The following is a 72,089-nucleotide window of genomic DNA, read 5'->3' on the forward strand; positions in this document are numbered from 1 at the left end:
AAATAAAAATTCCTCTATTACACACAGTATTAACAAATTCTGTTATTGTATTTATTGTGGAATTTATTTACAGTGGAATTCAACTTCCCTGACATTGCACATTGAGATACACAGCAGAAATCATTGTTAGGATTTTCCAGCTTCTGGTACTTTATCGGTTTTGACAAAGACATTTTCTTCTCACTAACATTCAGATATGAAAATTTAAAATAAAATAAAGCGCAAAAAATACTAACAATAACAATAGTGCGAACTAGCTAGTTTAGCCTTTGGGATAGCAGATTACCCTGCAAGTGGATGTGGTTTTCCGGTTTGGTAATGTGATGTTCGTCATATACCCTATTTTCTTCCCAAATGTGCATAGGTTATTGTGCATATTACAGAACATTTGGAGAATACAAAAAAGCATACTTTTACTTATGAATGTCCATAACGTGTTACATGCCTACACCATTTATTAATTATTTCGGTGGTCCTGCTTGAAGTTGAGACTTGCATACCTCACATAGATAACGTTTAATTATTTATATATTACATGTTCAGAAGCTAAACGTACCAGTTAGATGATATGCTAATCCATTTCAGAATCCATTCTTGACGGAATGATGTAGTCCGGCTGAAGGAAATTGATCAACTCTTGAAAACCATCACCATCAATTACTCTGATAGGCATTTACAATAATTTGCAATCATTTTACACAGTCGTACAGTTATTCCTTCTGCCTTTTGAGCTCCTGTTTTTTCCCTGATTGAAACAGAGGTTATTGTTGGTTGTGTAGATTCATATCCTGTCACGGAGGCTGCTGGATGCACCTTTTGATTCTCAATTGGTACATCATGGTCCTCGTTGTATTGTATTTTAAAACACAATCACAGTGTTTGCAACTAACCTTATCGGCATTTAAACTAAAATGATCCCAAACATAACTACTGTATGCTCACTTCATTTTTCCTCATGTGTCTGCTGCACGTGTTTTGTGCATGAGCTGGTATGCACCTCAAAACTACACACTCTGATGATGACCTTGCTTAATCAACCATTTAAGTTATATTGATTAAATTATTAACAACAATTAATCGATCTTTGATTAATCATTAGCATCCCTGCTCTCTCCCTTTATCTATCTATCTATCTATCTATCTATCTAGATAGGTAGATAGATAGATAGAGTTGTGCCCAAAAGTTTGTATACCCCTTGCAGAATCTGCTAAATCTTAATGCTGTTAACAAAATAAGATTGATCATAAAAATCCCTTGTTTTTTTTATTTAGTCCTGTCCTGAATAAGCTATTTCACATAAGATGTTTACATATAGTCCACAAGACAAGATAATGGCTGAATTTATAAATATTACCCCGTTCAAAAGTTTACATACCCTTGCTTCTTAATACTGTGTGTCGTTACCTGGATGATTAGTGACTGTTTTTATGTTTTGTGATAATTGTTTGAGTCCCTTGTTTGTCCTGAGCAGTTAAACGGCCCAATGTTCTTCAGAAAAATCCTCCAAATCCTGCACATTCTTTACTTTTCCAGCATCTTTTGCTTTTTTTTTCTTCTCCATTTGGTACTGCCCTTCAGACACTAAATAGGACAGTACATGTCTCCCAGAAGACAAAATACTAACAATTTACACCGATCATCCTGTTTAAAAGTTTACACCCCCCTGGCTCTTAATGTATTGTGTTAGATTCTTGCGCGTCAGTGAATATTTGTACCTTATGTAATAGTCGTGTACGAGTCCCTCAGTCGTCCTCAGTGTGAAAGGATGGATCTCAACATCATATAGACACTGATGGAAAGGGTTCAAATATGCAGAATATGCTGGAAAAGTAAAGAATGTGCAGGACCTGGAGGATTTTTCTGAAGAACAGTGGACAGTTTAACTGCTCAGGACAAACAAGGGACTCATGAACAACTATCACAAAATATAAACACAGTCGTGGATCATCCAGGTAACACCACACAGTATTAATAATCAAGGGTATGTAAACTTTTGAATGAGGTAATTTTTATAAAAAAATTCAGCTATTATCTTGTCTTGTGGACTTTATGTAAACATCTGTTATGTCAAATAGATTATTCAGGACAGAACTAAAAAAAAAACATGGGATTTTTATGATCAGTCTTATTTTGTTAACGGTATTAAGCAGATTCTGCAAGGGGTATACAAACCTTTGGACACAACTGTGTATACATTCGATATCTGATGTTCGATGTCTGGTTGTTAATATAACCTTTCTTTTTTGCAGACATTAAAATTGTTGTATTGTCTATGCCCAACGCTTTATGCAATGGTTCTGATCGATTTTCTGATTTTCCTTATTGCCTCTGCTACAAAATGGATTGCTTTTCTCCCATAGGCAGCTCTATGGTCTTCATGTTTGTTTATCCTTTTTAACAACAAGGCAAAACCTTTTGTTTTCACAGGCAAAACCCAGGGCTCAGAGCTTTTAACTGTTTAAACCGTGCATACCTGGGCAACAAGAAATACCAGTCAGTCACGTGTTCCAGTATTTTTTTTATCACTTAAAAAAATGACTGGTTCAAATCAAGGGTGTCATGTTCCAAGTTGATTAACACACAGATGTAAATATAGGGAAATGAAAGCTAAAATTCTAATTTAGCTGCTCTTATTCATAGCTTATTCAAGTCCAAATGTCTTTAGTGTATAGCAAAAACAATAGAATATTATACACTGTCCAGCCATAACATTAAAACGCTGACAGGTGAAGTGAATAACATTATCCTTTACAGTGACACCTGTCAAGGTGTGGGATATATTAGGCAGCAAGTGAACAATAAGTTATTGAAATTAATGTGTTGCATTGGTTAATGTATAGTGATTGAGCGAGTGGTTTAATTTTTTCATTGCAGGTTACAACCAAATTTGAGCTGTATACTTGCTTTAGCCCTCTTGTAACAAAGTCCTATGCCATCAATGCTATTACGAAATTGCTGCGGTGGGTGAAGAAGGAGGAGGACCGTCTCTTTATACGATATCCCCCGAAGTACTCAACTACACCCAATGCAAGCAAAAGCTAAAAGTGGTGCTCAGCTGGTTCTGCTAAGAACAACGTTCTCTGTGTCGGAACTGACACTCAGCACTCTGTTTCAGATGGATATGGATCATGCTGAGCACTAAATTCTTCCCAATACCTCAGCAGCATTGGAGAACTCCTCACTTTATTATTTTTGTTATTAATAGTAATGTTTGGAATATTACAGTCCTAACTTAACATGTCTTTGGATGATGGAATGAAGTAGGTGCTTGATTTATTGATTTTGTACAAAAATTATCATGTGTCAAATTAGGGATGTCAGTTTACACAAATTCCCATGATCGATCGTCATTTAAATTAATTAATTATTCGTTAACCTTAATACCGCAAGATGTGCATACTGCAGTGGCATATAGCATGACAGGGTGTGAAAATCCCACTCAAAACACCAGCCAATGCATATTACAGAACATTCTGAGAATACGAAAAAGCATACTTTTACTCACGAATGTCCATAACATGTTACATGCCTACACCATTTATTAATTATTTCGGCGGTCCTGCTTGAAGTTGAGACTTGCATACCTCACATAGATAACATTTCATTATTTATATATTACATGTTCAGAAGCTAAACGTACTCGTTAGATGATATGCTAATCCATTTCAGAATCCATTCTTGAAGGAATGTTGTTGAATGAAATTCAGTAATAAATAAATGGTGTAGGCTTGTAACACGTTATTGACATTCATGAGTAAAAGTACACTTTTTTCCCCATAATATCCTATGCACATTTGGGAAGAAAATAGCACTTATAATAACAAAACAACCTTTATACTTACATGGATGCACGCAATATGATTAGGCTCTGTTGCCAGAGTGCACATCTGAGACTGCGTTAGTGACACATCGCATATTATAGTCATTATATTTGATTTATTAAATGTCATTTTATCAAATGATCATAATCACATCGATTCATTTTACAGTCCTATTAGCCTATTATTTAGAATAAAAACCTTTTCATTTGGGTGAGGAAACTGGCGTTTTGAGTGGGATTTTCACACCCTCTCACAGCGGTGGCTATGCCATTGTAGTAGATGCATCTTTCGGTATTAAGATTAACAATTAATAGATTAATTGATCATTAATTTAAATGGCGACCGATCATGGGAATTTGTGTAAATTTGCATCCTGAATTTTAAAACACAATCACAATGTTTGCAATTAACATTATCACCATTTAAACTAAAATGATCCCAAACGTAACTACTGCGTGCTCACCTTCATTTTTCCTCATGTGTCTGCTGCGTGTGTTTTGTGCATGAGCGGCCACGCATCTCAAAACTACACACTCTAATGATGACCTTGCTTAATCGACCGTCGATAAGTTTTATCAATTCAATAATTAACGACAATTACTTGATCATTGATTAATCATTCGCATCCTTGCATCAAATAATTCAGACATTAGGCTCCATGTATTCACCATTTCAAATGCTGATATTCCTTTATTAGAAGGAAAAGTGTGTTCTCTCTCTCCAGACTAACATTAATTTAATATGAATAATTAAATAGTGGCAGTGTGTGATTCAAAGTTTGCCCAAACTATATTTTTACTCTCAAACCTTTTTCATGTCAGTGTTCTATAAAATTGAGCTGTTTGACAGTTGAGAGTTTATTTTTAAAGGGACACCAAGAGTGGCCACTAGGCTTGTGCAGTATCAACGAATAACAATATTATTGTCCCTGCATGATATTACATTATATCCAGTGATGTTTATCTCAGATTATATTAGGTATATTGTCACATCTGCCAGCTGACATTTCGTGTAGGAATAAAAAGAGATTAAATAGGCCTTAAAGAAAGTGTCAGATCTAACACATTACAAATAATGTTAATGGTTATGATGATTAGAAAGTGAATAAATGCACTGTTTTGTTATTTCTTTTTGACTGGCGCTCTCCTGCTCAACATTGTGCTGCATAAATAGAAAATATTGGCCATGTGGACACTAGACAACTGATTTCTAAAAGGATTACATCGTTGTGTTTTTTTTTTAAATAAAATAAAATAAAATAAAACTGTTTACTGTGCATTACTGCAGAATCACTTATAAATCCACCATCCAGCTGAACTTTTGCATTTGCCACAGCTCCAAACTTCACAGCTGCCTCCCCTACTGTTTTAAACTGGAAAGTGTGGAAATACTTGTTTTCCTGTGTTTTCAGGCTAATGGTTCTGGAAGATTAACATGTTATGATACTATAAAATGAAAATCAAGATCAAATATCAATATAGCACAAGTCTAGTGGCCAACATTTAATGCATTACCCTGGAATTGACCTGTTTTTTGTTAGATTTTTTTTCAACCAGGTTTCCAAGACAGAAAGAGTCTTGTTGGTGTCAACAGATTAAAATCTCAGTTCTGTAGATGGTGCTGTAGCTTAAGCATACAGGTAAGGGCGGGCGTACATGGTGCGATTTTTGCCTGTTGTGTGAGCTCCTGACTGCATTCTATCTTGTCGGGATAAATCGTGTGGAAGTTATTGGTGCTCATGTGAGCGGTATTACAAGCAGAGCTGAGCTGCACACAAGCAGTTTATGACCTTTTCAAAAGGTCAAAAGGTTTGGGCGCTCTCAGCTTGAATTACTGTGGTGTTTGTGAGGTTGAACAATCTACCTGAAATGACCAATCAGGAGGCAAGGAAAACCACAGAAGAAGAAAGACATTGGACATTAAACATCATCTTGCCGAACAGGAAACTTATCTACTACAGCCTCATTGTGTTTATACTCGCACTCTTACAAACTATTCCAACTCAAACTTTGCAACTTGTAGGTTTATCAATTTATAGTATTCTCCAACTGTAGTGCTTTTTAAAGTAAAGATTGAAAGAGTTGTCAGAAGCTTAGTGGTGGCGACGTTGTAGTGGTGGATGTGACTGTGGTGTCGTCTCATTGCGTACGCCCGCCCTTAAAGGCATTATTTACAATTTACAAAGTTTATTTCTTCAGAGCAAGCTTTTATTTCGTCTAACTAAAATGGGTATGATATGACTGAGTGAGTCTACATGCAAACAAACATGACTATTATACTTATTTTGGACATCAATGCAAGAATTTGATATTAGATTTGTAGGCAAAATACTATGAAAATCAGATTTAAAGAAATTTTTTAATAAGTTTTAGCCAAATTATGAGGTTGCTCAGTGCATGTATACTGCACATGTACATTAACCAGCTTGTTTCTGTCCTTCTATCCAAATAAAATAACTTGAAGGAGGACAGAAGAAAACTATATTATTATTAAAGCAATTTGAGTGATTTATTAGCAGACAGTTGTTCTTCCAAACAACAAGAAACGCGCTAGATTAAAAATACGCATTACGCATGTGCATTATAAAAATGGTGTAAAAATGACATTTTTACTACAAAATCTGGTCTTAGACTTTGCTGGTGTGTGGTGGTGGTGATAAAAAGTCATGGTATAATTTTCCATTGTCACGTCATATTACTGGAATGTAAAAACAGTTATATTTGTGTTTCTTTGTCTTCTCTTTTGGAAATACACGGTCTGTTCTGTAGAAAAACAGAAGAAGGTGCTACTCAATTAGACACTAGTTCAGTGATATTTACATGTTTTTTCATTGTTTGGTCACAGGGCCACGAAACAAAGCAATTTGACTGTTAAAAATAAATAAAATGATCAACTTTTGTTCTTATTTGCAACTTAAGGTATTTGCTCAAAACCATGTAGTAAAGACACCGTGTATCACAATTAACTTGTACTTTCTTTGTTCAGTTTCCATGGGCTGTGTGGTTTTTCTCTTGAACAATACTTTGAGTAAATATCAAACAGTGTATTTATTTCCCTTCTCACAAATTAATTTCAGGCATAGTTGGCACATTGAGTTGATTTTACAGGCTTGTATTTGTATTATATTTTCATCTGTGTCCATTGCAAATTTTGCTGTTTTTACTTTCTTTTGGCCTAAACTTCTGGAGATGTTTACCTTGGGTTGTTTCATGAAGTGTATAGTGTAAATGCAGATATCGGATATGGGTCACTTTTAAAAGATGTACACGGATCATAAAAAATAAATAAATAAATAATCGGATATAGTCAACAAATCGGAATTGGGCATCAGGACCTGCAGTGTAAATGCAACCTTTGAAATGCCCAAGTGTCCTAGCAGCCTGATTTCAACACCACTTGTTGTTTACATGCAAATATTTTCACCAATCCAAATGAATTTTATATGTATACATTATATACACGGATCAGCCATAACATTAAAACCACTACTATTTGACTTGAATAACTGATTATCTCATTAATGGCACCTGTCAAGGGGTGGAATATATTAGACAGCAAGTGAACAATCAGTTCTCAAGGTTGATGCACTGGAAGCAGGCTAAATGGGCAAGCGTAAGGATCTGAGCAACTTTGACAAGGGCCAAATTGTGATGGCTAGGAGACTGGATCAGAGATTTTCCAAAATGGCAGGTTTTTTGGGGTGTTCTGGCATGCAGTGGTTACTACCTACCAAAAGTGGTCCAAGGAAAGACAACCAGTGAACCGGCAACAGGGTCATGGGAGCCCAAGGCTCATTGATGTGCATGGGGAGCAAAGGTTAGTCCATGTGCTCCAATCCCACAGAATGGCTACTGTAGCACAAATTACTAAAAAAGTTAATGCTGGCTATTATAGAAAAGAGTCAGAACACAGTGCATCGCAACTTGCTGTATATGGGGCTGTGAAGATGCAGACCTATCAGAGTGTGCATGCTGAACCTTGTCCACCGCAGAAAGTGCATACAATGGGCACATGAGCATCAGATCAAGATCACGGAGCAATGGAAGACGGTAGCCTGGTATGGTGAACCAGCATGCAGTATAAGAATGCATATACCACCTGGCTAAACACTGTTGCAGACAAAGTTCACCCCTTCGTGGCAATGGCATTCTCTATAGGCAGTGGCCTCTTTCAGCAGGATAATGCGCCCTGCCACACTGCAAAAATTGTACAGGGATGGTTTGAGGAACATGACAAAGGGTGCAAGGTGTTGACTCGGCCTCCAAATTCCCCAGATTGCAGTACAATCAAGGACAAACAAGTTCAATCCATGGAGGACCCATCTGGCAAATTACAGGACTTGAATATGCAAAACAGATACAAGACCTTGAGAGGTCTTGTGGTGTCCATGCCTCGACAGATCAGGGCTTTTTTGGAAAGAAAAAAAAATATGTATGGTGTAAAAAAGATATATATATATAATTATTGAAACAAAAAATAAAAAGTTATCCAACACCTATCACCAATTTGAAAAACTAATTGCCCCCTTAAACTAAAAATCTGGTTGTGCCACCTTTAGCAGCAATAACTGGAGATCAGTCTTTCACTTACTTCTAGGACTAGGACTTACTATCCTCTGCTTTGGATTGTTGTCTTGCTGCATAATCTGCAGTTGTGCTTGAGTTTCAGCTTACAGACTGGAGACCAGACATTCTCCTTTAGGATTTTCTAGTATACAGCAGAATTCATGTTTTCCTTATTGCAAGTTGTCCAGTCCCAGAAGCAGCAAAGCATCTCCACACCATCACACTTCCTCCACCAAGCTTGACCATAGCTATGATGTTCTTTTTGTGGAATTCTGTGTTTTAGTTAAGCCAGATGTAACGGGACCCCTGTCTTCCAAACAGTTCCACTTTTGACTCATTAATCCACAGAACGTTCTCCCAAAAGTTTTGAGGATCATCAAGGTGTTTTGGCAAAAGTCTTAATGTTCTGGGTTAGCAGTGGTTTTCACCTCGTCACTCTTCCATGGATGCCACTTTGCCCAGTGTCTTTCTGATAGTGGAGTCATGAACAGTGAGCTTTATTGATGCAAGAGAGGCCTGTAGGTCCTTTGATGTTGTCCTTGGCTCTTTTGTGACTTCCTGGATGAGTCGTTGCTCTGCTCTTGGAGGAATTTTGGAAGGTCGACCACTTCTGGGAAGGTTCACTACTGTGCCAAATTGTTCCATTTGGAGATAATGGCTCTCACTGTGGTCCTTTAGAGTCACAGAGCATTTGAAATATCTTTGTATTCCTTCCCAGACTGAAGTATTTCAATCACCTACTTCCTCATCATTTCTGGAATTTCTTTAAATTTTGACATAGTGTGTTACTTGGAAGATAATCAACTTCATGCTGTTGAAAAAGTTATATTTAAGTGTTCAGGCCTGGTTTGTGTCTAGTTCAGCTGAACCCCATTATGAAGGCAGTTTCATAGATTTGGGGAATTAGTAACTATGGGGGCAAATACATATTAATACAGGCCCAACTGGTATTGGATAACTTTACTGTTTCAATGAATAACATTATCGTTTAAAAACTGTATTTTGTGTTTACTCAGGTTGCCTTTGTTTTATCTTAGAGTTTGTTTTAATTCTGAAACAATTTAGTATGACATATAGCATTTATGAATGTTTTAATAACAAATTGTGTGTCTATATATATATATATATATATATATATATATATATATATATATATATATATATATATATATATATATCTGCAGACAATCTTCAATTATCTGTACATTACATGTAATTCTATCACAGTTATGCACATGTGTAGAATGAAGATTGACAAGAATCACACCGTTTGTTTTAATGGGTTTTATTTTTCTTCTATCTCAGCAAAAACAATCATAATAATAAGTGTGATTATTTAATGGACAGCAAGGAAATTAATATGTGACCACAGGAAAGTCAAGAACAAGAATGTGCACATCATCTATTGGTATAACAGATATACTGTAGATTACACATTTAATCATCTTATGCATTAGGGCTATTTATAAATAATAGATAATAATAATAATAAATTATAAATAGCATTAGGGCTATTTTTGGCTTTCACCCCTTCTTTTTTTAATCATGTGTACATTCTGCATCCTTTCTGAATTCCTGGCTAATATTAAATGCTGAACTTTACTGAGGTAATCCACGTCCTGCATCTGCCTCAAGTTTAATAGGCATCACACCATCACATTCACATCTCAGACTTACAATGTGTAACAAGAACTGTTTTTTTCCATAGGATGTATTTATTCCACCAGGAAGTGTGACTCAAACACAGACACTGGCCTGAATCAGTTTACTCTATTTGCAAGGAAGTGTACACATGAATGTTTCTTATTCGAATTGAGCCATTAGTCAGATTGTTAACAGATTATTAGGCAGCATGTAGGCCTAAACATAACCAATGACAGGCATTGCCAGTATGTCATTTTAGTTTTACTTTTTAGAGATGGGTCAGTATATTTATTAAATTTCTTGATAGTGGTCACATGGCTCAAAACAGGGCCCATCTAAGTACCAGAAAGGTCTTGGACCTCTGCAAGAGAAAAACACACCTGACTTCTATTCACAGCATATAAATTATCATGCTGACACACAAAATATATCTATGAACATTTCTAAAGTTTCGCTTTCAACCACTACATGACAAGTTTGAGTTCTATATCACAGTATAGTACTTTAAATGTAAGAGGGGGGGCTGAAGTTCCTCTTTTCATGCACATTGCTGAGGTGCTTCATTGCACGCTCATATGCCATGTGTACAGACTTCCGTACAGTTGGTTTCTTGCCTTCCATCAGGTGAAGTTTATCCACAGTGTCATCAATTCCCATTGGATGGAGTTTGCCCATTGGTAGCCATTGCCTATTGGGTAATAGAGGGAAAACCACTTAGAACCATACAAATGAAATAAAATCAAACTTTCAATGGTTAGCAGTTTAAAATGTTCAATAAAATAATTGACAAACCACATGAACCAGTATAAATGAGACTCCACAGCAATCATATGCAATCCATTTACTAACTGGTGCCTGTTGGTGTTTATTCAGTCATCTTTAGCGTGAAAACACTTCTCACTCAAAGTGGGGCTTCATTTGTAAGGACATTCATAAAGGAATCTTAAACGTGTACTGTGGGGGCGTGGTTGAGCGCCTTTTTGTGAATGAATGGCGGAGTTGGGTGAATGCATGGTAAGGAACAAGTGCACACCTGTGGGTGATAAATGAGCAAGTGTTTTGTACTTCGCTGGAAGAATGAAAGATGATAAAGGAGACGAGAGTGCAGATGTGTACTGAGTGGCATAAAAGCCGAGCAGAAGGAGCTGAGCTAAACTCTCGTTCGCTCTCTCTCTCTCTGTGTGTGTGTTTGTGTGTGTCTGTCTGCCTGTCTCTGTGTGAGATGTAAAATTAAAAGTTACAATAGTGCTAAAAAGCACTCAGAAAAAAGCGAAAAGATTAAAGAGCACAGTTGATCTATACCAAGCCTGTCTCCTGTTCACTTATTCCACTCTGAACTAACGAATGTTACATGGACTTAAGATTGTTTCCTAAAAGTTCCCACTAATGATTTATGAAATGTCCATATGCATGAAAAACATGTTCCTAATTCCTTTCAGTAGAATGTTTATTAATCACAAAGCAGGTTGTGTTATTAGTCAACAACACCAGAGCAAAAAGAACATTATATACAGTTGCAATCAAAATTATTCAACCCCCATTGCAAATCAGGTTTATTGTCAAAATCTACAGACTTTCAGCTGATTGCAATGATCAAATCAAACAAAAACAATTGAAATAGTTCAACACAACAAATGCTTCAAGTGGTTTCCCCAAATTCAACTGAAAATGCAACTCATAATGATTTCTCCAGTTTCAAAATTATTCAACCACTCCATGGCGAGCATCTTTAGTACTTATTAGAGCACCTTTTGCTGTTATGACCTGCTGCAAATGAAATGCAGAGCTGCTGGCAGCGTTCCTGAGGAATCTTAGCCCATTCCTCATGAGCAATGGCCTCCAGTTCAGTAATATTCCAGTTCAGTAATGTTCTTGGGTTTGCGTGCTGCAACTGCCTTCTTCAAATCCCACCAGATATTTTCTACTGGGTTCAAGTCAGGTGACTGTGATGGTCCTGTAGAATCTTCCAGGACTTTTTCTGCAACCAAGCCTTGGTGTAATTTGAGGTATGCTGGGATCATTGTCCTGTTGGAAGGTCCAATGATGCCCAAGCTTCAGCTTCCTCACTTACAGCATGAGGTTTTCTCCTAGGATTTCCTGATACTTCAATGAATCCATCTTGCCTTCCACATGCTGCAGGATTCCAGTGCCAGAGGATGCAAAGCAGCCCCAGAGCATCACCAAGCCACCACCATGCTTGACTGTGGACAGAGTGTTCTTTCTTCATTCTTCTTCTTCCAGACATACCACTGATCCATCATGCTGAAAAGTTCCAGTTTTGTTTCATCGCTCCACAGACCAGAATCCCAAAACTTCTGTGGATTATTTATATGATTTTGAGCCGACTTTTCTTGTGCTTTTGGGTCAGTAGTGGTATAGGTGTTGGGAAACCTTCTGGCATGGAAACCTTCTGTGTTTAGTACATGCCTTACTGTGCTCACTGAACTCCCACTTGAGGGTTTTTCACAACCTGCTTTCTCAGAAATCTGGTTGCAGCCATTGATAGCTTCCTTTTTCTGCCCCGTCCAGGTATTTCATGTGTTATAGCTCTTGCACACTTGGTGCAACTAATTAGACTAGACTAGACTTACACTTCTCAGAAAGCATGGGCCTAAACAGAGTATAGGTGGCCATGCCTCAAAGTTTGCACATTCAAAAAGACCGGACAATCTCCTTTAGGATTTTCTGGTAATGAACAGAATTCATGTTTCCCTCAATTATTGCAAGTTGTCCAGGCCCTGAAACAGCAAAGCATCCCCACACCATCACACTTCCTCCACCATGCTTGACCGTAGGTATGATGTTATTTTTATGGAATTCTGTGTTTGGTTTACGGCAGATGTAACAGGATTCCTGTCTTCCAAACATTTCCACTTTCGACTCATCAGTCCACAGAACATTCTCCCAAAAGGTTTGAGGATTATCAAGGTGTGTTTTGGCAAAATTCAGACGAGTTTTAATGTTCTTTTGGGTTAGCAGTGGTTTTTGCCTCGCCACTCTTCCATGGATGCTATTTTTGCCCAGAGTCTTTATGATGGTGGAGTCATGAACAGTGACCTTTACGCATGCAAGAGAGGCCTGTAGTTTCTTCATGTTGTCCTTGGCTCTTTTGTAACTTGCTGGATCAGTAGTTGCTCTGCTCTTGGAGGAATTTTGGAATGTCAGCCACTTCTGGGAAGGTTCACTACTGTGCTGAGTTTTTCCAGTTGGAGATAACGGCTCTCATGTGGTTCTTTGGTGTCCCAGAGCATTTGAAATAGCTTTATAACCCTTCCCAGACTGATGTATTTCAATCACCTTCTTCCTCATCATTTCTGGAATTTCTTTGGCATAGTGTGTTACTGGGTAAGACCTTTTAACCAACTTCATGCTGTTGAAAAAGTTCTATTTAAGTGATGATTTGATTGAACAGGGTTTGCAGTAATCAGGCCTGATTGCATCCAGTCCAGCTGAACCCCATTATGAACGCAGTTTCATACATTTTGGGAATTAGTAACTACGGGGCAAATACATTTTCAGACAGGCCCAGCTGGTATTGGGTAACGTTTTTGCTTCAATAAATAACATTATCACTTAAAAACTGTATTTTGTGTTTACTCAGGTTGCCTATGTTTTCATTTCTGAAACAATTTAGTATGAGATACACAAAAAGAGAAGAAAGCAGGATGGGGCAAATACTTTTTCCATAGCACTGTGTGTGTGTATATAGATATAAATATAAAAGAGAGAGAGAGAGAGAGAGAGAGAGAAATATCTGGTTAAGTGCCAAGTGTTTGTTAGAAGACCGTGCCAACAGTTATTTACATTTCTTGGGAGTTTCATGAATTCATTCAGTCACTTTTGCTCATGACAAAGTAAAAGTTACCATGAACTAACTTACCACAACATGAGCACAAAAATATTTGTACACATACTTCTCAGTCTGCAAATATAGGAACATTTTCACACCCACTTCTGGTTTTATAAATACTGATTTGTATGTCACTTTTAAATCTGATCATATTAACATTTTATAGCTTGGGCCTTGGGTTGCTTACCAAGTTCTTTTCGTGTCGAAGAACAGCACAAGGAATAGCTTGTCCTCAGTTTCCATCTGTCTACGCTCACCCAATTTCAGCACTTCCTGCGGTGGTACTGGGATTACAATGCCATTAGGAAGAATTCGTTCTTTGGGCAGGTCAGGATCTACCATCTGCAGAAAACCAGCATGATTAGAATGATTGAGTGATTTCACTAACTCATTAAAAGAATGACTGGTTTAAAGAAAAACATACCATAGCAGGATATGAGGGGTATCCCCTGCATTTAGCCCAAACCAAGCTGAGAGGCTCCAGATTGGTCTCTTTTTGAGAATCATTAGACATCAGATTAGAAATGATCAGTATTCCAAATGTGTAAAAACACATCTTTAAAGTTTACTTACTTCATATTTGTATCTACCTGAATCAGCCTTTGTGTTCTCTCCCTCCCCAACTGGAACCTTGTTTAAAGATGGGTTGCCTTGACTGAATTTGGGAGGTGAACTATTCATGGAAATGGTAATAAAAAAAGGGTAAGTATATTCACTATATCCTGCCTGTACATTAACTGTAAGTGTCCTTCCTTACCTAATGTTTTGATGAGCAGTAGAGTAACTCTCTGACCCTGGGGTTCTATTCTTCTGTTTTTTAAGACCATTTGTCAAGCCTGAAATAGTAATGGAGAAAGACATTGGGACATGGGCAATCAGCATGTGTTCCCATTGAGATATAGTAAATTTGAAGCCAAAAAATTAAGCCATTGCTGAAATATCACTTCCTGTGTTTAGTAGCCCTCCCAAATCAAAGCTTGTTTGTATTAATTTTTACAATTTAAATAAACAAAAAACAGATCAGTCACATGGAAAAAGTAAGTACACCACTATATTTACCATACCTTCAAATCCATATAATTTGAATCAGGTGTTCAAGATTGGGTGCCAGTGATCAGAACCTGCTTAGGGATTGCAGGTGGAACTGGTCTTATTTATACCCCTCTTATATCTAGTGTCTGGTTTTCCCTTTGCTACTGAGGTGTGTGGTGTCATCATGCCAAGATCTAGAGTTCTGTAAGGCCTTTAGAAAAGAGGTTCTGGATGCCTGTGAGTCTGACCAGAGATTTAAAAAGATCTCCAAATTATTTGAAATACATCATTCTACTGTAAAGAATATAAATGGTACATATTTCAAATGACTGCTGATTTGTCCAGGACTGGCCATCCCAGCAAATTCAGCCCAAGAGGAGACCGTCTCCAACAACCCCAAAATTTCATCCCAGGATCTGTTGTAAGTCAACTGTTGGTGTCAAATGCATGCTTCTGTGATCACAAAGAGATTGCACAAATGGGAGGCATGCCAAAAAAGAACCTTTGTAAGATTACAGTTTGCCAATGAGCATACAGGCAAAGACCAGGCCTTTTGGAATAATGTGCTCTGAGCAGATGAATCAAAGATAGAGTTGTTTGGCTACAGTTACAGCAGACATGTTTGGTGCAGACCAAAGACAGCTTTTCAGGAGAAGCACCTCATACCAACTGTGAAGCATGGTGGTGGAAATGTTATGGTTTGCAGCTTCAAAATTTTTATCATTGACCTCCCAGAGATATCAACTATGATTTGATCACTGTCTGATCCCAATGAACTTGGTCAGGCTACTGAATGCTTAGAATCAACATTCTGCTACACGCTACATAAGGTAGGTCCACTTAAAATAAAAATAATTAAAGAGAAAAAGCAAGCACCCTGGTAAACCGATAACATACACACCTTAAACAGACCACTCAACAATTAGAACATAAATGGCATCAAACCAAATTGGTAGTATTTCAAACAGCATGGAAGGAGAGCCTCCTGAACAACAGAACATCTCTTAGTGATGCTAGATCAGTCTATCGCTCCACCTTAATTGAAGATAACAAAAATAATCTTAGATTCTTATTTAATACTGTAGCAAAATTAACTAGGAATAAAACCGCCACAGAAACAGGCACACAATCATTATAAAGTAGTGATAATTTCATGATTTTTTTTCATTGGCAAAATTGAAAGTATTAGACAAAAAATTCAGGCTATTAAATTAAAACCAGACAGTATTATAACTAATACTGTAGATAATAATACAACAATATCAAATCAGCAACTAGACTGTTTTACTCCCCTTCAAGAGACTGAACCAATTTCATTAATTTCTTCATCAAAATAATCAACTTTTTATTAGATTCCTTACCGACATATTTCCTCAAACAGATTATTCCAAAATTAATCATACCCCTTCAAAAAATAATCAAGTTTTCCCTTCGCACTGACTATGTACTTAATTCATTTAAACTAGCAGTTATTAAACCCCTGATTGAAAAACCTGACCTAAACCCCTGTCAACTGTCCAGCTATAGGCCATTATCAAATCTCCCCCTTTATCTCCAAGGTCTTAGAAAATACAAGAGCTCGTACTTACATAGGAATAACATTCATGAAATATATCAGTCAGGATTTAGGCCTCATCATAGCACAGAGACAGCGCTGGTTAAAGTATTAAATGACCTACTACTGGCCTCTGATCAGGGTTGTGTCTCCTTGCTTGATCTTAGTGCAGCTTTTGATACTATAGATCATACTATTCTCCTTGGTCAACTAGAAAATGTTGCTGGCATTAAGGGAACAGTCCTCTCCTGGCTCAGGTCTTATTTGACTGATTGTCATCAGTTCGTAGATGTAAATGGTGACTTCTCTATGCATACTGACGTAAAGTTTGGTGTTCCGCAAGTTTCTGTTTTAGGCCCACTACTTTTTTCTTTATATATGCTACCTCTGGGTCAAATTATTCTTAAACATGGAATTAGCTTCCACTGTTATGCTGAAGGCACACAGTTGTATGTTTCAGCAAAGCCAAATGACAGACAGCAGCTTAATAAAGTTGAGGAATGTGTAAAGGACATTAGACACTGGATGCTTATTAAGAAGAATCCTTTATTTGTCACACACATTACAGCACAGTGAAATTCTTTTCTTCTCATATCCCAGCTTGTTAGGAAGTTGGGGTCAGATTTAACTTCCTATTACTTAATTCTGATAAGACAGAAATACTTGTACTAGGACCACATGCAGCTGGAAGTAAGGTTTTTGATCACATAGTAACTCTGGATGGACTTTCTGTTTCGTCATGTACAGCAGTAAAAGACCTTGGAGTGATTATTGACTCCAGACTTTCATTTGAAGCTCATGTAGATAATATTACTAGGATAGCCTTCTTTCATCTCAGAAATATTGCTAAGATAAGAAATATATTGTCACTACATGATGCAGAAATATTAGTTCATGCTTCGTTAGCTCTAGACTATATTACTGTAATGCCATACTGTCTGGATGTTCCAGTAGGAGCATAAACAAACTCCAGTTAGTACAGAATGCAGCTGCAAGAGTCCTAACTAGAACAAGAAGATACGACCACATCACCCCTATCTTATCCACACTGCATTGGCTCCCAGTAAAATTTTGCATTGATTATAAAATACTACTATTGACCTATAAACACTACATGGTCTCACGCCACAGTACCCGGGTGAAATTTTGGTCTTTTACAATCCGCCAAGCCTACTTTGATAAAAAGGTGCAGTCAATTTGTTGGTACCTCGAATAGTGAAGGCTACAGCAGGGGGAAGAGCTTTTTCTTACATATTTGTTTAGTCAAGCTAAATATTTTTTTTTCTTAGATAAAGGAGCAGATCTAAGGGGCTCACAGGTATAGAGTGTTGTGGTGAACTGGGATGTTTTGATGATAATGTGAACCAAAAGTGGACCTTTCAACCGGATAATGATCTTAAGCACACTAACAAATCCACCAAGGAATGGCTCAAAAAGAATAACTGGAGGGTTATGGAATGCTTAGTCAAAGCCTGGATTTGAATCCCATTTAAATGTTGTGGGGGTGATTTGAAACAGGCAGTACATGCAAAAAAAACCCTCAAACATCTTGCAACTGAAAGAATTTTGCATGCAAGCATGGACAATTATGCAAAAAGCCTACAAGAAGTTATTTCTGCTAAAGGGGACAATACTAGCTTCTGAGGCCAAGGGCGCACACACACACACACACACACACACACACACACACACACACACAGTGGGGGGAAATAAGTATTGAACATTTTTTCAGTAAATATATTTCCAGTGAGGTTATTCACATGAAAATTTCACCAGACACCAGTATTAACTCCAGAAATCCACAAATATAAAGAATTCACAACATTAAAGTCCATAAATAAAGTTATGTGTAATAAAGTGGAATGACACAGGAAAAACATTGAACACGCTAAGAAAAAGCAGTTCTCCAAGGCAAGGTAAGGAACCAGCTGAAATCTGTAAGTAATTATACCCCCTATCTGTGCAAATTAATATCATCTGGGTTAGTAAATTGATGGTCTATAAAAAGGCTTTTCGTTACCAAGGTGTCACACAAGAAACATCTCATGATGGGTAAAAGCAAAGAGCTCTCCCAAGACCTTCACAACCTTATTGTTGTGAAACATATTGATGAAATCCGATGGAGATTTATTTCAAAATCCTCCAGTAAGCACCATTGGGGTTGTTATCCACAAGTGGAAGCAACATCACTCCGTCATCAACCGGCCATGCACAGGAGCTCCTCGCAAGATTTCTGACCAGAGAGTTAGGAGAATAGTCAGAAGAGTAGCCCAAGAGCCAAGGATCACTCGGAAAGAGCTCTAGAAACACTTGGAGGCAACAGGTACCATCGTCACAGAGAAAACAATAGGCAATGCATTCCACCGCCATGGCCCCTATGCACGCCCACCGTGCAAGACTAGATTACTAAAGAAAAGGCATGTCGAAGCTCATTTAAAGTTTGCTACAACTCATTTGGACAAGCCTATGAAATACTGGGAGAGTGTAGTCTGGTCAGACGAGAGCAAAATTGAACTTTTTGGCTGTCACACTACACACCATGTTTGGAGAAGAAATGGCACTACACATCACCCTAAAAACACTACACCAACAGTGAAGTGTGGAGGTGAAGCATCATGGTGTGGGGCTGTTTTTCATCACATGGTACTGGCAGACTTATAATTAAAGGAACAATGAATGGAGCCCTTTACCGGGAGATTCTTGAGAAGAATCTGCTGCCATCCACCAGGATGTTGAAGCCGAGACGTGGGTGGAGCTTCCAGCAGGACAACGATCCAAAGCATACAGCAAAGGAAACTCTCAATTGGTTTCAGAGAAAAAAAAAATCAAGGTGTTAGAATGGCCCAGTCAATCACCTGACTCGAATCCAACTGAACAAGATTTAAAGACAATATGTTTAGAAGACTGGACCAAAATCACACCTGAATACTGCGGAACATTAATTTCTTCATACAGGAAGCGTCTTGAAGTGTCATTACAAACAAAGACTTACACAAGAATTACACAAAACTTCATTTATGGACTTTAATGTTTGGATTTCTTTATATGTGTGGCTTTCCACACATATAAATAATTAATAAACATATTAATACTTGATACTTGAGTAAAGTCTGGTGAAAATGTCATGTGAATAACCTCATTGGAAATATATTTACTGAAAAAAATGGTGATGCATTCAATACTTATTTCCCCCACTGTATACACACACACACAAATCAACCATAACATTAAAACCACAGACGGGTGAACTGAATATCAATGATTATCTCATTAAACTGGCACCTGTAATATATACCACTGGCAAGGGCTGGGATATATTAGGCAGCAAGTGAACAGTCAGTTCTCAAAGTTGATGTGTTGGAAGCAGGAAAAATGGTCAAACGTAAGGATCTGAGCGATTTTGACAAGGGCCAAATTGTGATGGCTAGACGACTGGGTCAGAGGCAGGTCTTGTGGGATGTTCCTAGTATGCAGTGGTTAGTACCTACCAAGAGTGGTTTGAGGAATCATGTTTTCTTTTACATCACATGGAAGGTTGGGTGCTTACCTATCTTGGGGAAGAGATGGCACCAGGATGCGCTATGGGAAGAAGGCTAGCCAACAGAGGCAGTGCGATGCTCTGGGCAATGTTTTGCTGGGAAACCTTGGGTCCTGGCATTCATGTACATGTTACTTTGATGTGTACCACTTACTTAAACATTGTTGCAGACCAAGAATACCCCTTCATGGCAACGGTATTCCCTAATGGCAGTGGTCTCTTTCAGCAGGATAATGTGCCCTGCCAGACTGCAAAAAATGCTCAGGTATTGTTTGAGGAACATGACAAAGTATTCAAGGTGTTGACTTGGCCTCCAAATTCCCCAGATCACAATCCAATCGAGTGGGATGTGCTGGACAAACAAGTCCAATCTATGGAGGTCCCACTTCGCAACTCACAGGACTTTAAGCATCTGCTGCTAACGCTGTGGTGCCAACACAAGACCTCTGAATTTGTGCTGGAGTTCATGCCTCAATGGGTCAGAGCAGTTTTGACAGCACAAGGGGGACTTAAGTAATATTAGGCAAGTGGTTTTTAATGTTATGGCTGATCGGTGTGTAAATATGACAAAAGAATCAGAGGAATGTGGATCTGCATTTCTACAACATTGCATTGCAGTTATTATTATAAACGTAGGTCCAAATTTGCCCTATTGATAGCGCTATTGAGCACTTCAGAGGCTGTGGAGGCAACTGTGCTTGTCCATCTATCTGCCATAGACTCCCATGTGGAAATATAATATAGCTGCAAGCAGCGATGACAGGCCCAAGCACTACTGTGCCATTGCCACCCGGTGACCGTATGAAAACAATGCATAATGAAGTGAGTGCTGTAGATTAACTTGTTTTGCACTGATGTGTTAGGTTAAGCCGAGGTCTAAGGCTTTACAACAGCTCCCATGTCCAAACATACAGCTTATATTTGGTGATATAATGCATGAAGACGATAAGAAATACATGTTGTTATCTTTAATAGCCATTCTTCAATTGTAGTGGAATAATGTGTAGTGGGCACATGCATTTGATGGGGTGCAACAAAGCTCTGTTTATGTGCCTTTCTTCTAGTTCTTGATTTGATTTGAATTACAATGTAACAATTAAGAAAAGAGTAAGTGTTATTATATCTGCATTTAAGCAGGTAAATATGAGGACTATTGCAAAGTCTGTTGTATGTGCCACAATTCCTGCTGCCAGCTGGTGGCGCTATGACTGTGACCCACAAGAGCTACATCCATACGATCAGCCCCCATGACCAAACATACAACACCAATTTGATCTAAATCAGACAATGCACTTAGAAGATATGAGGCACATCCAGTTTCCCTTTTTTGTCATTAATTTAATCCTTTGACATTGCCACACTGTTCAAGATATCAAAAATTCATCCACAGTTTAGCAGCTTCAATGTCTTGGCATAATGTTGACCACATTTGGTGAGAATCAAATGAATCCCCTTGGTGTAGTATTTAAAAATTCAGAGCCTGCAATTTTCAAGAAGTCCACATTAAATTGAAAATGACCTACTTCCTGTTGGGGGAGCTAATGTCATTTTGAAAGTTGTCTGGCTTGATGAGAACTAATAAAATATACACACACAGATACATATATCAAGTTTGGTGACTGTCGTAAAACTAAATCCACCACTTTAGTCAAAAGGGGGCGGTACAGAGCCCCCCTCCATGTCCCTGTCTTAACTTTTGCCTACACCTAACAGGCAACAACTCTGACATGTTTGCAGATTTTCATGAAATTTTAAGAATGCTAAGATCCTCAAAGCACCTGAAAAGTGTATTAATGTTTGATGCATTACCATGGCAACACTATTTAATATATCAAAAATTATTTCACAATTTTACATCAGCCTTGTCTTGATATTATTCTAACCAGGTTTGAGGTGATTCGGGTAAATATAAGAGGATTATTGCAAAGTTTGCTGTAAGTCACACTTCCTGCTGCTAGTTGGTGAGGCTATGACTATGACTCACAATTGCCACATCCTTGTGATCAGCCCACGTGATCAAACATACAGCTCAAGCTTCATCTCAATCACTCAATGCATTCAGAAGATATGAGACACTTCCTGTTTCCCTTTAAATGCCATAAATTTATTGCCTCAAAAAATAAGTAGAAGAAGAAAACTCCCTAAGTTAACTGCTCTACACTGGACAATGTTTACTGTAGGGCTGCACAATTAATCAAATATCGATCGCGATTACGATTTTGACTGCCCACAGAAAACTCTGCTGCATATCAAATAAAGCGCTTCCTAAACTTACAGCCAATCACTATATAGCGGTGCAGAGATGACATCATTTTGTATGACAAAACCAGGAAACGAGTTAGCATTTTAGCCCTCGAGCTGCCAGCTTTGCTTCGTGCTCCAGCGTTTGCGCGAGGGGAAATCATGACACTAGCACAATGCTAAATGTCACTACAGAGGTTGTCAGGGACATTAAACATCATCACGCCGAACAGGAAAAAACTTTGCAGATAAACTCAGGGCTCTACAGTGTGACCATTTCAGTCTCATTTGCGACTGAAAAGTATTTTGTGCGACTGTGAATAAATATTTATTCGCACCGGTGCGAGTGACCTGTTTGGAGTTGTATAATACAATCGGAATAAAAACTACAGGAAGTCCTAAATGCATCTACACCGAGCAACAGTTACTTTCACACTGCTTTTCATCACCTCAATCAACCGAACAAGTGTCTAACTACTGCAGAGAAGCCATTATGATGAAGAGTAACTCTGTACATCATCTGCTTCTCTCAACTTCCCGATCTCACAACCGCCATTTTTTATTGATCACGCAAAATGACCTGAACTTTCACCTGCTTGTGTAGACACAGCGGCGTCGGGCAGATTAAATTAATAATAATGTTAATGCTACAAGGTGGGTTTAAATTCAAACTTCTTTATTAAATAATTCCTCACCAATCATAATCAAGAGTAGCAACTGTTCAGTCTGCAAACATACAGTACACTGCCGCTCTCCCTTCGCTCTCTTCACTAACTCTAATAGACATCACATTCACTTCATTTAAACTCAGGGTTGCCAGATATCAGTAGAAAAGTCAACTCCAGTTTCCATGTTCTGATTTAAGCCCCCAAAAACACAATATTATCAGCAGACATGGCAACACTGTGATGGGGAACCGATCTAAAAGGAACAACTGATAAACAAACAAAAATAAAACTACTAAAATGTAAAGACAGAAAATGTGCTTAGTTATAAATAAATTATTTAATATAAAAATAGATATTATAATAACTTAATAAAATATAAATAAAATGAGAAATTAAATAATGCTTAATTACTATGGGTTGCATTTAATATCAATTCGACATTAAGCTTAGTTCACTATTTCATTAGAAAGCTATTAGCCTTTTTCCTAATATGGATCATTTTTGTGTTAGTCTACTTTTAATTAGGACTCTTTACTGTTTAAAATATTTAAAAATAAATATTTTATGCTGTTTATTTGTCAATTAACCAACAGTATTTCTCATTGCTATTATTTTAATTAAATTAACAGTGACCATGAGCAGAGAGCTTACATTTAACTGTTTATGACGTCCTGATTAAAGTTGAAACAAAAAAAGATTGGTATGTGGATCGGTTTTCGGTCGTAAAAATCCTGATCGGTGTGTCCCTAATAAACACTATTAAACTAAAGCGCTTTGCATCTGACAGGTAAATGAACTCACTCAATCACATCCTATATGAGATTATTCAGGTATATACACAATATACACAGAGCGGTTCGAGAACTGACTCCAGCCCAGAACCATGACAGTGGAAAATGTCTAACACTATGTTCCTAAATTCTGTCATAATTGACAAGCTCAAGTTTTCTCATGCCTACTTATGTATTATATTGTGGCACATTAATGTTACCATCTCTAAAATAAATAAATATATAAATAAATAAATAAATAAATAAACCCTAAACTTCAACCGTGCTCCAAAATTTTTGACTGTGCTCCTAAAAGAAATTGTTGCCGTAGAGGCCTGAAACTGGTTCTCACAATTCCCCGCAAAAAACGTGGATGAAGATTCATTCACAGAGTAAATCTGCATACAGTACAGTTAGCTGTTTATTTCTGGAGATTCTGGAGGGAACCGGCGTGATGATAACTTCCGGGTTCCGGTACAAAATGACGTCGTCCCTGCACCGCTCTATTGGGTGATCTGTCTGCGTCTCTCCTCCTGTAAACACTGTTATTGACTTTTCTGCATTCGCCTGAAGTGTTTTCATTTGGTTATATATTGTTATATTTGATGCATATTTTCATTTGGTTGATGGTAATTTTATTTTACTTATCCTATATTTTGGGTACAATTTTATTGATATTTTGCTTCTACGAGATGATGCACATTAAGGACCTGTCTAATTTGATGCAAAGATTTGTAGATTAGCAGGAATGTAGCACAACATGGAGGTGAAAGCAGCGGTCTGTTTATTTAAATGTGAAAGTGCAATAAAAATACGTTGTCCCTAAAATCAATGAATAACCATGATAAATAATCGTGATCTCAATATTGATCAAAATAATCGTGATTATCATTTTGGCCATAATCGTGCAGCCCTAGCTTACTGGTGACCAACAATGACTACTGATTAAATAAAATATTCTTTATTTCCATACCATTCTCTTTGGAAGGAAATTTTGGGGTCGGTGGTGTGCAAATGAGGCTTGGCTGAGATCTATGATCTGACAGTTTTTCACTTGTTTGGTCAGCAGTGACTCTGTTCTGGAGTGAAAACAGCATGCTTTTGGTCAGTTTGGTTCCATTTTTAGCTTTCTTGAATAATATGGATGTGCGGCGGCCTACACCCAACTTGGGCAAAATGGGTGAACTGTCCAGAGAGGAAACTCTGTTAGCAGTCTCCTCTTGTGAGGACATGGCCAGAGTGTGTCGTTCCTTCAGATGGAGTTTATCATCTTTTACTTCTGTATGGGCAGAAGCCTCACTGGGAGGTTTCACCTTTCCTCTGCCTCTCCCCCTGCCTCTGCTTCCTTGCCGTTTATAAATCTGGCCATGGGTGGTCATTCCTCCTGTTTCCAGGCAGAAGACTGGAGCATTTGGTAGGGCATCCCCTGGTAAAAGGAGAAGAGGTGAGACATGTGTACTCTTGAGTTTTTTGATTAGTAGATTTTCTGGACTCTGAACCAAAAAAATGCATTGCTATTAGGTCATGTCATAGCACTGTTCTAAAAAGACTGGCAAGGAACTAGCAGAGGTACGTGGACAGACAAATTTGCCCATTTTTATGTTTGAAATTCTATGCTAGTAGAGCTTGTCAGTATAGTGAAAAATAATAAAATAGCATGCAACACTTTTTGATTGCGTCTCCCGGTAACATTTCAAAATAATAACAAAATCTCTCTTCATAGTTATAGCGATTTTCATAATATTTATTTGTAAAATACAAGAATGAAACAAAAGAGGAGATTAGAAACAAGAGAGGAGACTTTCTCTTATGACCAAATTTTTAAATCAAATGACCCCCATGTGCTAAAAAGTTTAAAAGATACAAGTGGATAATAAAGTAATAACAGATGGTAGAGAGCACCTGGAATGGCTGTTGCATAATTAATTGTTTCATTCCGTCCTTCCTCCTTATGCTTGTCTTCCTTTTTGATGTTACCACTGAGCAGTCGTGAAGTTCGCCGGTGGCAGCTGAGCTTGTGCCGGATACTGTTGATTTCCCTGCGCAGCAGTCGCATACGTTTAGTGCGTCCTCTACTGGCGCACATGGAGGTCACCATGTCCAGCGTTTCAAGCAGCTGTCTCAGGTGGGTCTCTGGAGACATGTGGAATCTATTTCCAGGGTCCAAAAGCATGTCCACTATATAGAGAAATTATAGGAATAAAAGAACACTAACAACTGTTGGTCAGAAATGTACTTTTCAGAAAAGAAAAGTGCTCAGTGCGTTTTAAAAAATCTGTATTGTTACAGGGAAACATTTTAATGGCTTAAAGCTTTTATCTTTACCCTTACACATCAGCCATACTTTCACAGCAGCCATGCTTTTTAAAGACTCATTTAGACCACATTTAGAGGCAAATACAGTGCATATAAAAAGTCTACACATCCCTGTTAATATTGCAGGTTTTTGTGATTTAAAAAAAAAGAAACCAAGTTAAATCGTGTCAGATATGTGTTCCCATTTAATGGGATATTCTATTTGTTTTTTAAAAAAGTGCTTTGTGTCATCATTGTGGAAGGTTAAATTTTTCTTCAGTTTCAATTTAGGAAGCCTGGTAGAAAGGTTCATCAGTGGTTTGCTCCAGTAGTCCATCCTAAACACTGCCTTAATGAGCTTCAAAACCATACTTCTATACAAACTGGCCCAAATTCACAAAAGAAATCTCTTTTTATTTATAGAGCCACTGCCAGCACTTTATATAGCCCATACAGACCCTGAGCTGTGCACAGGTGAGCACATCTCTGCCCTGGTCTTTAATAAAATAAACATTTAATTAATTAAAAAAATATATCAAATTATACATAGATTGTAAAGATTTTTCATTGTTATCAAAAGAAAATCTTTCTGGAAGATTGTACAGGCATTATAATGTAAATGTAAATATACACATTATATATACACACAAACACACACACACAGTGGGGGAAATAAGTATTAAACAGCATTTTTTCAGTAAATATAATTCCAATGAGGTTATTCACATGAAATTTTCACCAGACATCAGTATTAACTCAGGAAATCCACACATATAAAGAAATCTGAACATTAAAGTCCATAAATAAAGTTATGTGTAGTAAAGTGGAATGACACGGGAAAAAAGTATTGAACACACTAAGAAAAAGCAGTTCTCCAAGGCAAGGTAAGACAAGGAACCAGCTGAAATCTGTAAGTAATTATACCTCCTATCTGTGCAAATTAATATCAGCTGGGTTAGTAAATTCATGGTCTATAAAAAGGCTTTTCGTTACCAAGGTGTCACACAAGAAACATCTCATGATGGGACAGCAAAGAGCTCTCCCAAGACCTATGCACACTCACCCTACAAGCCTCCATTACTAAAGAAAAGGCATGTCGAAGCTCGTTTAAAGTTTGCTACAACTCATTTGGACAAGCCTATGAAATACTGGGAGAGTGTAGTCTGGTCAGACGAGAGCAAAATTGAACTTTTTGGGTGTCATACTACACACCATGTTTGGAGAAGAAATGGCACTGCACATCTCCCTAAAAACACTACACCAACAGTGAAGTTTGGAGGTGAAGCATCATGGTGTGGGGCTGTTTTTCATCACATGGTACTGGAAGACTTCATATAATTGAAGGAACGATGAATGGAGCCCTTTACCGGGAGATTCTTGAGAAGAATCTGCTGCCATCCACCAGGATGATGAAGATGAGACGTGGGTGGAGCTTCCAGCAGGACAACGATCCAAATCATACAGCAAAGGAAACTCTCAATTGGTTTCAGAGAAAAAAAATCAAGGTGTTAAAATGGCCCAGTCAATCACCTGACTCGAATCCAATTGAACAAGATTTAAAGACAATATGTTTAGAAGAACGGACCAAAATCACACCTGAATACTGCGGAACATTAATCTCTTCATACAGGAAGCGTCTTGAAGCGTCATTACGAACAAAGACTTCTCCACTAAGCATTAAATAAATTTCAGTTAGTGTGTTCAATACTTTTTTCCCGTGTCATTCCTCTTTATTACATATAACTTTATTTATGGACTTTAATGTGTGGATTTCTGTGTGTGGATATGGGTGGAGTTAATAATAAAGTCTGGTGAAAATTTCATGTGAATAGCCTCATTGGAAATATATTTACTGAAAAAAATATCGATGTGTTCAATACTTATTTCCCCTGCTGTATATATACACACACACAATGCCCTCCACTAATATTGGCACCCTTGGTAAATATGAGCAAAGAAAACTGTTAAAAATTGTCTTTATTGTTTAACTTTTTGATCTTTTGTTAAAAACATTCACAAAAATACTCTGCTCTCTTGGGTATCAAACAATTGCAAACAAAACACAGGTTTATACAAAAAAAATATTTGTTAAATATAGGTGTGCAACAATTATTGGCACCCTTTTAGTCAATACTTTATGCTACCTCCCTTTGCCAAGATAACAGCTGAGTCTTCTCCTATAATGCCTGATGAGGTTCTAGAATACACGGCAAGATGATTCCTCCATACAGAATTTCTCCAGATCCTTCAAATTTGGAGGTCCATGCTGGTGGACTCTCCTCTTCAGTTCACCCCACATGTTTTCTATGGGTTTCAAGTCAGGGGACTGGGATACTACATTGCATCTCATTTCATGGTATAGTCGATGTATTGTCTGGAGGGATCGTCCAACCTGACTTTCTGTGGCTCGAATTCCCTTTGCTGCCAAATAAGCGGTCATCAACTCACGACCGTATGTCGGTCCTGCGTAGAGTGGTGGAATAAATGATTTCATATAATTAATTAATTCAATTCATGGGAGTTGCATTTGGTAAGGATATGTCCCACTCACAGTCCACCGATAAATGACAGCGACTGGATCCTAGAACCGTGATGCATACCACAAGTCACATATATTTTAACATAAATATTACGTTAAAATTGCATTATATTTTATTACTTACTTCTTGTACTTCTTTTGATACAGCCATCTCCAGCTGAGTGTCAGAAACATAATTTCCGGGTTCTAACTTGGCCTTAGAAAACCAGTAAAATCAATATTTTTTTTCATATTAATTTGTGAATGTTTTAAATGTTTAATAAAAGGTGCAAAACATCATAAACAAAAATCTGAAAATACGTCAATATTTAATTTTTGGCACAGCATTTGGTGTGTACAGTTCGAATTAAAAATTTAGTATTCAACATTGCGTTTTAAAAATAAAACAACCATTCATTTTTTGCTTTTCATTAATGGGTTACAAAAAGCAAAAAATGAATGGACGCAAAAGTACACGGACCCCTCTGGCAGAAAAACAGACCCAAAACATTAAAGAGCCACCACCATATTTAACTGTGGGCATGAGGTACATTTCCATATGGCTACTTCTGTGTGTGCCAAAACCACCTCTGGTGTTTATTGCCAAAAAGCTCTATTTTGGTTTCATCTGACCATGGCCATTTTTTTTCTGGAAAAAAGTTTTTTTTTTTTTTAGCTTTTTTCTTAAAACCATTTGAAACAACTTGTGGTGATGCAGGTGACCCCAAGATGCAACTAACTTCTGCAATTCTCCAGCTGTGATACTTTTTTTGGCCACTCGAACCATCCCCTCACAGTGCGTTGAGACGACATAGACACACGTCCTCCTCCAGGTTGATTCATAACAACATTTCCAGTTGACTGGAACTACATAATTATTTTCCCGATGGTGGAAATGGGCATTTTCAGTGCTTTTTCTAAACTCTTATAGAGGGTGTCAACCTCTTGCCACACATCACAGCTATATTCCTTGGTCTTACCCATTGTTATGAATGACTAAGAGAATTTGGCCTATATGTTACCCCTAGTCTATTTTATACCCCTAGTCACCCAGGTGTACAAAAAATGTAAAATATCAATGGGAATATACTTAAAACATATGAATTCATAGGGGTGGCAATAATTGTTGCACACCTATATTTAACAAAAATATTTTTCTGATTTTCTGAACAAAAGATTAAACAATACATACACATACATACACACACACACACACACACACACACATATATGCTGATCTCCCTACTTACCCTTGTCCCAGCAGGATTGGTTGGACTTCACTTTGCTGGCTGAGTCTGGAAGATGCATGCCTGTAGAAAGTTCAAAGCCTGTGCTAAGAGCCTGGCGCTGGGCATGCCGCAAGATGACACCACCCACCTCCTTGAGCTGCATGGCAGCTTTGTGGAACACTGTGTCACTGGAATTGTACCGCAGGCAGTTAGACACCATTAAGTTGAAGTCAGCTTCCAGATCTGCCACAGAGCAGTACTTATGTGCCTCCAGCTTCTCACGCATGGTAGAGAAGTCCATGGGCTCAGAAACAAACTCCAGATAATCTGGAACCTATGTAACAGAATGAAGCAGGCAGCATAACTGTTCACTTTATTTTTCAAAAGTCTTTTGCCCAGCAGCCAGTTTCACCATTTGAACAAAAGTTGGACCTTTCCTTTAACATACGTTGTAACTAAAATCCAATCCAGTTTTTAATATATAGGGCTTTAACAATGGACATTGTCAGAAGGCAGCTTTACAGAAATCCGAATATAGATTTATATTTAGTTCTCTAATGAACGAGCCAGTGGTGCAGAAAAACTCCCTGAGACACCATGAGAAAGAAACCTTGAAAAGAACCAGACTAAAAAGTGAACCCTTCCTCTTCTGGATGACACCAGACAGTGGAAATAGAAAACATTATGCAGCATACAACATACCACGGAAGTGGAATTTGGAGCGTGGAATGATGTAACTTTTGACCTTCATGCATTTGAAATACAAAGTGGCAAAAAACATGGATGCCTCTGTATTCATCTTTTTTTTTAGCAACAAGCTAGCTCAAAAACAGCAAACCATATAGTCAATGTTATAGATTTGAGAAAATGTCTGTATGTGGATTGATCTAGTAACAATACTTCTATACAGTATAACTCATTTAAAGATAAGAAGTACTGGTTTGTTTACTTCTGATGCTGTGTGCAGCCATGCTGATTTGATGTCACTCCCTGAACTCTGAGGGACTAGTAGTTGAGAAGACTACCCAGGCTGGGGGCCCCCTTTACACGGTCCCAACCCATCACAGGGCACAATCACACACACCCATTCACACACTACAGACAATTTAGAGATGCCAATCAGCCTACAACGCAAGTCTTTGGACTGGGGGAGCAAACCAAAGTACCCGTAGGAAACCGCCGAAGCATGGGGAGAACATGCAAACTCTGCACACACAGTATCGGGCAGAATTGAACCCCCAATCATAATCGTACATAATCTGAAGTACACAGGGAGTAAGGACAATGGATCACTGCTATATACACACACACACACACACACACACACACACACACACACAACACAACACAACACAACACAACACAACACAACACAACACAACACAACACAGGGACTGCTATGAGGCAATAAAAACACCGGCACTCTGCAAGTCAGGCCACAACACCATTTTACTACTCCCAAAATATAGACAAAAGCTGCGAAGGGAAGATCCGGTGACACGGGAGGTGCGGTGCTGGACTGGCCAATCACAAGCCACGCTACAAGATGTGCTGGAAGATCAAGACTTGACATCAGCGAGTTTACAGCATCGGTGCTTGGTTAAAAACTCTGTTGGTTACAGAGTTTCTGATAGGGTTGACTATTTCCACATGCTCTGTAAAGGTTTCTCCTAATCAGAAGCTATAGGTTGATTGATCTATGCCGAAAGCTCTGAAAGCACACACAGCTGTTTACAGTGCAGGGATGAATACAAAGTGGCTTCCTATAACCTGAGGAAAACAGTGAGGGAAGCAAAAAAGGAAATGCAGGGACAAGATTGAGACCCATTTTTTGCAGGCAGATTCCAGGCCTCTGTGACAGAGCATGCAAACTGTTACAGACTACAAACCCCAACCCCCCACCATAAACAATGGCAGCACTTCCCTAGTGTCATTCATGACAATATTTCTTTCATTAGGGATGTCTTAGAAGTTGGAAAGATTTTTAATTTGGATTATGGTCTGGTTTTAATTGATCAAGAAGGTTTTCGATAGGGTTGAGCATACCTACCTATGGAACGTCTTGACTGCTTTTGGTTTTAGTTCTGATTTTATTAATAAAATAAGAATTCTGTATCGTGACAGTGAAAGCATACTGAAGATTAATGGTGACTTGTGTGCTCCTTTTAAAGTTCATAGGGGAATAAGACAAGGATGCCCACTGTCAGGCATGTTGTATTCCTTGGCAAGTGAGCCTTTTTTTTTTAACAAAACTAAGAATTGAACTGCAAGGCATAACAATTCCAAAATGTGAGAGTGTTCAAATAAATTATAAGCATATGCAGACGATGTAGCTATACTTGTTGGTAGCCAGAGGGATGTTGATACTATGTTGAAGATCTCTGACGATTTTAGAATAGTCTCTTCTGCCAAGGTTAACTGGGAAAAAAGTGTGGCATTGTTAATCGGGAGATGGTTAGACGGTGCATCAAACCTCCCAGACCGCTTATTGTGGTCCAGGGATGGTTTTAAGTATCTTGTGGTGTTTCTGGGGGACAAGGTGTTTATGGAAAAAACTTTGAAGGGACTGTCGAGAAGGTTAAGGGTCGTCTGGGGAAATGGAATTTTTTAGTTATAAAAATGTCCTTTAGGGGGCGGGTGCTTATAATCAACAACCTGGTAGCTTCATCCCGCTGGCATAGGCTTGCATGTATAGATCCTCCAGTACATGTTTTGTCTAAAATCCAAATCGATCTTGGTTATTTTTCTTGGCGTGGGGGGGGGGGGGGTCAGTCTACACTGGGTTCCACAGAGTGTCTGCCCAAGGGTGAAGGGGGACATGGGCCTTTCGTTTACAGTTTGTGCAGAGGCTACTAAATGGACCTGTGACTGCAAATTGGAAGGCTGTAGCATGTGTTATTTTACGGACATTTGAGGGGCTGGATTTGCATAAACCTCTTTTCTGGATGGATTCAAAGAAGATGGACCTCAGGAAACTCCCTGTCTTTTACCGCAGTGTTTTTAAAGTATGGGGACTTTTAATAGTGCAGAGGATGCAAAACACAAGTTCTCTCTACTGGCTACTGCAGGAGCCAATCATCAATGGTTCCATTTTAGACGTGTCACAAAGAAAGCCTTTTCCAGTGCTTACAGAGTATTTTTGCAGGGCTGGAGTCACCACTCTGGGAGACCTACTGAGCCTAGCAGGACTGGAGCTTGGGAACACGGTGGCAGTTGCTGAACACAAAGATGAGTTCAATCCATATAGTCGCACAGTTCCTTGTGGAATGGAGGTCTCTGTTCACTGAAGAGGTCCTGAGAATGCTGGACAAATATTCCAAAGGTCTAGTAGTCCAAATGACCAAGATCCATTTCCTAGTTTTAGTGTATCATCAAATGTACATGAGTGTTCAGGTGTTTTTTTTTTACGTTTGAGGAATTACTTTTTGTGGGTCCCAAGTTAGCCTCTGCGAAGGATCTTTACAAACTTTGTGTGATGTCTCTAAACAAAACTTTTCTGGACAAAAGAGTCAATACACCTTGGCGTTCTGTTTTACAAATAAAGGAACTTGTAAAACCGCAATGGAGAGCCTTGTACAAGTCACCATTAACAAAAAATGTGGGGATTTACAGTGGAGGATTTTGCACGGTGCAGTGGCTGTAAATTCTTTTATTTGTTTTAAATCCTTATTTGAGTCATGAATGTCCGTTCTGTGCCTTGAGACAAACTGTTTTCCACATGTTTATGCAGTGTGAGAGACTGAAGCCTTTTTTTTTATTATTGTTTTACAGAGATTGTTTGGCCATTTTAACAAGAGTTTTTCAATCAAAACTTTTATTTTTGGTTTTAAATACTCTCAGAAGAAAAGGTTTAAGCATCAGCTGATAAATTTTATCACTGGGCAGGCTAAGATGGTTATATATGTTAGCAGGAGAAATACAATTGAGTCAAATTCGGGGGACAGTATTTTATTGGTTTTTGTAATATCAAGGATATTTATTGATTTTAAGTTTTACAAGGAGATGAAGGATCTTGTATCGTTTGAGAATATATGGTGTCTGGAAGGTGCATTATGTGTGGTTGCAGAAGAAAAGGTTAAATTAAATCAACTTTTAGAAGACTGTGTTTACTGTTTGAAGCTTATGTATTTTTCATTTTTACTTTTTTATACTCCCTGTGAGTGTTCAGATGCAATTGGAAGTGTTATTTATTTTAATTACTTATTTTATTTATTTATTTATTTATTTATTGTAATTTGAAATGACTCTGTGAGACCGTAGTGGTCTTTGTAGTTTTTAAAAGCAGGTACATAAAAGGCTTTTGAAATTCAAATTCTTTCTACAACACCTTCTCTTTCCATCTCCCTCCTTTCTTTCTTCTTTTCTTGCTCTAACACCTTCTCTTTTTCTCAATTTCTTTTGTTCTGTCTGCAACACCTTCTTTCTTTCTGCAACATTTCTTTTTCTTTCTTTCTTTATGTCTTCTGCAACACCTTTCTTTCTTTCTCCTTTCTTTCTGCAACTTCTTTTCCTTCTGTAACACCATCTCTTTTTCTTTTTTTCTGCAACACCTAACCTTTCTTTCTCCCTGATTCTTCCTTACTCCTTTCCTAATATACTCCCTCTCCCATCTCCCTCACGTTAAACCACAATATAAGTGGATTCATAAAATTACAGCACCATAGGCATGTGGCATATCAAAACGCTCGGCTGAATGACGAGAATTGCATTATAGGTATTCTACAAGTACTGGCACCTTCTCTGTTAAACCCTAGTAGTATTAGCACCGTACCTTTCTTTCTTAAAACTCCACATTACCTTCACATTTCAAATTAATAACTGTTTTAAACTTTCACACTGGCTTTGTCAGGTGTTACAACCCACTAATCTTTGGGATGGGAAGTTTTTTGTGTGTATTGTGCCCTGTTTGTGTGCAGGTCCGAACTCCCTCCCAGAGTTTCCAGCCTACCTTGCTCCCGCCTACCATGATGACATCAATGAATGGCGACCTTATTTAAAGAGGAATAGTACAAGTCAGAAGGAGGCTGTTGTAGGTGGTTACGGGTGATTTGGTGTTAGGAGATTGTGTTTGGTTCGTGTTGCTTGCCCTTGTGGCAAGTATTCTGTGTTCTGACTGCTGTTCTGGGTTTGACTTTTGCCTGATTCTGACTGTGAGTTTGGTTGTCCCTGTACCTGTTTATGTGTTTTATAATTATCACTGTATATATGTTTCACTTGATTACCGGCAGTAGGGGTGGGGCTGCCATTTCCTTTGGGAGAAGGGTCCTTTTGTCTCTGTTTTTGGTTTGGGGAGTTAGGGAAGTACATTTGTATTTTTGTTATGTTTCTTTTAGGAAAAAAGCTCTCTAAACCAAGAGTTCTTTTGTTTATTATTTTGGCCTTAGCCCACCCTGAAGATATGCCTGGTGTTGTGTTCTATGTACAGTTGTATATACATCTATCTAGTTCAAGGTTGAGGTAGTGTTTTCTTTGGTTTCTCCTAGTCAGAAAATCCTAATTACAAGCGTTAGTCCAACACAGCATTATCCACTGATGAAATGGTGAGACATGGGCACAAACTGGCTTTGGGACATGGAATCTTTAAGGCATCCATGTAGGAAAACCTACAGTCACACTAGGGTATGTAGAGCTGAAGTTCAATTGGTGTAACTAGCTGCTGTTGTAAACTATAGAGAGATAAAGGTCAAAATGAGCTCAGAGGACAAATTTGTATTCATGTATTTACCTCAGACAGATTGACAGGTGAAATAAAGACGCAAGCAGTGTCCTTCTCTTGCAGTTGCTCCAGTGTGGAGCGCAGCAGTACTAAGGCTGGAGTAAGCTGGAGTTCCAAACTCACCTGCTGCAGTTTTAGCTTTCACATGCAAAAAAGAGGAGTATAAGAACTTTTTTCTTAAGCAAAGAAAATCAGGATGAGGCAACATCATTATTTTACCATAAATATTTTTTAACCTCTTCAACATACAGTGATTCAGAATCACCAATGGTTTCCTATTCAGTACATACTGTATATTGTCATACATTGTTGTATATTGATGCTCTATACATAATAATACCTTGGACATATAATGGAAAATGATAAACATTTAAAGAAGAATAAAGAAGAAAGGAGAAGTGGAAGATGTAAAAGAAGAACGTAACAAAAGCAGAAAAAAATCATTTAAAAAAAGTTACTCCAAATGTATGTTATTACATGGTACAATATTAACTGCATGCATACATGAAATAATAGAGGATAATAGATAGAAGTTCTAGGAAAGATTTAAAAAAAAGGTTCCAGAATTAAATGTCTGTGAAATCTCCAAATGGAGCCATTCATTATTCAAATTTTTTAAAAGATCACAAAACAAAATGGCAACAGCATTTGGCTCAGTGGATTTCCCTTTTACATCCAATAATGGCTTAGATGTTTGTATCCAGTACAATGGATTCCTTGATATAGTTGTGTAAACTCACTCAGTGTGTGCTCAGAGGGACTATAGTTTCTCTTCTCAGTTAATTAACTTGCAATAAAAAGCATGCATGTGCACCTGTTCACGTTTGAGCCTCTCTCTCTTGTGGATGAGCTCGATCAAGAGTCGAGCTTTCTCTAGGTGTTGCCGCTGCTTCTGCCAGTATTTTAGCTCCAACCTCAATGCCTGCACCTTGGCATCCGGCTTGTTACATGTTAACAGACAATAAAAACAAAATGCTGATTTCTTAAAGTGTATTAATGATCATAACGTGAATATTCAAACTTATTCATAATAGGCTTCATATTCAGAGTGTGCAATTTAAGTCATAAAGATATTTCAATATTTACGGGTGAATGTGTGCATACTCAGAGTTCGGTTATGTAGGTACTTAAGTAGGCATTCTGAACTTGCCATTAAGATTATTAAAAATCACCTGTATGTAGTGTCAGAGTTTTGATGTGGTGTCTAGACCACCGCCTTTAAATACAAGCACAATAAAAAATTCAGGAATAGAAAATGCAGACTAATGAAGGAAATAGCATTCATTTCTTTGCTGTCAAATGCAATATGATGTAACATAAAAGCAAGAGATAATTTAAAAATGGCAAATAAAAGAGACTGATGATATGTGAGAGGTTGGCAAGCACTGAATATAACTCTAAAAGGAGTCCAGTATACTGCCAATATATATCTGCATTACTAGTTCTAGTTGTTATTATAATATTAAATCACTGCAAGTTTGGTTTAATCTAACAATATGGCTTCCCCACTAATTATTAGGGATGCACCAAAATGAAAATTCTTGGCCAAAGCCGAATATAATGAAAAACTTGGCCGAAGACTGAACATATTTTTTCGCGTTTTTTCCATTTGTTTTACCATTTTTTTCACCACTGCATAAATTAAATAGTCAAATGTGCTTTTTACTATTTTGTCTTGCTTTTCAAAGAAAAAAATGTTACAAAAACTACAATTTCAAAATATTTATTTAACACTGAACATTTTTTTTTCATTCCAGCAGTCATAGGCTACCAACAAGGCACAATATAACTTTAAATAAATAATTGAGTAAAAGAATGGAACATTCTTGCTGAAAGAATGGAACATTCTGAAGCCTACAACTAAAAAGTGCATTAAAAAGTGCATTGACAAGAGTGCAGAAAATGATTCTATTGGGTTCTATAGGGCTGATTATATTGGGGATATATACCACTCGCGTCCCTGTACACCTCGCCGAGTATTATAGTAGATATAGTATAGTTAGATACGTTGTTAATGTTATGTTCCCTTTAATAAATACGTCTTTACCTGCTTCCGTACTCTACTCCCTTACGTCTCGCGACGTGACAGAATACTCCGGAACAGAAACAAAACAAACGCACTTGTCCACAGTAAACAATGTCATGGTTGTCAACATCTGAAGAGCATGCGCTCGTGCACGTAGCTCGTGCATGCGCGCGGCGCTGGACGTGGAGGTCGTGCACGCATCTCACACTGGTTGCTAGGCTATTTGGCGCGTCATCAAACACATCATTGTTTTCAATTTATTCAGCCTTTTCACTTATTCGGCCGAACACCGAAAATGCTTTTTTGCTATTTTCAGCCGAATAATTTTGGTTGCCGAACATTCGGTGCATCCCTACTAATTATTCTGCAGCTTATGAATTAGCACTTGATCAAGCACATTCTATAATTTTGCATTAAAATTTGTTCTATTTTGAGCTGATAGCGACTCGTGTGCAACTTAATGAAGCCATGAGATACTAAATCAAGTTCGAAATTGTATGTGTGTGCAGGATAAAAACTATTTTATCCCAATGTTCTCCAATTATGTCCTTAGTGCAAAACAAAAAGTTTTTGTGGACTTTAAAGGGACAATATTATTAATAATTTCTGTCATGTTTATATATTTAATATTTGCCTCAAACGGCATTCCAAAATTGCAAAGTATATTTACACCCAAAAAAAATAATAATTCAGTGACATATTGTGGTTAAGTCAAATGGCCAGACAGCGGCACAGGACTTCATACTCATCCTTCATCCTCACTCGAACCGATTTTATTCTAGGAAAATGCACTTAAATTCAAGCTCAGAACCGCACATAACTTAGACACGCCTCTGTTTTAGACAAACTCCATCCCATGTGCATAATGCTCTCATAGCTTCTGAATACTCCTTATGTCTGAAGTTACATCTGAGGTCTTAATACCAATGTGCACAATTAAATCCTTATTGTGGACATAACTCAACTCTGAATACAGCCCATGAGACTACATGTTTCAAAAATCATAAAGGCTTCCTGACCTTTTTATTCTTCTGAACTTGTAGGTGTGAGTGGAGCTGACGGATGAGTGGAACTCCATTGCGGGAATGGCGTTTTAGCAGCCAATAATTATGAAGCCTCTGCATGAACTGGTTCTTCCTCTGTACTGGCATGCCTGTGCAAATCTTATTAAGCCTGTTAAGAAGTAGTGCAAATCAAGTCTTCATTCCTCCATACATCTATTAAAATGAATCATTTTTCTGTATTGGTACACTGAATGGCATAAAAAATGAAATAGGTTGGTAGTCTGTGAGAGGAAATGCAGGAAGTCTTACCTGTAGGAAGGGATTTGGGGCACAAGGAGTAGAGGCACTGCTGACTCCTGTGACACTCCATTTGCATTCTTTCTTGTCTTCTTTTGTTGCTGTGCGACCGAACCCTTTTTGCTCCCATGCTGATTTTGCTGAACTGCAGGTCCTAGAGTGTATGACCTTTGACCCCTACCCCCTACAAAGCCTCCAGCCACATCATTGTACCCCATTTGTGCTCCAAAAGGAGAATGGTTCCCACAGAAGGCAGTCTTCTTCACAGTGAATGTGGTGTTAGTGCCAGTCTCACAGACTGGGTCAATCTTCATGAAGAGCCCAGCCCGTTGAGCGCAGGTGACATGAAATGCTCGGTAACAGTTGGCCTTATGGCACTGAATGGATGCCCCCCTCCCTCTCTGTTTGCACAGGTAGCAAGTGAGTTTCCATCTTGCAGGGGGAATGTTATTCACTCCTTCTACAGGCTCTAGGAATACTGTGTTAGCAAAGCAAACTTCAGGGATCCAGATAGCACAAACTACGTGGGCCCAGCGGCCATCGCTGGCCTGTTTAAAAGCACCTCCTCTATTTGGGCAAAGGACACAGTCCACAGGCCGAGAAGGGGACTGCAGGCAGCAGCGGCATAACCACTGGCCTTCAGGTATGTAGGGAACACCATAACACTCTTGGTGCACAGCCAAGTTGCAGATGTCACAAAACAAGATGACATTGCTGTTAAGGCACTCGTCATCCAGGCACACACAGCAGAAAGCATCTTCATCAATGGCGCTCTGGGACAAGACTTGGCTCCGGGACTCCAGAATAGATTCCCTCTCCAACCTGTCAATCAGTAACTCAAATGTGTCAGGAGAGACTGAGGCATGCCCATCTGATACACGTTTCTGATTGACAATCTCCAGCCAAGCCATGTCTTCCTCATCCATGTCATACTCCGTCTCCATCTCCAGCTCCTCATTGGACTTCTCCACATAACGGTAGTAGGCCACAGGAAGAGGACGAGCCTCTGATGGTGCGTAGGTGTCCACCCAGTGGAAGGTGGGCTTAGGTAGAGAGCTCACTAACTGAGTGTGATAACTTGAGCTCAAATGGTTGTGGGTGTAGTGGTGGCCACCAGAATGTCTACTTCTGCCACCATGTTTGTTTTCTTTCCTCCTGTCCTTATATGATGAGACTGTGTGGTCCCGCTGAGCATAGCTTGCAATCTGCTCGCTGTTCTCTTTGTTGCTGTTGCACTCTGCCAGGTCCTGCGCCAGCATCTCATCCTCTGTGATGACTTTGAGTGGGTCAGAAACATTAATCTGATGAACTCTCCCCTCAAGTTCTACCTCCAACATTTTCTGAGATTGGGCATATGTGAGTGTGTCTCTGGACAAGGAGAAATTAAGCCTACATGGGGAGGGAGGGCGGAGAAGAATATCCTGATCTGTATGGTTGGAGGAACTGCTCCTTCTTCTGCCGAATGCAATTTGACAACTTCGTCTCCTTAGCTTCTTCATTTTAAAAATTTTTATTCCTTAAAAATGCCAGAAATAAGTGAGGGTTGGCACAAACTCTAAATTATTACATAAAAAATAGGCTTGCGCAATATAGATTTTTTTTCCCTATAAGCAACTTACCTTTTTAAAAACATCCAGAACCTATAACCTAAAATAAGACAGGACAATAAGCATTTCCACTATTTCACATTTAAGTAGAGTACAGGAGGGTGTAATAATACAGCTGTGCAAAGAACAGGCAGCACCAATTGCAAAAGCTCAGTTAGATGCAACGGGCAGTAAATAGTGTAAAAAATATTTTTTTTATATAATCATTTTAAAATTAGAACAAGTAAAATATCAGCAACCTAAATGACTATTGACCGGTTGCACTCACACCCACCACTATGAAGTGTTTTGTGAAATTCCCCCTCTCCCACATCAAAGACGTTATCCCTGCCTCCCTGGATATCAGTTTGCTTACAAGGCGAATAGATCGCCGTCCACAACGTCCTGATATATATAGAAAGACTGAGCACATACATCAGGATGCTATTTATTGATTACAACTCTCTATCTTGCTTCAAGTTCTTGGGTGTCCACATCTCATATGGTCTCTCAACATCACCTCAATGGCAAAGAAAGCGCAGCAGGTATATTTCCTGAGGACACTTATGAAGGCTGGACTACCCAAACAGTTGCTGGTGACCTTCTATTGATGCACAACAGAGACCATCCTATCATACTGCATCCCTGTGTAGTTCTCCAACTGCACAGCATCTGACAAGAAAGTTCTGCAGCAGGTTGTCTCCAGTGCCCAAAAAAATCAATGGAGCACAACTACCAGCCAACTCCCACTGTCTCAGGAAAGCAACTGCCAGGACTCCACCCTCCCCTGTCATTACCTGTTTGACCTTATACCATCTGGCAGACGTTACGAGATGTTATGTTATGCTATGCCCACACAACCAAATTGAGGAACAGCTTCTTCCTCAGGGTAATCACTGCAGTGAACCAGTCCTCCAAAATCCATCCATAACTACTGGCCTGCAATGAACAGACTCTCATACTCCACATATCTGCTCACTGTACTGACAAACACCAGCCACCAATCTACTACACAGCAGTTATCACTGGCACCTGTATCACTACTGTCTGGTGCTGCTCTGTAATACTGAATACTGGTCAGACTGAATATTGCACACAGTGTCACTAAAACCCTGCTAAAGGAAGCTGCAATTCAATTTCGTGGAACTTGTACAATGACAAAGATATTCTATGCTGAATCCAGCCAAGAGGATGTAAGATGGGGGAAGGGGGCGAGGCTTAGAGGTGGTCTCGGTTTATATTAGTTTTCAAAACACCTGCGCAAATATCAGTAATTGCAGATTCATACAGTGGTAGAAATAAGTACTGAACGCATCGACATTTTTTTCAGTAAATATATTTCCAGTGAGGCTATTCACATGAAATTTTCACCAGACTTTTGTATTAACTCAAGGAATCCAAACATTAAAGTCCATAAATAAAGTTGTGTGTAATAAAGTGGAATGACACGGGAAAAAAGTATTGAACACGTTAACGGAAATGTATTTAATACTTAGTGTCGAAGTCTTTGTTTGTAATCACAGCTTCAAGACGCTTCCTGTATGAAGAAATTAATGGTCGCAGTATTCAGGTGTGATTTTGGTCCATTCTTCTAAACATATTGTCTTTAAATCTTGTTCAGTTGGATTCGAGTCAGGTGATTGACAGGGCCATTCTAACAGTTTGATTTTTTTTCTCTGAAACCAATTGAGAGTTTCCTTTGCTGTATGTTTTGGATCGTTGTCCTGCTGGAAGCTCCACCCACATCTCATCTTCATCATCCTGGTGGATGGCAGCAGATTCTTCTCAAGAATCTCCCGGTAAAGGGCTCCATTCATCGTTCCTTCAATTATATGAAGTCTGCCAGTACCATGCGATGAAAAACAGCCCCACACCATGATGCTTCACCTCCAAGTTTCACTGTTGGTATAGTGTTTTTAGGGTGATGTGCAGTGCCATTTCTTCTCCAAACATGGTGTGTAGTATGACAGCCAAAAAGTTCAAATTTGCTCTCATCTGACCAGACTACACTCTCCCAGTATTTCATAGGCTTGTCCAGATGAGTTGTAGCAAACTATAAACGAGCTTCAACATGCCTTTTCTTTAGTAATGGAGTCTTGCGGGTGAGCGTGAGCAGTGGAGTGCACTGCCTATTGTTTTCTCTGTGACGATGGTACCTGCTGCCTCCAAGTGTTTCTGGAGCTTTTTCCGAGTGGTCCTTGGCTCTTGGGCTACTCTTCTGACTATTCTTCTGACTCCCTGGTCAGAAATCTTGTGAGGAGCTCCTGTGCGTGGCCGGTTGATGATAGAGTGATGTTGCTTCCACTTGTGGTGAACGGCCCCAATCGTGCTTACTGGAGGATTCAGAAGGTTTGAAATACGTCCATATCTGATTCCATCAATATGTTTCACAACAATAAGGTTGTGAAGGTCTTGGGAGAGCTCTTTGCTTTTACCCATCATGAGATGTTTCTTGTGTGACACCTTGTTAATGAAAAGCCTTTTTATAGACCATCAATTTACTAACCCAGCTGATATTAATTTGCACACATAGGAGGTATAATTACGTATGGATTTCAGCTCGTTCCTTACCGTGCCTTATTTTACCTTGGAGAACTGCTTTTTCTTAGCGTGTTCAATACTTTTGTCCCGTGTCATTCCACTTTATTACACATAACTTTACTTATGGACATTAATGTTGTGAATTCTTTATATGTGTGGATTTCTTGAGTTAATACTGGTGTCTCGTGAAAATTTCATGTGAATAACCTCATTGGAAATATATTTACTGAAAAAAAAGTTGACACGTTCAATACTTATTTCCCCCACTGTATGTTGATTGTCTCATCTCCCATTTTATTAGATAGAGTCTTTTGGCATATTTCTGAGTAATAATTAGGGCTGCAACTAACAGTTATTTTCATAATCGATTAATCGGCCGATTATTTTTTCGGTGGCAACCAGATTTTTTTTAAGTCAAAATTTCAATACTATTATTACATTAATTTAAAATAAAACTGAGTGTTACAAATAAAAACTTCAGACTAAAGCTATACATGAGCACAACTGTTTGTCCAATTTATTTATTTATTATATACATAAAAAGTATTAGACACCATTTTTTAAAATACAAACATTGTTATAGATTTTTTTAATATTGTGACTTCTATATTATCAAGTCAGTACAAAAAATAAATAATAATTAATAAATAAAACAGCATATTACATAAGAGACCAAAAACACAATGAAGGCTGTTGGGGTTTGCTGCAAAAATAAAAAGCAAGTGTGTCCATCAAAGTCTCCAGAAGAACTGTGGCCGGTTCTGCAAGATGCGCTATAAAACGTATAATTCCTTATTAAACTGCACAAATTGTACCGGAGACTACTATTTTTATTTTTATGTCAGACCAAATATTGACTTTGTTTCATTTACTACAGTTTACAGCTCTTTACAGTATTTTTTTTAAATGTAGAAACATTTAATTTCATTATTTTGAAGGCATCTTTGCTCCACAGCTTTTCTTTGCATGTGCCTAAAACTTTTGCACAGTGCTGTATATAAACACACATATACATATTAGAGCTGCACCGATACTAAATTTCTCAGCCGATACCGATAACCGATTATTCAGAGTGATATCGGCCGATACCAATAGTTCTGTCTTTTATACCTTCTTTTAAGTTAATAATAATTAACTGCACAATTCTTAAAGAAATGCAAATAAAAACATTATTCTCTCCATTTCAACAAGATGTTTCACAGTAACTGGTCTCATAAACAGAAAACACATTACTCTAATTAACATTAACACATGAACTCAATTCTGAAGATTAAAGTAAGATTTCTTAACTTATTGAATGTTATTAATTCATATTAACAGAATTAAGTGACTGAATTCTTAAAAAAAAAAAAAAAAAAAACTCCTGTTAGGCTTCACATTCACTCACCACAAACAAAAGCATTTCTACTTCACCACTGAACATCAAACTGGTAATATATAGGCCTAATTTAAACTTTTTTTTTTTTGATATTAACTCATTAACATTAACTGGATATGAAATATACTACTCTACAAATATTTTTCTGTGCAATATATACCTTTTTACAACTCATCTTCATATAAATCTTTTGACGGTGTACTGAAACTGACTCGTTTCACTGCTGCTACTTCCGGTGTAAAATTTTTAGCAGTGCAGAGCTTACAGAGATTACAAACTGAAGTTTTGTAATCATTCCACACAAGACACATCATCTTTACAAAATTGATGTGTTTTCTTGCCCTCTTTTTATTGACAGGATATAATCGGCCCCGATCATCAGATGTTTTTAAACTATCGGCCCATAGCGGGAAAAATAGCCTTCATCAGCCGATACATCGGTGCCGCTCTAACATATGTATTTTATATATATTTTTTTTATATATATATATATATATATATATATATATATATATATATATATATATATTATATTATATATATATATATATATATATATATATATATATATATATATATATATATATATATAGCCCTCCACTAATATTAGCACCCTTGGTAAATATGAACAAAGAAGACTGTGAAAATTGTCTATTTGTTTAACCTTTTCATATTTTGTTCAAAAAAATTTAACAACACAGGTTTATTAAAAGAGAATCTTTGTTAAATATATGTGCAACAATTATTTTCACCCCTATGAATTCATATGAGAAAAATATGTTTGAAGTATAATTCAATTGATATTTTAAAAAAATTTTGTACACCTGGGTGACTAGGAACAGGAAATTGTTCAAGCATGACTTCCTGTTTCACAGGGGTATAAATATGAGGTAAAACATAGGCAAAATTCCCTTAGTCATTCATAACCAGGGCTTGAAATAAACTTTTTTAATTAGGTAGCACTGGTGCTCCCAATTGGAAAAAATTAGGAGCACCACAGCTACAATTATACATATATACGTATTTTATATATACACATACATATTATATATATATATATATATATATATATATATATATATATATATATATATATATATATATATATCTTTCATTTAAAAAGCAACACCATCACTCACGCTTAAATATGCGGATTCGGTGGCAAACACAGTGTTACCTGCAACCTCTGTATGATTGTGGCGAACGGTGGACCAGTCTCTGTAGGCTCACAGCAGGCACATACTGTGCAGTAATTAGCAAACATTTTGTAGAGAAATGAAAACAGGTCACACCACAACAATTATTTGCACTCACACAAATGCTCCCAAATATATTTTAAGGTCACAAAGATTACATTTCAGGAGTATATGAGACAAAAATGGTCACAATTTCGAGCCTTGATAACAGTAAGTAAGATCAAGGAATATAGCCGTGATGTGCAGCAAAAGGTTGTTGAGCTTCATAAAATGAGAAGAAGAAAAAAAAGAAAATAACACAAGCTATGCAAATGTTATGATTCAACCTGGAATTGGACGTGTGTCTATATCGTCTCAACGCACTGTGAAGAGGACGGTTCGAGTGGCCAAAAAATCTCTAAGGATCATAGCTGGAGAATTGCAGAAGTTAGTTGCGTCTTGGGGTCAGAAACTCTCCAGAAAGTCTGAAGTCACCTACATCACCACAAGTTGTTTGGAAGGGTTTGAAGAAAAAAAGTCTCTACTCTCATCCAAAAACAAACTCGAGCGTCTTCAGTTTGTCAGACACTACTGGAACTTCAAATGGGATCGGGTTCTATGGTCAGATGAAACCAAAATAGAGCTTTGTCAATAAACACCAGAGGTGGTTTTGGCACACACAGAGAGGTAGCCATATGGAAAAGTACCTCATGCCCACGGTTAAATATGGTGGAGAATCGTTAATGTTTTAGGGCTGTTTTCCTGCCAGAGGACCTGGACATTTTGTTAGGATACATGGCATCATGGACTCAAATATCAACAGATATTAAATGAAAACCTGACTGCCTCTGCCAGAAAGCTTAAAATGGGCCGTGGTTGGATCTTCCAGCAGGACAATGATCCAAAACATTCATCAAAATCAACACAAAAATGGTTTACTGACCACAAAATCAAGGTCCTGCCATGACCATCCCAGTCCCCTGACCTGAACCCCATAGAAACCCTGTGGGTTGAACTGAAGAGGAGAGTCCACCAGCGTGCACCTCAAAATGGGAAGGATCTGGAGAGATTCTGTATGGAGGAACGCTCTCAGATCCCTCGCCATGTATTCTCCAACCTCATCAGGCATTATAGGAGAAGACTCAGAGCTGTTATCTTGACAAAGGGATGTAGCACAAAGTATTGACTAAAAGGGTGCCAATAACTGTTGCACACCTATATTTAACAAAGACTTTTTTATAAACCTGTGTTTGGTTTGCAATTGTTTGATATCAATGAGAGCAGAATATATTTGTGAATTTTTTAACAAAATATCAAAAGATTAAACAATAAAGACAATTTTTCACAGCCTTCTTTGCTCATATTTACCAAGCGTGCCAATATTGGTGGAGGGCACTGTAGGCACACACACCCAAATTGATATACACACACTGGACGATTTGCAAATGCAGATTCAACAATTAATTCATAAATACAAAAAACATTCAGAAATGTACAAGCACATTTGTGTATTTATTAATTGTTTTGCATTTGTGAATCGTACTTTGTGAATGTCAGTGTTTTTATGTATTTGTAAATCTTATTTTGTTCATATGAATTAGGTTATGAATGTGTGGATTGCTGTTTGCAAATATATTCACTTTATTGTGAATGTGAATTAGCTTACGCACTGGTGAATCGAATTTTATAAAGGTATACATTTTGAGACTATTCTCTATATTTATTTGGAGTATCGGTATGCACGCCATGTAGTACTGGAAATAGATATCTTGCAAGTAAACCAATCAGAAGACACATAGAAACCACGTGTCTAATTTAGGCCAATTGCCAAGCAGATCGTGTGATTCCTTCCTACCAGGTGACGTAGTTTGGTTGCAGAGCGGCTAAATACCAATTCTGAAGCAAGACCGTTGTGAGAGTCAGCCATTTTATCAGCAGAGAGACAATCTACTCTCTGATTGTTGACAAAATGCTTTAGTTTTTGTGTACACATTTATTCATCCGGAAGAGAAAAAAAATAAAAAATCATGCAGTGCGCTACTGCTGAGTTAAACTATAAAGAGCAAACAGCTTTGCCTGTATCTGTCTGTTCAATAAGCAGCACAGGCAGCGGTGCAGCAATCGTTTATTAAATGCAGATCTGTCGCGCTACACAAGCATAATCACTGAAATAGACTAACTGTTTACTTAATTAAAGCTGGAAACTTACTGTTTATTGGTCATTGAGTACAGCACTGGTCATATTCATGTAGACAGACTCGTCTTCTGTAGCGTCCTCTATCCATCCACTGACAAAGAAAAAAAACGTTCCTAAATACCGCTTTTGGACCATTTATGCAGTATTATAATCTTAACAGTATATATTTATTTTCCAAATATACACATGACATTACAGCTCAGCGTCCGGGTTACAAGGAACGTTGGTTTGTAATGAAACGAACTCGAAAAATACGCCCCTTAGTAATAAAACACAGCTCTCCAGATGAGACTCGTCTTGTGATTGGGTCTACCCAGACTGTACATGACGTCACATCTTCCAGTAGCCAACGAGGTGTGAGCGCGTGCAAAAAAACAACAACTATCACCGAGGCCCGTTTCACGAAGCGAGTTGAACAAACTCCTGGCTGCAGACTAAGTTTTGAGTGGAAAAAACTAAACAAATCCAACCCGGGCTATAAAGCAATAAGCACCGCGAAGCCGTGCTATAGAGGGATTTTAGAACAGATAAGGGGCGTGGTTAAAAAAACCCTTAGCTGTTCTAAAATCACGGCTTCGCGGGGCTTATTGCTTTAGAAAACGGTTACTACATATACCTGACAAGTTTTATCAAATAAACACACTGCATCAAACAGTGCCATCATTTATTCATAACAAATAATTATTCTTCCGATTCCGTTCCAATGGTCTGTCTGCAGACATGCAGATGCATTCTGGGATAGGTAGATACTTATGTTGTGTCTGAAACCGCTCACTCGTTCACTATTCCCATCCATCCATCCATCTTCTACTGCTTATCCTTTTCAGGGTCTCGGGGAACCTGGAGCCTATCCCAGGGAGCATCGGGCACAAGGCGGGGTACACCCTGGACAGGGTGCCAATCCATCACAGGGCACAATCACATACACACTCACACACCCATTCATACACTACGGACACTTTAGACACGCCAAGAATGACATCAGAGTCCACTATATGGGGAAGAAGTGAAGGAAAATAATTGAGCGAATTCGGACGCTGATAATGCGACACAGAACTCTGTCCATTACCCAGACATTATGGATTGTATTAAAACAATAAAGTTAAAGCGTTCATTTGTCACGTTTATTGTCTTAGTTTAGAAAGAGAACAAAAACAACTGCTTGTCATGTTTATTTACTATTGGGCTTATTTCTTATATTTAGTAAATATATATTTATTACATTTAAAAATAAAAGGAGAATAACACACTGTTGTCTGTCACATTTATTTTATTTGTTTATTTAAAAAAAAAGTAGAGAAGAACTATTTTCACAGGGTTTAAACTGTACTGTTTTGGTTTTGGCGAAACATCTTTTTTCTTGAGGAGGAGAAAAAGGCGGATTTCAGAAAGAATAACAACTTTAAGGCGTGCTTTGTTAGCTCGAAGATGCCACCTATCGGTAAGTATCGGTAGGCATATATATATATATTTGGGGGCGCAGTGGTTAGCACGTTCACCTCACACCTCCAGGGTCTGGGGTACGAGTCCTGCCGGGGCCATGTGTGTGTGCGGAGTTTGCATGTTCTCCCCGAGCTGCGGGGGTTTCCTCTGGGTACTCCGGTTTCCTCCCCCAGTCCATAGACATGCATGGTAGACTGATTGGCATGTCTAAAGTGTCTGTAGTGTATGAATGGGAATGTGTATGTGATTGTGCCCTGCGATGGACTGGCACCCTGTCCAGGGTGTACCCCGCCTTGTGCCCCATGCTCCCTGGGACAGGCTCCAGGTTCCCTGTGACCCTGAAAATTAGTAAGTGGTAGAAGATGGATATATATATATCACGTCCATCCTTAACTTAAATAAAAAGTCGTCAATTTCTTAATTACAGTTTACACAAGAATATGTGCAATCAATATCTGTTAAGGCAACAAAATGAGAGTAACCATGGAGTATAGTGTCTCTATTTGGGTATTTTTCTCCCCAGAGGCCCTTCAAAGTCTCTATGGTACTGAAAACTGAAACATGACCCTGGAATAGATAAAGTGGGATGGAGGGTGTTTATGAGTTTTTTGGTTTATTGATCGTGCTTTTATATTTGAATGTGTAATTTCACACAATGCTACAAACAAACCTGTACATTGTGTCTAAGATATAGACAAAGTTCAAGACTCAGAAGAACATGATCATTAAAATTGTGTAGCCCATCCTTCCATTCTTGTTATCTGTAGATTATATAACACCCTGGGCATCAAAATATCTACAAAAGGGCAAATATTAAAGAATAGCTGTACTCATTAGGTAAGGGTAAGAAATTAAGTAAATGCTTTCCTTAATTCTGTACGAATTCTGTTTTTATTTATATAACAATTATTAAACTTACCATCAATGACAATGATCATGGTGAGAATTTTGGCTTTTCTTGTCATTAGTACCAGCTTTTCAAGTGCAGTATCTTCATTACAGACCATACAAGTGCTCTCCACAGGAAGCAAACTTGTTGGAAACACAGCTGATGTTTTTGGTTGGGCTACTTCTTTTAAAAGGGTGGCTGGAATTTTCTTCTTAGAGTAAATATACTCCACAGTGCGGTGTAGATCAAACTGAGAAGTGTAGGTGAGATCTTCTGAGAGCTTTGTAACTGAGGAGTCACTTGCTTCAGATGGTTTCTCTCATGCAAATAACCGTTTATTTGTTTGAAATAAGTGCCATTTCACAATGTTTTCGTGAGGGCAGGACATCCGGGGCTTTGCACAGGGGTAGTGCCAAGTTCCGGCAGTGGAATTGTAAAATGCCCGTGGCTCTTCCAAGCTGACTGAAGATGGGCTGGTGTATAGACAGGGTGATCTGCTTCTGAGAGTCAACTAATGCCACCAACACAGACAATGGGATGTGCTGGCTGTGCTACTTCATGTCTCTTCAGACAGACTGCCTTCTTGGCTTCTCCAAAGAATTTAAGCTTAATCATCTCTTCAAGGACACTGGCTAAATAATAATAATAATAATAAACTTTATTTTACAGAGCGCCTTTAAAAGCAGCTTCTCAAAGTACTGTATACAAAATAAGCAGTACACAGAATATATATATATATATATATATATATATATATATATATATGTATATATAAGTTAATAAGAATAACAACAGTAATAATAATAATAATAATAATAATAATAATAAAAGTAGACATCAGCAGCCAAATGCAAGTTTAAAAAAAGTATGTCTTGGGTTGAGCTTTAAAAATGTCAAAGGTCTGAGCTTCCCTAAGTTCAAGAGGATGAGAGTTCCAAAGTGAAGGAGCAGAGACAGAAAAAGCCCCATCACCCATAGATTTTAAGTGGGTTTGTGGAACAGTTAACAAATTACACTGTGAGGAGCGCAGTCTGCAATTTGGGATGTAAGGAATTAATAAAGCAGATAAGTAATGAGGAGCCAAACCATGTAATGACTTGTATGTCAACATCATAATTTTAAAATCGGCATGGAACCTGACTGAGAGCCAGTGCAAGGACTCCAGAACAGGAGTAATATGATTGTATTTCCTGGTCCCATTCAGGATCCTGGCGGCAGAGTTTTTCATGGGGTTTTTCATTTATGCACATTCTATTTGAAAAGCAACAAAATACACAGAGTACCCGGTGTGATGATGACCTGTCTGTGTTTTTTTCTTGAAAACAATTTGTGCCCCCCTTCCGATCTGGCTGAGAACCACTGCTCTTGCGCCACCAACTGTCCAAAATTGCACTCCTGATGATGTTAATAACTTTTGAACCATGAATCATAAAAACACATTTCTTTTTTCCTCTGATTCCGTGCTTTTTTGTCTTTTTATTTTTAATAAATTTGCAAAGTTTTCAAACAAACTTCTTTCACGTTGTCATTATGGGGTATTGTTTGTAGAATTTTGAGGAAAATAATTAATTTAATCCATTTTGGAATAAGACTGTAACATAACAAAACGTGGAAAAAGTGAAGCACTGTGAATACTTTCCGGATGCACTGTATATATATATATAGAGTTGTGCCCAAAAGTTTACACACCCCTTGCAGAATCTGCTAAATCTTAATATTGTTAACAAAATAAGATTGATCATAGAAATGTTGTTTTTTTATTTAGTCCTGACCTGACTAAGCTACTTCACAGAACAGATGTTTATATATAATCCACAAGACAAGATTATAGATGAATTTATAAAACTTACCCCGTTCAAAAGTTTACACACGCTTGATTCTTAATACTGTGTGTCATTACGTGGATGATTCACGGCTGTTTTTTGTTTTGGGATAGTTGTTCAACTGCCCACTGTTCTTCAGAAAAATCCTCCAGGTCCTGCACAATCTTTGCTTTTCCAGCATCTTCTGCATATTTGACCCCTTTCCAGCAGTGTCTATATGATGTTGAGATCCATCTTTTCACACTGAGGACTACTGAGAGACTCGTACACAACTATTACATAAGGTGCAAATATTCACTGAGTCTCAAGAAGGTAATACGATACATTAAGAGCCAGGGGGATGTAAACTTTTAAACAAGATGATTGGGGTAAATTGTTATTATTTTGTTTAAAGAGCTTTTTTTTCATTTAGTACTGCCCTTCAGACGTTAAATAAGATAGTTACATGTCTCCCAGAAGACAAAATACTAACAAGTTACACCGATCATCCTGTTCAAAGGTTTACATCCCCCTGCAAATGCTGCCTATGGAAATGGTTGATGTAATGGGACCCCTGTCTTCCAAACAGTTCTTTATAAACTTTATTTGTTTATTTTTTTCATTTCTACTCATCAGTACACAGAACATTCTCGCAAAAGGCTTGAGGATCATCAAGGTGTGTTTTGGCAAAATTCAGATGAGTCTTAATGTTCTTCTGGGTTAAAAGTGGATTTCACCTCGCCACTCTTCCATGGATGCCATTTTTGCCCAGTGTCTTTCTGATAGTGGAGTCATGAACAGTGACCTTTATTGATGCAAGAGAGACCTGTAGGTCCTTTGATGTTGTCCTTGGTGCTTTTGTGACTTCCTGGATGAGTAGTTGCTGTGCGCTTGGAGGAATTTCGGAAGGTTGGCCACTTCTGGTTTAGTAGGACGCAAAAAACACCTAAAATATAATTATCATGCAGCTGGACCATGAATCTTGATGAAAAATTATAAATTTGTTAAAACCACAGACAACATGAAGGTCAATTACATTTTTATGTGTTTGAGTTATTTTAGAATTTAACCTGGAGGCTATTGAGCGGACAGTTGGTTTTATGTCTTTATTTTTGTTGTAGGTCATGTTCTTTATTTGTTAATTTTTTTCCTTATCACTGCAGGTAGAGCTCAACACTAACAACATCGACAATCAACTCCACTGTCAACAAATCTAATCCTTCTTGTCACTAATTTGTATGCCTAAAATATCCCTACAATATACAGTGATGAGGAAAAAAGTATTTGCCCCATGCTGATTTCTTCTGTTTTTGTGCTTTTTCACAGCACTGTATATCATATTCCGAAAAGTTTACATTTACATTTACACATTTACATTTATTCACTTAGCAGACGCTTTTATCCAAAGCGACTTACAAATGAGAAAGATACAAGCAAAGCGATATATCAAGCAGAGAACAATACAAGAAGTGCTACCATACAAGATCCATTAATTGAATTCCAGAAGAAGCAAAGTGCAGAGTAGAGGTGTAAGTGCGATTTTTAAATTTTTAAATTTTTTTTTATTATGAGTTGGTTAGGTGTTCATGGAAGAGATGGGTCTTTAGCTGTTTTTTGAAGATGGTGAGAGATTCTGCGGTCCGGATTGAGATTGGCAGTGCATTCCACCACTGAGGAACAGTTAGTGTGAAGGTTCTGGAAAGGGACCTTGTGCCACGCTGAGTTGGAACTGCTAAACGTCGGTCGCTAATCGATCGCAGATTGCGAGAGGGAACGTAGGCCTTCAGGAGAGATTTGAGGTAGGAGGGTTCTGTTCCTGACAAGGTCTGGTAGGTGAGCATCAAGGCCTTGAACTTGATGCGGGCAGCTACAGGAAGCCAGTGGAGGGAGATGAAGAGGGGTGTGACATGGGTTCTCTTGGGCTGGTTGAAGACGAGGCGTGCTGCAGCATTCTGAATCATCTCAAGGGGTTTGATGGAGCTGGCTGGGAGGCCTGAAAGCAGTGAGTTGCAGTAGTCCAGTTTAGAGATAACAAGAGCCTGGACTAGTATCTGTGTAGCCTGTTTGGTGATGTAGGGTCGGATTTTCTTGATGTTGTAAAGGATGAACCTACAGGACCTTGCAGTTGCTGAGATATGGTCTGTAAAGGTCAAGCCGTCATCAAGAATCACCCCAAGGTTCCTGGCTGTCCTGGTTGGCATGAGTGTGAGTGAGCCAAGCTGTACAGTGAGGTTGTGGTTGATTGAGGGACAGGCTGGGATCACGAGAAGCTCAGATTTTGCCAGGTTAAGCTTAAGATGGTTTTCCTTCATCCAGACCGAGACGTCCGAAAGGCAAGCAGAGATGCGTGCAGAGACGGATGGATCGTCAGGCTGGAAGGACAAATGGAGCTGGGTGTCATCAGCATAGCAATGATATGAGAAGCCATGAGACTCAATCACCTGCCCTAGAGATGTAGTGTAGATAGAAAAGAGGAGTGGACCCAGAACTTACCCCTGTGGAATGCCAGTTGTGAGTTGCTGAGTTTCAGAAATACCTCCCCTCCATGATACCTTGAAGGATCTGTCAGAGAGATAGGATTCCACCCAGCGCAGAACCGTTCCAGTGATGCCCAGGCTGGAGAGAGTTGACAGGAGGATCTGATGGTTCACAGTGTCGAAAGCAGCAGAGAGGTCAAGTAGGATGAGGACAGATGATCTAGAGGTTGCTCTTGCTAGTCGTAAGGCTTCAGTGACGGAAAGCAGAGCAGTCTCCGTGGAGTGGTTGCTCTTGAAGCCAGACTGCTTGGTGTCCAGGAGGTTGTTCTGTGTGAGAAAATTGGAGAGTTGATTAAAAACGGCTCTTTCAAGAGTTTTGGAAAGAAAAGGGAGGAGGGAAACAGGTCTACTACTAAGTTTACATACTCTTCAAAAGTTTTATTTTCACTGGAAACAAGTACACAAATGGAGGGAATAAGAGCAAGGATGTAGATTGTTGGTAGAAAAGTATACAGTTAGAATATGTGCCATATTCTAACTGCTGTTGTTAAAAGTCCAAAATTTTTTCTTATTTCTTACTAGTTCAAATAACGTGGGAAAAACAATACAGAATGATAAAAAAAAAAGATGGTTTAAACCATCACTTGAGCACAAGTGTATTATGTGGCTGAGAAAATCCATTTGGAAAACAAAACTGTTACAAGCCAGAGAGCTTGCTTGTGTTTGGATGGGCTTTGTGTCAGTCATTTTATAGACATATTGCCCCTTTACTCCACTCACATCTCAGTCTGAAACCAGTAAGCTCCCAGCACAGCCAGATAATTATCATATAAATTTCCTGACATTTCTCAAAACAACAATAAATAAAATCAGAATAAATATTGCATTTTGAAGATCTTTATGCTTTTTGGGTTTATAAACATATAACTCAGATTTCAAGCAGCTGAAAGTCTGAGTGTGTTTGAAAGCGATTACATGACAGTCCTTCCTAATGCTAACCACCGTAGGTTTTGGAAGTGGAGCTTTGTGTACATGGGTGGGAAAGAGGGGTGGGGGGTGGGCTCGAAGAGTAAAAAAAAAATTCAAATCTTATTGAACACCTGTATGTGTTAGCAAATTAATCTTGACAAATGTGATAAATCCTACCTACTGCACTCACATAAAATCAAAGGCTGATGTATTATGAATTCCTTGATTAAATGTGGTAATTTAATTTATTAATTCATTTCATTAATTAATTCATGATAAATATCTTACCCAGATGAACCTCTCAAGGTTTCTTCCTCTTAACATATTAGGGAGTTTTTCCTTGCCACTGTCGCCACCAGCTTGCTCAATATGGATAAATTTGCACATTTAAAATCTGTATATCGTGTTTATATATTTCAGTAAACTGCTTTGAGACAATGTCCATTGTAAAAAGTGCTATACAAATAAAATTGAATTGAATTGAATTAAAATATCATATTCATAAGTGCAATTTAGTAATAAGGATCCTTGCTTCCTAATTACTGAATGAACTAATGAAATACAAAAACACCCCAGTAATATCTAAAAAGGCCTGTCATATGTAATGGAATGACTCATATCTCATCACATGTAATCTGGGAATAAATTCTGTGCTGTATATCGGTTCTTTAACCCGCCTTTGTTGTTTCCATAGCCGAAGCACTGGCCATATCCGAAGCAAGGCAGCGTGTTTTTGCTTCCACCCAAAAAGGGGCATTTACAGCATGGTATAATAAATGATCTGTGGGGTATTTTGAGCTGAAACTTCACAGACACATTATGGGGACACCTGAGACTTATTACATCTTGTAAAAAGGGCATAATAGGTCCTCTTTAATGTTAATGTTCATGAGTCCACTATCAGGAGAACACTGAACAACAATGGTGTGCATGGTGGGGTTGCAAGGAGAAAGCCTCTGCTTTCCGAAAAGATCATTGCTGCCCATCTGCAGTTCAAAGATCTTGTAGAAAAGCCAGAAGACTATTGGGAAAATGTTTTGTGTATGGATGAGACCAAAATAGAACTTTTTGGTTTAAATAAGAAGCGTTATGTTTGGAGAAAGGAAAACACTACATTCCAGCATAAGAACCTTATTCCATCTGTGAATCATGGTTGTGGTAGCATCATGGTTTGGGCCTGTACATCTTGCTATCATTGATGGAACAATGAAGTCTGAATTATGTCAGCAAATTCTAAAGGAAAATGTCAGGACATCTGTCTGTGGTCTGAATCTCAAAAGAAAGTGGGTCATGCAGCAAGACACTAACTACTTTTACATGGACAGCAATAATCTAATTATTGACCTTACTCTGAATAAGACAATATTGTGATTAAGGTGTTTACATGAGTCGCTTTTAGAATACTCCTGTCATGTACCCGTTTTACATGTTATAGAACATAGATCGATTAACAGCACACGTCATTACATCACCGTGCCACGCCGTCTGACGTTCCCTCCAGAATTTCACATATCAACATACAGTTGGTCTCGTTATGGTACCGTATACAGTTTTGGGTGTTTTTATTTTTAATTTTTAGAAACGCTTCAAGTGCGGTTAATTATTTGTCGTGCTGTATGTGCAAATAGACGACTGTTGGAAGCCGTGGGCTGCGTCCCAAACCGCGTACTTACCGTCTATATAATAGCCGAGATACATGTATTTCGCCTACTACAGGCCTATAGTAGGTAAGTACGTGGTTTCAGATGCAGCCGTGCTCTCTTGTCTGAACGGTTGAGCACTGCCGTGTATGGTCGTGTCCTGTCGCAAAATGCGGTGAAAACTCTCACACGATGTTAATAGTGTGATTAAGGTGTGTACATGTCTCCTACACCTCGATAATGCGTCTAAAACAGTAATACTCCACACGTCTTAATTCCATTTATGTTTACTTCGAGTATGACCTTAATCGGATTAAGGTAATTAAAAATTGCTGTTTACATGCTAGTTTCTTAATCAGAGTATTGTCTTAATCGGGTTAATAGTGTATTATTGTTGTCCATTGTACTGCATGAACCTAAGTACACAAGTCATCTACCAAAAATGGTTAAAGAAGAATAAAGTGAATGTTTTGGAATGGCCAAGTCAAAGTTCTGACTTTAATCCTGTAGAAATGTTGTGGAAGGACCTGAAGCAAGCAGTTCATGTGAGGAAATCCACCAACATCCCAGAGCTGAAGCTGTTCTGTACTGAGGAATGGGCTAAAATGTCTAGGACTGATCAAGAGTTACCAGAAATGTTTATTTGCACAAAAAGGTTCATATAGCAAAGCAAAGCTTCACATACTATTGACACTCACAGATATGCAATATTGGACCATTTTTCCCAATAATATTTTTGTCTCATTTGTTTAATTGGGGTCTCTTTATCTACTTTTAGGACTTTTGTGAAAATCTGATGTTTTAGGTCATACGTAGCCCCACCCCTTGTGATAGTCTGGCCACGCCCCTGTATTAGTATTTTAACACTCTCACCGGCAGTACTGTTTCCGACCTGATTCTAATCTGAATGCGAATGATTATTTTTGCTGTTTACGACTGAGGATCCTGGAAGCGTTGATGTGTCCCTGTTTGTCATGTTAGTCGGCCTGATGAAAGCCTAATTGCACTTTTGGGACGCGTTAACGGGGAGAATCAGAGGAAGAAGATGGAGGATTTATCGCGATAGTGATGCAGAGAGAGAGAGAGAGAGGTTCTGCAGGACGGAGCGATGAGTTGATGCGTGTTTGTGGAAGCTTGCTGCGATTTTCACCGCCATTGATGTCAGCGTTATGATGCGTTTCCTCCGTTAATATAATCGCGATGCCATTTTAAAATGGTCAGGGTTATGTGATCAAGGCTTCACAGATCACGCCAGTGTAAACACCTGCTCCATGTCCTGCTGCGTTACGGGACCCTTGGGTTCCTCTTCGGGAATTACGGAATGATTACACCTCGCTGCCGATGCTCGGTATAGTCTCCTGCTGTTCAGAGATGGCACGTAAGCTCGATTCAGATTTTGCCCACGTCTCATTCCACCCTTCTTTCCATTCTGTGTGAAAACACTGCAGCTTCTCTCATTAAGTCATTCTTTGTTGAATGTACACGCAGATTTAGTTTTATAAACGTGTGTTTTGGATGAAGATTCCTACATTTTTACTCCAGTCTCCAGATTAACTTTTGCGCCAATTTAATAAATTCCACTGAAGAGCTCCTCCCCTTTGGAGACTTCATTATGATATGATTGTGATGATGTCTCATTTATTACACAGTACACACAGTGCAAAATGCTGGTTCAAAGCTCTACTCACAATTTGGGCCTTTCAATACCCTTGTGATGGATAAAGTATGCAACACAACATCTTTGACACACACTGCAGGGTCATGTGAAGAACCCAGTGTGTGGAGTGAACGACCAAAAAATTATTCCAAGGATTGGGAATTTTTACCTTTATTTCTGGATTGTTCTTTGTTTACTCCTAAAAGGATTTGAATCCATTTTAATTATAATAATAGGAATAATAATAATAAAAAACTTTAATAGGAAGCTTGCTTTTATTTTTCTGGAATGTAACCTATTTAATTGTTTACCATAAATTTAATTTAAAGAATATTGGCAAGATTACAGTTATCTTTGTGCTTCAAGGCCAATTAAATAATGAAGTTAATATTAAAAACCAAAAACACAGTGAAAATGATAGTAGAAATATGTCGGGACCAGTTGACATAACCAAAAAAAAAAAAGTTAGGAATTTTCTAACTGCCTTATTGTGTTATTTTCTTAAAAACAACTTGTCTTTCTTCAGAAACCGTTCTAAAAGCACTGACCAGCTGGCAAAATATCTTCAAGTTTGACCAGCTCAAACTGTCTTGTTAGCTAGTAGATTCTCAGACCAAACAGGATTTTTCAGCAACGTTAGATAAAGTCTTTTCCAGAATGTGTAAATTTTTGTCCTCAAAAGATCCTGGTCTATTAGTTTTAGGTACAGCTGGGTCCTGACCTGAGGAATCGTTTGAAATGCAAGGTTCGCTACATTAATGCTAAGCAAGTGTGTGGGTGTTTAGCAAGCTATTTATATTCCATTATTCTAACTGCTAAATTGTCCTCCCTGGCTATAGCTGGTATAGATGGTGATAGCCAAGATATCTAAAATCTGATATTAGCTAATATCAGATACTAAACCTGAGTAAATGTAAGTAATGATAACTAACAGTAAATTATGATGCAACCAAGTTCTTGTTGCTGTAAGTAGTCAGAAAACAAGTAACCTGACTAGCTAATCAGTCTTTTTAGAAATAGGCTGGTTATTAGCTAGTTAGCTATCTGATGATGTTAGGTAAGCTTTCCAACACCTTATTTATCATAATTTCAAGGTTATCAATGTACAGTATCTGGCCCTAATATGTATGTGCCTAGCTTCTTTCATACATGTCTGCCCAGCTGAGATTCTAGTTAGCGTGATACCTCAAGAACAAGTGGTTTGATGTCTGTCGGATTTACAGTTCCCTCCACTGATATTGGCACCCTTGGTAAATATGAGCAAAGAAGGCTGTGAAAAATTGTCTTTATTGTTTAACCTTTTGATCTTTTGTTTAAAAAACAAAATCACAAAAATACTCTGCTCTCTTGGATATCAAACAATTGCAAACACAACAGATTACCCAAAAAAAACTTTGTGTGCAACAATTATTGGCACACCTATGAATTCATATGAGAAAAATATATTAAGTATATTCCCATTGATATTTTAACATTTTAGTACACCTGGGTGACTAGGAACAGGAAATTGAAAATATGAGGTCACACACAGGCCAGATTCCCTTATTTATTCATAACAATGGGTAAGATCAAGGAATATAGCTGTGATGTGCGGCAAAAGGTTGTTGAGCTTCATAAAAATGTGAAGTGGCTGTAAGAAAATAGCAAAAGCATTGAAAATGCCCATTTCCACCATCAGGGCAATAATTACGAATTTACAGTCAACCAGAAATGTTATGAATCATCCTGGAAGAGGATGTGTGTCTATATTTTTTCAATACACTGTGAAGATGATTCGAGTGACCAAAAAATCTCCAAGCTGGAGAATTGCAGAAGTTTGTTGTGTTGGGGTCAGAAAGTCTCAAAAACTATAATCCAAAGTCAGATGCATCACCATAAGTTGTTAGGAAGGGTTTCAAGAAAAAAGCCTCTACTCTCATCCAAAAACAAACTCAAGCGTCTTCAGTTTGCCAGACACTACTGGAACTTCAAATGGGATCAGGTTCTATGGTCAAATGAAACCAAAATAGAGCTTTTTGGTAATAAACACCAGAGGTGGTTTTGGTGCACACAGAGAGGTAGCCATACGGAAAAGTACCTCATGCCCACGGTTAAATATGGAGGTGGCTCTTTAATGTTTTGAGGCTGTTTTTCTGCCAGAGGACCTGGACATTATGTTAGAATACAGCAATCAAAATTATTCAACCCCCACTGCACATCAGGTTTATTGTCAAAATGTACAGACTTTCAGCTGTTTGCAATGAACAAATCAAACAAAAGCAATTGAAATAGTTCAACACAATAAATGCTTCAAGTGGTTTCCCAAAAGTCAACTGAAAATACAATTTATAATGATTTATCCAGTTTCAAAATTATTCAACCCCTTCATGGTAAGCATCCTTAGTACTTAGTAGAGCACTCTTTTGCTGTTATGACCTGCTGCAATATGAAATGCAGAGCTTCTGGCAGCGTTCCTGAGGAATCTTATCCCATTCCTCATGAGCAATGGCCTCCAGTTCAGTAACATTCCAGTTCAGTAATATTCTTCGGTTTGCGTACTGCAACCGTCTTCTTCAAATCCCACCAGAGATTTTCGATGGGGTTCAAGTCAGGTGACTGTGATGGCCCTGTAGAATCTTCCAGGACTTCTTCTGCAACCAAGCCTTGGTGGAATTTAAGGTGTGCTTGGGATCATTGTCCTGTTGGAAGGTCCATTGATGCCCAAGCTTCAGCTTCCTCACAGACGGCATGAGGTTTTCTCCTAGGATTTCTTGATACTTCAATGAATCCATCTCGCCTTCCACACGCTGCAGGATTCCAGTGCCAGAGGATGCAAAGCAGCCCCAGAGCATCACCGAGCCACCACCATGCTTGACTGTGGACAGAGTGTTCTTTCTTCATCCAGATATACCACTGATCCATCGTGCTGAAAAGTTCCAGTTTTGTTTTATCGCTCCACAGACCAGAATCCCAAAACTTCTGTGGCTTATTTATATGATTTTGAGGTGACTTTTCTTGTGCTTTTGGGCAGTAGTGGTGTACGTCTTGGAATTCTGGCATAGAAACCTTTTTTGTTTATTATGCGCCATACTGTGCTCACTAAAACCTCAGTGCCTGTTGCCATCAAGTCTTGCTGCATTTCTTTTGCAGTCACTCGACGGTTTTTCACATCCTGCCTTCTCAGAAATCTGCTTTCAGCCATTGATAGCTTCCTTTTTCTGCCCCGTCCAGGTATTTCACACATTTTCTGCCCCTAGCCAGTTCAGGCATTTCAAGTGTTCCAGCTCAAGCACAACTGGTGCAATTAATGAAGCCCTTGATTAGATGTGCTGTTGTGAGGGATTCTGTTCAGGGGGTTGAATAATTTTGAAACTGGAGAAATCATTATAAGTTGCATTTTCAGTTGAATTTGGGGAAACCACTTGAAGTATTCGTTGTGTTGAACTATTTCAATTGCTTTTGTTTGATTTGCTCATCGCAAACAGCTGAAAGTCTGTAAATTTTGACAAACCTGATTTGCAATAGGGGTTGAATAATTTTGATTGCAACTGTACATAGCATCATGGACAATTAAATATCAAAAGATATTAAATAAAAACCTGACTGCCTCTGCCAGAAAGCTTAAAATGGACCATGATCCAAAATATACATCAAAATCGACACAAAATGGTTTACTGACCACAAAATCAAGGTCCTGCCATGGCCATCCCAGTCCCCTGACTTGAAACCCATAGAAAACCTGTGGGGTGAACTGTAGAGTCCACTAGCATGGACCTCGAAATATGAAGGATCTGGAGAGATTCTGTATGGAGGAACGGTCTCAGATCCCTTGCCATGTATTCTCCAACCTCATCAGGCATTATAGGAGAAGACTCAGATCTGTTATCCTGGAAAAGGAAGGTAACACAAAGAATTGACTAAAAGGGTGCCAATAATTGTTGCACACCTATATTTAACAATTTTTTAAATATATAAACTTGTGTTTTGTTTGCAATTGTTTGATATCCATGAGAGCAGAGTATTTTTGTGATTTTTTTTTTAATTATTTTTTTAAACAAAATATCAAAAGGTTAAATAAAGACAATTTTTCACAGATGTCTTTGCTCATATTTACCAAGGGTGCCAGTAGTAGTGGAGGGCACTGTATATGGAATTATTATTGTAACAAACAGATGAACTGGTTAGATTTTGGAATTGATCCAAACAAGGTCAAGGTCACCGCAAGATCAAATGTTTGAAATAGTTTTTCTTCTATAGCTTCCTTCCTTTTTGAAGTACAGTGCTGTTTTTTCTTCTGTTTTTCTGCATCTCTCATATGAAATACTTTTAGATCTTCAAATGAAATATAACATAAAGCAAAGGCAACCTGAGTAAATACAATACAGTATTTATTTATTTATTTATTTATTTTACTGAAAGAAAAAGTTATCCAATACTTGTCACTCATGTGAAAAACTAGTCCCCTTAAACATAAAATCTCGTTGTGCCACCTTTAGCAGCAACAACTGCAACCAAATGCTTCCAATAACTGTAGTTCAATCTTACACTTACAGTGGGGGAAAATAAGTATTGAACACGTCAACATTTTTTTCAGTAAATATAATTCCAATGAGGTTATTCAAATGAAATTTTCACCAGAAATCAGTATTAACTCAAGAAATCCAGAAATATAAATAATTCACAACATTAAAGTCCATAAATAAAGCTATGTGTAATAAAGCAGAATGACACGGGACATTTTTTTTGAACACGCTAAGAAAGCAGTTCTCCAAGGCAAGGAACCAGCTGAAATCCGTAAGTAATTATACCCCTGTCTGTGTAAATTAATATCAGCTGGGTTAGTAAATTGATGGTCTATAAAAAGGCTTTTCATTACCAAGGTGTCACACAAGAAACATCTCATGATGGGTAAAAACAAAGAGCTCTCCCAAGACCTTCACGACCTTATTGTTGTGAAACATATTGATGGAATCGGATACAGACGTATTTCAAAACTTCTGAATCCTCCAGTAAGCACCATTGGTGCAAATGATGTACTATACACTTACACTAGCACTGTGTACGCTATCGTCTCGTGTATGAATTTTAGAAAGGTAGTATCGTCTCAAAGGGAACACGAGCATTTTTTTTACTAACCGGAAGTATAAGCTGTTTGCCAATCTGTGGTGCATGACGTCATAGGCACGTAATGTGATGCCGCTAGCTTTAGCAGATACCCAGAGTCACCGACAAAAAATTTCTTCACCTTACTGGTTATGTCAACGTTACCTTTTATTCCCAACATGACCTCAGTCATCATCAGACGGAGGTGAAATCGTCAAGTAAATGAGAGTGTGTGACCTCCAAGTCCTCTAAAGCAGGGGGGCATTTTATATTAAACACCACTGAGTTAGTGTAGCAGGGAGGCACGTCATACATGAGCACTTATGTTTATATCCAAAATGCTCCACTGTGTGCAAGGGCTTGGGGAAACTGGTGCAAGTTGCTTAAAAGATTTAGTTTAATTTAAGTTTATTATCATTTATATGCTGTATTTGCACACTTGCAGTGTAAATTCTGTTGTTTATTATAACGGAAGTGATCTGTTAGTAACGAGGCCATGTTGCTCCTCACTCGTGGTGTAGACACGGTGATACACAGTGTAGCATGAATAAGATCTGTAATGTCTAATTAAAACATTATGGTCAAAAGTAAACACAAGTAAAACAGTATTCCTAAAGACAGTGAGTAACAGAAACCACAAGGTGCAGTGAAAGTGAGATTTTATTATTCATTTAGGACTGTAGTTTAATTCTGTGCTTTTTGTGCATCCATAAAAAGTAATGCATAAATACTTATACATAATATATACTTGTGTGTATATGTATGTATGTATGTATATATGTGTGTGTGCGTATATATGTGTGTGTGTGTATATATTTATACACACAGTATCTCACAAAAGTGAGTACACCCTCACATTTTTGTAAATATTTGATTATATCTTTTCCTGTGACAACACTGAAGAAATGACACTTTGCTACAATGTAAAGTAGTGAGTGTACAGCTTGTATAACAGTGTAAATTTGCTGTCCCCTCAAAATAACTCAACACACAGCCATTAATGTCTAAACCGCTGGCAACAAAAGTGAGTACACCCCTAAGTGTAACCCTCTTGGGCGTGGAGTTCACCAGAGCTTCACAGGTTGCCACTGGAGTCCTCTTCCACTCCTCTATGATGACATCACGGAGCTGGTGGATGTTAGAGACCTTGTGCTGTTAACTGTTGGCAAGACACGCTTGTTTTTATACTCCTCACCTGGTTGCCACCACACACGCTTGACACCAAATAAGTTTATCTTGGTCTCATCAGACCACAGGACATGGTTCCAGTAATCCATGTCCTTAGTCTGCTTGTCTTCAGCAAACTGTTTGCGGGCTTTCTTGTGCATCATCTTTAGAAGAGGCTTCCTTCTGGGACGACAGCCATGCAGACGAATTTGATGCAGTGTGCGGCGTATGGTCTGAGCACTGACAGGCTGCCCCCCACCCCTTCAACCTCTGCAGCAATGCTGGCAGCACTCATACGTCAATTTCCCAAAGACATCCTCTGGATATGATGCTGAGCTTGTGCACTCAACTTCTTTGGTCGACCATGGCGAGGCCTGTTCTGAGTGGAACCTGTCCTGTTGAATCGCTGTATGGTCTTGGCCACCGTGCTGCAGCTCAGTGTCAGGGTCTTGGCAATCTTGTTATAGCCTAGGCCATCTTTATGTAGAGCAACAATTCTTTTTATCAGATCCTCAGAGAGTTCTTTGCCATGAGGTGCCATGTTGAACTTCCAGTGACCAGTATGAGGGAGTGTGAGAACGATGACACCAAATTTAACACACCTGCTCCCCATTCATACCTGAGACCTTGTAAAACTAACAAATCACATGACACTGGGGAGGGAAAATGGCTAATCGGGCCCAATTTGGACATTTTCACTTAGGGGTGTACTCACTTTTGTTGCCAACGGTTTAGACATTAATGGCTGTGTGTTGAGTTATTTATTATATATATATATATATATATATATATATATATATATATATATATATATATATATGTATATATAAAATATCAAATATTTACAAAAATGTGAGAGGTGTACTCACTTTTGTGAGATACTGTATATATGTATGTGTGTTTTTATTTATATATATATATATATATATATATATATATATATACACACACACACAAACATACATACATATGTGTATATGTATGTATGTTTGTGTGTGTTCGTGTGTGTGTATGTGTGTGTGTATGTATATGTATGTGTATATATATATATATATATATATATATATATATATATATATATATATATGTGTATGTGTATATATATATATATATATACACACACACACACACACATATATATTAGGGATGCACCGAATGTTCGGCAACTGAAATTATTCGGCCGAAAATAGCAAAAAAAGCATTTTCGGTGTTCGGCCGAATAAGTGAAAATGCAGAACAAATTTGACCGAACAATGACGTGTTTGATGATGCGACCAAATAGCCTAGCAACCAGAGTGAGACGCGCGAATGTCACGACCTTGATAAGGGGGCGCGCGCTTGCACGAGCTACGTGCTCTTCGGATGTTTACTTTTTTTGTTTCTGTTCCAGAGTATTCTGTCACGTCGCGAGACGTAAGGGAGTAGAGTACGGAAGCTGGTAAAGATGTATTTATTTAAGGGCAGGCAGACAAATCCAAATCGTAATCCAAAAAACGTAGACAGGCAAAGGTTTCGGGCGAGCGGCAAACGGGCATAAACGGAGCAAAGCAAGAATCAAAGTCGCGATCACAGAAAACAGGGTCAAAACACAAAACAAGAAACATGAACTAGTACTATGGACTGGGAACGGAAAAACCAGCGGGGACTAAATGAACTAATCTATAGTTTAAACTAACTAAATCTATCAAGGAACATAACATTAACAACGTTTCTAACTATACTATATCTACTATACTATCCGTGAGGTGTACAGGGATGCGAGCGGTATATATCCCCAATATAATCAGCCGTATAGAACCAAATAGAACCATTTTCTGCACTCTTGTCAATGCACTTTTTAATGCACTTTTTTGTTGTAGGCTTCAGAGTGTTACATTCTTTCAGCAGTCAGTTATAGGCCTAACATAGGCTATTCAAGGGGGGCTCAAAGATGACCACGTAAAAATATTTTTATTTTACTAATTTATTTATTTAAAGTTATATTGTGCCTTGTTGGTAGTCTATGCCTGCTGGAATGAAAAAAAAAATGTTTACTGTTAAATAAATATTTTGAAATTATAGATTTTGTAATAGATTTTTTTCTTTGAAAGGCAAGACAAAATAGTAAAAAGGATATTTTGACTATTTAATTTATGCAATGGTGGAAAAAAATGGGAAAATAAATTCAAAAACGCGAAGAAAAACGTGTTCGGTTTCGGCTTTTCGGCCAAGTTTGTCATCATATTCGGTTCCGGCTTTGGCCAAGAATTCTCATTTTGGTGCATCTCTTATATATATATATATATATATATATATATATATATATATATATATATATATATATAATATGTATGTATATATGATATAATGGCTGGAAGCGTTAACACATTAACGTATTAATTAATCTAAAAATTTTAACGCAAATTAATCATTTGACAATCAAATTTCACCCCCACTTCTTCACTTTATCGCAGCGCGATATCCCTTTATCCCTTTATAGTTAACCAAATTTTGTTATAAAAAGCTTCCAAATGGAAGCTTTTATAAAACCAAAGTTGTGAGCACTTATTGCAGTGACGAACTGTCTTTCCACCGAAGCACGACAAGCTTGAAGTACCATCTTCGGCCGAAACACAATTTTGCCGATGTTAACGAACATGCTTGTGCTGAGACAGGGTCAACAAGCCGTGCTCGTCAAACGACACTGGCGTTGTGCAGCCGGGGCAAGTTTGTGAGCAAAACGACAACAGCCCAGCTAACTAGGGTAATTGCTAAATGGATCGCAACAGACTGCAGGCCCATCAACATAGTTCAAGACTGGGGGCTTCAAGACATCATTCACATCACAACAGGTGACCCATCATACAAGCTACCTTCGAGGGGAACTACTGTTACGAGAATATATGAACTGTATGATGCTGAAAAAGCTACGAAAGTGAGGCAGTTGGCAGAGGGTACTTTTATTGCACTTACTGGAGTCCACTGGATATCAGTAAGTAACCATAACTACCTCGGTGTAACAGCACACATAATCAATGACAAATGGTCGCTGAACTCATTCACTTTAGGCGTGTTAAAAACAGAAGAAAGGCATTTTGCCGAAGCACGCGTTAGCCAGTTTCTCAAAGTTGCAAATGAGTGGGAGATAACGGCCAAGGTCACAACTATAGGAACAGATGGCGCTCGCAATATGATTGCCGCTGCAAGGAGTCTACCATTCGAGCATGTGCCGTGTGTGATACAAATATGATATGATACAAAGGGTGATCACCATGGCTTTACGGGACAGCAGATTTGACAGCGTTTAAGCCAAGGCTGCATTCACAGAGGACCTCAACGGGCAAAAGAAGAACTCAAACCTGTGGCGGTTAAAGGTGGCAACCACTGTAGATCCTAGGTTCAAGGACCTTAGTTGTTTGCCCAGAGCAGAGAGGGGAGAGGTGTGGCAAAAGCTGAGTGAGATGCTGAAGGATGGAGAACCTGCACCACAGACCTCTGGAGAAAAAGTGGAGCCAGATCCACCAAAGAAGAAGATGGCCCTCCTACTCATGGGATCAGAGTTGGAGTCTGATGAAGAGGTACTGTCACAGATAAATCTCTAGAGAGGTACAAGGCAGAGCCCTGTGTCATCATAGAAACATGTCCACTACAGTGGTGGTCATGACAAGCAGGTATATATGGTAAGATGGCCCATATTGCAAAAAGGTACTTGGCTACACCTGCGTCAGCAGTGCCATGTGAGAGACTGTTCTCTTTGGCAGGCCACATTCTGCAGAAGAAGAGGTCATCTCTATCATCTGAAAATGTGAACAAGCTAGTCTGCCTGAGCAACTGGTTGAAAGAAGAGTAGACTGTATGATTGGTTGACAGGAGGCATGTTGCACAGATGCACACTGACTGAAGTAATTATCTTTAACCAAGAATGTAGAAACTGTCACTCTGTCTCTTCACAGACATTGTAACAGTCAGTTTGTGGATTTTATTTTAAATAAATGAAAAAGATACTTAAAGTTTGTCCCTATGCAGTTCAATCAATTAATCGAAAAAATAATAGTTGGTTGCAGCCCTACTACACACCATGTTTGAGAAGAAATGGCACTGCACATCACCCTTAAAACACTATACCAACAGTGAAGTTTGGAGGTGGAAGCATCATGGTGTGGGGCTGATTTTCGTTTTGTCATTATATGACTTCATATAATTGAAGGAACGATGAATGGAGCCCTTTACCGGGAGATTCTTGAGAAGAATCTGCTGCCATCCACCAGGATGATGATAAGACGTGGGTGGAGCTTCCAGCAGGACAATGATCCAAAGCATACAGCAAAGGAAACTCTCAATTGGTTTCAGAGAAAACATCAAGGTGTTAGAATGGCCCAGTCAATCACCTGACTCGAATCCAACTGAACAAGATTTAAAGACAATATGTTTAGAAAAATTGGTCAAAATCACACCAGAATACTGCAGCCCATTAATTTCTTCATACAGGAAGCATCTTGAAGGTGTGATTATAAACAAAGTCTTCTCCAGTAAGTATTAAATAAATTTGTTAGCGTGTTCAATACTTTTTTCCCGTGTCATTCCTCTTTATTACACATAACTTTATTTATGAACGTTAATGTTTGGATTTAGTTATATGTGTGGATTTCTTGAGTTAATACCAAAGTCTGGTGGAAATTTCATGTGAAAAGCCTTATTGGAAATATGTTTACTGAAAATTTTTTTGACGTTCAATACTTACTTTCCCCCCATACTTCTCGGACTAGGACTTAATCCTGTGCTTTGGATCATTCTCTTGCTGCATAATCCAGTTGCGTGTGAGTTTCAACTTAGAGTGAGGACCAGAAATTCTCCTTTAGGACTTTCTGATAGAGAGCAGAATTCATGTTTCCCTCAATTACTGCAAGTTGCCCAGGCTCTGAATGAGCAAAGCATCCCCACACCATCACACTGTCACCACCATACTTGACCGTGGGTATGATGTTCATTTTGTGGAATTCTGTGTTTGGTTTATGCCAGATGTAATGGGACCACTGTCTTGCAAACAGTTCCACTTTTGACTCCTCAATCCACAGAACATTCTCCCAAAAGGTTTGAGGATCATTAAGGTGTGTTTTTGCTAAATTCAGACGAGCCTTAATGTTATTCTTGGTTAGAAGTGTTTTTTGCCTTGCCACTCTTCCATGGATTCCTTTTTTGCCCAGTGTCTTTATGATAATGAAGTCATAAATAGTGACCTTTAGTTCATTGTGACTTGCTGAATGAGTAGTTGCTGTGCTCAGCCACTTCTGGGAAAGTTCACAATTTGCCGAGTTTTTTCATTTGGAGACAATGGCTCTCGCTGTGGTTATTTGGAGTCCCAGAGTGATGTATTTCAATCTCCTTCTTCCTCATTCCCAACTTCTTCCCCAATTTCTTTCAACTTTGACATAGTGTGTTACTGGGTAAGATCTTTTAACAAACTTCTTGCTGTTGAAAAAGTTCTATTTAACTGTTGATCTGATTGAACAGGGTTTGTAGTAATCAGGTCTGGTTGCGTCTAGTCCAGCTGAACAGCATTTTGAATGCAGTTTCATAGATTTGGGGAATTAATAAATACGGGGCAAGTACATTTTCACACAGGCCCAGTTGGTATTGGATAGCATTTTTGCTTCATTAAATAACTGTTCAATTTAAAAAAACTGTATTTTGTGTTTACTCAGGTTGCCTTTGTTTTATCTTAGATTTTGTTTTAATTTCTGAAAAAAATTGTATGAGATAAAACAGAAGAAATCAAATACTTTTTCACAGCACTGTATATTACAGGGACATTTTAGGCATACGGTGACAGTAAGGACTAGATTTGTTGTCAGTGGAGGCATCTCTGTCAATGCTGTTGATGCAGCGATAAGATAAGCAAATAAAGAACATGACCTACAGCAAAGATAAAGAGATAAGACCAGCTGTCCTCTCAAATGCCTCCAGGTCAAATTCTAAAATAACTCAAATACATAAAAATGTCATTGATATGCATGTTGTCTGTAGTTTGTATACAGTTATAATTTTTTATCAAGGTTCATGATCCAGTGGCATAATAAGATATTTTAAGGTTTTTTTTGTGTCCTACCAAACCAACAACCATCTTTAAGATCTACCATTGATCTTTTAGGATGTAAGGCTTGAGAATGCTCTATCATTGGCATGGCACTGTGACCCACATCCTATGGAGGTCAAAGGACATTGGATCACTACCATGGGTTTAGCTGTACCCGGTGAGTAGGGGTGTAAAGATACGATTGTGTCTTAATGCAATACATTTTTGATACAGCAAAAATAAGCATTGCTTGAATGTGTCTTATGTATTTACATAAAATGGGTTATTAATCTCTCTTGCCAGGCTTTCACTAAGATGATTCTGTTCAGTGTCTGAAGCATGGGGTGCTTATTTTACATTCTGCTCTTAGGTAGTTGTGTTGAGTCATATGCAGCTCTCTGTAGCTCAAGCAGATTTATGAATCCTTGTTGTACACTATGCTGAGTGGTCTCATATGTGCAGCTATGAACTTTCCAATTGCTGGCTGATTTACTTTAACCCAGATTAAACCTGCATGTTAAGCCTGTCTGAATACAGCAGAGAGAGATGTGTGTGGGTGTGTTGCTCCATGCTTTCATCTAGTTCTGACAGAAAGGTTGGATCACCGGCCATCATTGTCTCACCTACTGGGAAGACAAAGTTCTCCCAAAACCAGAACTTAAAGATTTGTGGAATTCTTCCAGTTCCTTTTTTCACCATGTCTGTGTTTTTTTTGTTTGTTTGTTTGTTTGTTTTTTTAAAGCTAATTGAGAGCCTAATATGAAGTAAAACAGTACAATATGACATATCATTACAGCCATACCAGTGAGAGACCCACTTTTATTCTTGAGGGTTTTGTTCCCTTTATGAGCTTGATGTAAGATGAAGGACCCCCAAGATACTATATGGGAACCATCCTTTTAATTGGATATTGGTTTTTGCTTTGGACAAAAAAGCTTTATATACATATTGATTGCATAGTTTTCATGTTTATACTGTTGTGAGTTTGTCCTTTTTCCTAAGTGCAGTATGTTCCTCTGCAGAATTCCAGGGCTGCCAGAACAGCAAGCTGCAGGCTGAGAGGATCTCTGATCTGCAGGAAAAGAGGAGAAGTCTGCAGACTCTCTTAAGCAGCAGACAAAAGGAACTACAAGAAGTGTGTCTGCTGGAGGCAGTATGTCACTTTTAGATTATAACTCTGGAAATATATACAGAACAGCCTTAACATTAAAAGCACCTGCCTAATAGAGGATAGGTCCCTCTTCTGCCGCCAAAACAGTTCTGA

At 38.3% G+C, this 72,089-nt stretch overlaps 2 protein-coding genes across 6 annotated transcripts in view; one reads left to right on the forward strand and one right to left on the reverse strand.

The window, feature by feature from the left end:
- mon1bb (MON1 secretory trafficking family member Bb) overlaps positions 1-7,834 on the forward strand; it is a 13,815-nt gene extending 5,981 nt beyond the window's left edge. For both annotated transcript variants that reach the window (XM_053653312.1, XM_053653313.1), the window contains exon 5: positions 2,876-7,834. In XM_053653312.1, the coding sequence (XP_053509287.1) occupies positions 2,876-3,043 (168 nt within the window). In that variant the 3' untranslated portion in view covers positions 3,044-7,834. The remainder of the gene's footprint in view (positions 1-2,875) is intronic.
- A 2,133-nt stretch (positions 7,835-9,967) lies between these two features.
- Positions 9,968-48,113, reverse strand: brpf3a (bromodomain and PHD finger containing, 3a). Of its 4 annotated transcripts, XM_053652844.1 has the most exons (14): positions 47,660-48,113; positions 40,390-40,417; positions 38,783-40,286; positions 38,489-38,642; positions 36,258-36,383; positions 35,453-35,581; positions 29,749-30,061; positions 25,588-25,863; positions 24,659-25,111; positions 14,639-14,717; positions 14,472-14,554; positions 14,306-14,373; positions 14,069-14,223; positions 9,968-10,719 (listed from the first exon to the last, which is right to left on the reverse strand). In XM_053652844.1, exons 3-14 carry the CDS (start codon positions 40,267-40,269, stop codon positions 10,536-10,538), a joined length of 3,507 nt encoding a protein of 1,168 aa, XP_053508819.1. In that variant the 5' UTR covers positions 40,270-40,286; positions 40,390-40,417; positions 47,660-48,113; the 3' UTR covers positions 9,968-10,535. The 4 variants fall into 4 exon arrangements, with proteins under 4 accessions (XP_053508819.1, XP_053508823.1, XP_053508822.1 ...); XM_053652848.1 differs by lacking the exon at positions 40,390-40,417; XM_053652847.1 differs by having other exon boundaries at positions 38,783-40,417.
- Between the last annotated feature and the right edge of the window lie 23,976 nt (positions 48,114-72,089).

Source organism: Ictalurus furcatus, chromosome 21 (genome assembly GCF_023375685.1).
Source record: "Ictalurus furcatus strain D&B chromosome 21, Billie_1.0, whole genome shotgun sequence".
Taxonomy (NCBI): domain Eukaryota; kingdom Metazoa; phylum Chordata; class Actinopteri; order Siluriformes; family Ictaluridae; genus Ictalurus; species Ictalurus furcatus.

What these genes read in the sequence shown, in the direction of transcription:
- brpf3a (XM_053652848.1), bottom strand. Translation starts at nt 40,269, where the DNA reads ATGAAGAAGCTAAGGAGACGAAGTTGTCAAATTGCATTCGGCAGAAGA. An exon ending in CCAATCCTGCTGGGACAAGG is followed by an intron (nt 25,864 to 29,748) that starts GTAAGTAGGGAG and finishes TTCTCTATATAG; the next exon opens with TGGACATGCTTTTGGACCCT. An exon ending in ATTTCCTTCCAAAGAGAATG is followed by an intron (nt 14,718 to 24,658) that starts GTATGGAAATAA and finishes TTACTATTTCAG; the next exon opens with GCTTGACAAATGGTCTTAAA.